Here is a 72,089-nt window from a genome sequence, read left to right on the forward strand (position 1 = left end):
CAGCTTGAAACTTCAATGGCCTCAGTGTCCGATGAACAACTTAAAAATGCTGAAAGTAATAACAATTATAATAAGTTGGGGAGTAGCGACCTTACACACCCGAGTGCTCCTGGGGAGTTCTGTTACCGGACATACAATAATAATAACAATAAATAATTGCTCTTCTATACCGCCTTGTGGACCGCGAAGTACCGTACTACAAGTACTCACCTGCGCCAGTTCTCGAAAATGGTCGTGCCACGCTCTATTGGGATCGATCTATTATCACTGACAGGACTATTGTAGCCAATAAGCCTGACATCGTGATAATAGATCGATCGCAACGCCGGGCCGTGCTCGTCGATATCACCATCCCCCATGATGAGAATCTCGTGAAAGCCGAGAAGGACAAGTCCAGCAAGTACCTAGACTTGGCTCACGAGATAACCGCCATGTGGGATGTTGATTCGACGATCATTGTCCCAATAGTCGTTTCAGCGAACGGTCTCATAGCGAAGAGTCTCGACCAACACCTTGAGAGACTCTCGCTAGGTGGTTGGATCAAGGGTCAGATGCAGAAGGCGGTGATCTTGGACACGGCGCGGATAGTGCGGCGGTTCCTCTCTCTGCAGCCCTGACCACCGGCAGCTTGGGCCCTGCCCCGCTGCTGGCGGCACACTAGGTTAAGTTTTTTACAATGTGTTTATATGTGTTTTGTATAGTATTTTTTGATGTATTTTTATATTTTACTTTTATATCCATATTGTAAAAAACATAACCTAAGAAGAAAGAGAAATAAAGATAACAATAAATAAATATAATAAATATTGTAAGAATTTACACAAATTAACTGAGTCCCACGGCAAGCCGAGAAGGCTTGTTTTGTGGGTACTCATACAACGACATAATAATATATAATATACAAATACTTAAATACATAGAAAACATCCATGACTCAGGAACAAATATCTGTGCTCATCACACAAGTAAATGCCCTTACCGGGATTCAAACCCAGGATCATCGACTTACTAGGCCAAACCGGTCGTGAAAAAAAGAGCAAAAAAAAAAAGAAAAATATGTCAAAAGAAAATGCGATTTGGAAACGTTATTCGCCACTTAATATATATCTGGTTCACAGCATTTATTTGGTGCTGATATAATGCCTGCAATATTACCCGAGTACATTAAAATATGAATAAATTATCATAAATTCAAAAGATGGTCCCTATAACAGTTCATTTTTACATGGAAAAATGGCTTTCATATAAAATGTTTGTCAGACATATTTTTGGAAGTATAGTACAATCATTAACTTAGAAATATAGGTAACATTTCACGAATAAAAATACGGTAACACATATTTTTAATTATTTTTTTAACTTATCCTACGCAAAATAGAATTGGAGAAACTGACATAGGGACTATCATTCGACACGACACGTATAGTAAAGTATGAATCCGCTCTAAGTCCCCTTACATAGACAGTGGGAAGTAAAATAATTCTTGTTCTGAAAACAATAAAATGTAAAATGATTAGGTAGGACAATCCAAACTTCTAAGGTCGCGTAGATCAGAAGTAGATATGAATTTGTTCGACAGTACGATAGGAAACTTTTCAGCATTTACATAGGCGCATTTTTTTCTGGAATACTATCTAAATTGCACTTTGTATATATGCTACATTTTTTATATAATTTGGAGCCTTTATTTTCCATGGAGTCGAACGCTATATAGCAGCTATACGAGAAAAAATAATACTTTGATCTTACCTACCCCATGAATAGTGAAGATCATCAAGGAGCATACTCTCTGAGATCAATGAAATGGAGTGCCTTTCGATTGGAGAAAATTATAGCGTATTAGATATATACTATTTTGTAATTACAATGTTGAATATTTTAAATTGCGTGTTTTGACAATTATTGTTGACAATATTACATTCAGAGTCATCTTGACATAACTTTAGAAATCCATAAACTAGTCTATACTTTTTAAAATGATGGAGTAAGACTGACGAGATTACCGCGATGTATAAATGTTTTACGTCAAGTAGAATTTTGCTTTAGAGCGACATCTGGCGTTGAGTAGAAAAGTTAAGGCGTAATTAACTACAATTAATTAACTCATTAAATGGTTTTATTTTGGTCCCTGCAACGATTTGACCCCAGTTATATTATACGAAAAATAGCTTATAAAAATACTTTTCACATGATATACATGGCATTTGTATACACTCTTATTTCGCTGTGTATCAAGTAATTTTTAGAATGACGATTTTTTAAAACTGTTCATTGTGTCCCTTTAAATACTTTATCATTGGTGTTGATACAAAAAACATAAAGCATTTTTTATATTCTTTCGAATAAAATACGCTAAAACTTTTTATATCCCGCGTATAAGGAAATATAACTGCTTATATGCGCAACTTCTTTTTTTATATAGCTCGGTCCCTGCAAGTGGTCCAAGGTTGGTGCCATACAATAAAATAATACTACGATTAAGAGCTTTAAAACGACATATGTCTCAACAGTATACATCCATGGGACACTCCCCATACAAAAGTGCCCATTGTCCTTTGGGTTTCTAGCGTCTCGGAGGTATAAAAACAAGCTAGCCAAAATTTAGTCTTAATACTTAGTCCGCAGCAAGCTCGGTCTAATTTCACCTTCCCATACAAACGGAGTTTCGTTCTCATTTTAAAACTACGTGTTGTATTGTAATGAACCTTTGCACATACAATGACATGAGGTATATCTATGCCTGTAATTAGTTTATATACGAGTAGTCCAGCTTAAAAAAATGAAGGAGACCAAAAACAAGTTTTATTACGAAAAACTTAAAATTAGCTGTATTTTTTAACTATGGTATCCGAGGCTGTTCTAATTACAATGTTTCAGAGCAATCTAGCTAGTCGTATTGAAATGAGAGCGTAACTACGTTTGTACAGAGAACCGAGCTTGCTGGGAACCTTTAAGGTAAGTGCTGGATTAAATGGTTGAACATAACTCAGCTCATTTTATATGGAACCATCAAAACTAAGATTCATGACCGCGTTTAGTAATTCAGCAGCATTCCTGACGGCCGTAACTCGAAACTTGTTTAAACATGTCCAGAAGCGGCTTCTGAACTTTTAAAATTAGATATCGATTTGATATTTATACAATACAATGCAAATATAGATATTTCTCACCAATATCGAAAGAAACATTACATACATATTAAGCTTAATTAAACTATGGTAGACAACCGTCAGTCTTATTGCTAAAGAGATCTTAATTTACTCGCAATATTTCACTATTTATTTATTTATCGTATGGCGTTTACACACTGGTTTTTACAATAATTAATCATTATCAAATTAAAATTTACAGTTTTGCAGATATACACTCGCGTCCTTTGTCAGTTCTTTAAAATCTTCGACAGGTCCGTTGTATCTAGTGATGGGGCAATCAAAAACTATATGATGTATGGTCTGTTCCGGATCTCCACAGTCGCACGCCGCCGACTCGCTCCACCCCCATTTGTGCCAGAGGTGCGCACAGTTGCCCACACCGGTTCTCAGACGGTTAAGCCTGCACCATATTTGGCGGCTTTCTTTAAACCCTTTGGGCCGCTCCTGTGTGCTGAGCTCAAAGAAGGGGTTTGCTGCATTTTTGTGCTGCTGGGCTTCCCAGTCCCTCATCCAAGCTTGACTGGCCTTCCATGTCGGGTCATGGGTATGAAAGGATTTCGCTGGCGCGTTTCGGGACTTCAGTCGGGTGTTTTTGAGGCTGTCCATGTCTTCGTGTATTGGCAGTAGAGTGTTATCACTAACATTTATTTAAATATACCTAGTTCGTGTCATCCACGATGTCGCGTAGATTTGTCAAATATAACCTTTAATAACATGACATTACGAGTCAAGGCAAGCGTCTCCGTGAATGACACGATCTATACCTTCTTATATGAAATGTGCTTTGACTACCTACTTCGATTAATCTTATACCTTTAAACGAGCAATTCTTGTATATATATATTTCTGTGATCTCGGGATCGGCTCTAACGATTTCGCTGAAATTTGGTATATGGGGGTTTTTGGGGGTATACAATCGATCTAGATTAGTCTTATGTTTGGGAAAACGCGTGTTTTCGAGTTTTCATGCGTTTTTCTTTCGACGCAGAATATGGTCGGTAATTTCGTGTTGCCGGCCACTGTCCGTCTGGTCCAGCGATCCAGTTTTGGTCGCCCAGGTACTATCAAATTAATATGTGGATTTGCAAAATTATATCGGCAATCACACTGGGTCGGCTAATATTGATTATTCGCTCTCAAGAGCGCACCATGCCTCATTGGGCCAACTCAATGTAGATAATGATATTTATAGTACATATGGTGCTACTTTACCGCAAATTAGCATATTACGTTACTGTGTCGAACATTTAAAGGGCCATATGTACTGTAAAACGTTGTACGATACATGTGCGAATAGGAAATTCGAAACGAGTGGCGATATATTAAAACACGACCGAAGGGAGTGTTTTAAATCGACACGAGTTCTTCGCACTTGTATCGTAATGTACTATTATAGTGCTACTTTACCGCACTAGTGCGATAATTAGCACATTACGTAACTACGTCTAAAATTTAAAGGACCATAATATGTACTGTAAAATGGTGCAAATACATAGGTACTTTGGAACTCGTGTCGATTTAAAACACTCCCTTCGGCCGTGTTTTAATTTATCGCCACTCGTTGCGAATTTCCTATTTTTTGCACTAAAGTAGGTACATATACATATATAGCTATTTTACCGCACTACTTACAACTAGTGCGGTAATTAGCACCTTACGTGCCGTACCGTACTTTGGCCGAGCGAAATAATTGTATGAATGGCCTTAATGTGCCGCTCGCCGCTTGCCACCACTCCGTGGCCAAAAGGGCCCAGTGATTACCAGTTCGCCGGACGATATCGGCCTGTCAGTTATTCTCAATCACGAACACACAGGCCGATATCGTCCGGCGAACATCAGTGGGCCTCTTAAGACTAGGATTTACAATGGTTAATTTTTTCTTATACCACGACGGTGGCAAACAAGCATACGGCCCACCTGATGGTAAGCAGTCACCGCAGCCTATGGACGCCTGCAACTCCGGAGGTGTTACATGCGCGTTGCCGACCCTTTAAAATCCTGTACACTCCTTTTTTGAAGAACCCCATACTGTAGAGCCTCGGGAAAACCTCGGAAGCAGTGGCGTAGCGAGGGGGGGGCTAGGGGGGCCATGGCCCCGGGCGGCACATGAGAGGGGGCGGCAAACACGACATTAAAAAAAATTAAGAATTCAACATTTTCAAATCGCGCCACGAAAACGAACGGCGCTAGGCGAGGGGGCCTACCGCAAAAAACGAAATTCGCAAATTGCGGGGTTCTTTCTCTTTTACTCTCACTAACAAAGACGTAATTAGAGTGACAGAGAAAAATGTCCGCAATTGACAAACTTCGATTTTCGCCATTGTAGCCCAGGGGCAGTCCAACGCTGTCGGAGTCCGGCGTTCGGAGCCACCGCCGAGCTTACACGATTGTCCGCTAACTATATGTTATATGACGTCACATCAAATTGAACACAGCGCCCTCTGCGCGCCATTTAATTCCGGGTGCCGTCGGCGCCTTCATTCTAAAAAAGTCGGACATAGCCCGACGTACGTACGTACTTACTTACGTGGCGCGCCGCGCGCGTTCGGGTACCGGGCGCTCTCAGCGCCCTCATGCCAATGAACTTAATAAGTACTTAATAGTATTTGTCACGATCATGGTAAAAGCATCGGGCGTAGCCTGACGTAGGTACTGGGTGCTTTGCGTGCGCTGCTGCTTAAGGCGCCCTCGCACAAAAATAATGTAAATAATTAATCACGAAATGATAACCCCAAAATGAATTAAATAAAAAATAAGTTCAAAAACTAAAACTAGTTACTGAAAATCGCGCTCTAAAACATATGAAACAAGAAAACAATCTTATCTGAACTAATCATTTACTTTTACCTTAAAGCTTTTGACCGTAGCATACCACGGCTGCCCTTTAAATATGTTTGTGAATATTGAATATACACCGTGGGAATGAGTAACCTGACAGATTTTAAAGGTGTATTCTTGACCGCATTTAGGGACCAAGTTTTCTAAATTCAGTCTTGTTATACAGATAATGGCAATTGTGGGGATGAATCATGGAACATTGTCATAAGTAACTTACATAAAGTTCGGGCTTGTAGAGTTAGAAGCTTGGCTCTACAAGAGATCTGATAACTTTTTGACAGTGCGAGGCTTATGGTTTCGTCTTGGCAACATTTTATATGAAAATGTTTTAGATGGGATATGTTTTTGTATTAGGTAATAAAATAACTCAGCGAAAAACGCCTTTATGGCTGCGACGCTGGTACTATGTGACTTGGTTTAGACATAGATACTTACTGACAGACATTAAAGTTTTAAAGGAAACTCGCAAATAAAAATAAATGACATGTCGTATGCACAAAACATATACCCACACTTTTTTTTGCCAAATTTAACCATAAGTCATCCAACATTTTTTGCTCCTTATGACCTCAGGAATGCGAGGTTAAATCTGTCTGGTTACTTGTTCCCACATTGTATACAGAATTTAGTAGGTAAAATATGTTTAGTTGTATTTCTTTATCAAAAACAGTGGTGGGCCAAGTACGGCCCGCGGGCCAGCTCCGGCCTGCGAAAGGATTTTATCCCGCCCGCCGACAGTCCATGATATTTAGTATATGGCATTGGCCCATGATAATCGCAGATCAAAATTCAGTTTTACTGCAATTCTAGCCCTCCTCTTAAATTTCGTAAAAAAATCCTCCTATGAAGAAAGATTGCCCACCACTGATCTAAAAGATTATAAATATAAAGCATTTTCTGTGTGATTTTTTTCATAATTTTTTACGAGAACTACAAGACGATCTAGATGCAATAGTAAGCTGGTCTAAGGAATGGTTAATCAATCTGAATTCTGCCAAATGTACAGTACTTCACATAGGAAATCGGAATCCCCGCCAGATTTACAACTTGGAAGGCACTCCACTAACGGCTGTAAAGGCACAAACTGACCTAGGTGTTAAAATCTCTGAGGACCTAAAGTGGGAAGAGCACATATCTACAATGGTTAAGAAAGCCAGAAGCATGATTTACCTCATTAGAAAAGCCTTCAAGACCTTAACACCGTATATGATGCTAAAAATATACAAAACATATGTCAGACCCGTACTGGAGTATGCTTTTCAAGCCTGGAGTCCTTACTTTGCCAAGGACATTGAGATGCTCGAGAAAGTACAACGCAGTTTCACGAAACTGCCAAGGCAACTTAAAAACAAGCCATATGAAGAGAGACTAAAGGAACTAAACCTCACTACTCTAAAGCACCGCAGAGAACGTGGCGACCTAATAGAGACGTACAAAATACTATCTGGGCACTATGACCTCAAGGATTTCCAAGAGATGTTCAAGCGCAACAACAACAACCGTCTGAGAGGTCATCATTTAAAGTTGGAAAGGCATAGGGCTCACAGTAACTCATACAAACACTTTTTCAGCAATCGAGTGGTGAGGGCTTGGAACAGGCTCCCAGAAGTAGTGGTTTCAGCACCAAATGTGAACCAGTTTAAAAATAAATTAGACAAGCACATGATATCTACTACTCGTTCATGATAATTGATAACTATCTTTATGAATATTGGATACAGGTCATATCAGTTGTCAAACTGCCTGCCTGCTTATTAAATAATAATAAAAAATAAATGATTTTTAGAGCCGTTTATTTTAAAATCGTTTTAGTAGTCGAGTTTTAGTTTTTGAACTTATTTTTTGTATTTTACAATTTTTACGGAACTTTTTCTTATCTATTAACTAATGTTGATTATAAACGGGGCGGCAAATTTCTGCTGGGCCCCGGGCGGCAAGAGCACACGCTACGCCGCTGCTCGGAAGGGAGCTCATTCCACAGCCGGAGCGTCCGCGGGAGGAACTTCCTCTTGAACCGCACAGTACGCGACCATTTAGGTTCTAAGGTGTGAGGATGAACACCCTGCCGACGGCGAGCGGTGCGGTGATAGAAAGTGGCCGTTGGCATCATGTCAAACAATTCCAAAAAAAAAAAAGTTTTTATCGGTTTGCAAGAAATACATAATAACTTTACATTATATTATGTAACTATGTTAACAATATTTCTCCATTAACTCCGCTTTCTGAAGCTCTTTTATTATCTAATAAACTTTCAAAGCAAATAAATTGTACTAACGCCCCAGTTTAACTTTAATCAGTTCGTTAAATTCCGCAGGCACTGGCACTCAAATATTTAACACACCTGTTTTACCTATAACCTGAGTTTCTGTTCATAGCTCGTAAACTGACGTGTCTAAACACGTTCATAAAACCCTGTTCCAAGTTGTTCTGATTGCTGAACGAGCACTAGCAAGATAAATTTGAGGCTCTGCGCGCCGCCTGCTTTAGAGCCCAACGCGGTGCGAGAACTGGTAGCGAGTTTCATTACATTGCGGTATTTGATCGGTCGGCCGAATTGGTTGTAACCTCAAAAGTCCGCAAGGTAACTAAAATTGCTCGCGAGTTCGCATACCGTCTAATTTTTTTTTTATACTACGTCGGTGGCAAACAAGCATACGGCCTGCCTGATGGTAAGCAGTATCCGTAGCCTATGTACGCCTGCAACTCCAGAGGAGTTACATGCGCGTTGCCGACCCTAACCCCCTCCCACCCTCGTTGAGCTCTGGCAACCTTACTCACCGGCAGGAACACAACACTATGAGTAGGGTCTAGTGTTATTTGGCTGCGATTTTCTGTAAGGTGGAGGTACTACCCCAGTTGGGCTCTGCTCTAGATCTGGAATGACATCCGCTATGTTGTGCCCTACCACACAGAGCGAGATGACATTCACAATGCCCATATCTCTCTTGTGGACGTAGTTTAAGGACAAACCCGGGTCCAAAATCAGCCCTTAACATGACTTACATGACATTACGTGTCAAAACGCTCGTCTTCTTGAATGACACGATCTATAACGCCATAAAAGTTTAAAGTTGGCTTGATAAACTAAACAAAAACATGTTTTTTTAGGGTTCCGTAGTAAACTAGGGATTCTTATAGTTTCGTCATGTCCGTCTGCCTGTCTGTCTGCGGCTTTGCTCCCTGATCGTTAGCGCTAGAAAAATGAAATTTGACATAAGGTACATAAACCATACATGGCGACAGAACGGTAAAATGAAAACAGAAAAAAAATTAGGGAAGTAGGTATCCCCGTACAAAATTTTATTTTTTATTTTTTTTGTTTTCACTTCAAGCCAATGATGTGGGGTATCGTTGGATAGGTCTTAAACGAATAAGTGTCTCCATCAACCGTTTTTGATATTTGAAAAAAAATTAACTGTGGGTCCAAAATATACTTAAAAAATAATTGTAATACAAAAGCTTCCTAAATACTTTCAATGAAAACTATAGCGAACATTATCGGTCCAGCCGTTTTTGAGTTATTGCAAAAAGTCTTCTCTTCTTAGTGAAAGACGTACAAAGCGCTGCAAAGGTACTTCCTCCCTTATGCTTGTAATGTACATGATATTTACTAATAACCCCCGTTTAGCCTATTCTGTCAGAATGGTAACTACGGAACCCTACACTGTACATAGCCTGACATGCTCTTGGTCGATTTTGACGTGACAACGTCTTATAATTCGATGGAGCCGGCTGCACGCACGAAAAAACATGACTCATGCGGCGTTACCTCGCTCTGAGGCGTTCCATTTAAGGTTTGAAGTGCAAGCGAGAGCGCGCAACGAGCGACAAAGAGGCACGATCGGCCTCCGCGTTCGGCAGCAATTGTATTTATGCGTACCAAATAAATGTAACTTGATCAATTCAATTGTGATTTCCATTTAACCTCCTCCTCTATATCCATACAAAATATCTATCAAACAAATAAAATTAAAATTTTCTTTTGAAAAATGAAACCATTCCATCAGTATTTTCTTATGACGTTGTCACGTTCAACTATCGTCAGTAAACCGACTTTACAGACAACCGTTTTTTTTTTTAATTATTTTCAGTTGTATAGTGCTATGATAGTATTATAATATATAATAAATAATTCAGCCTATATACGTCCCACTGCTGGCCACAGGCATCCTTTCATGTTCGAGAAGGAGAGGAAGAGGGGGGATTTTAGTATAAATAAAATAAATATTATAAGACATTATTACACACATTAACTAAGACCCACAGTAAAATAGGTAGTAATATTGCAGAGGGATCGTTCTTTACGCCCATTTTGTGCGTTGCCTCTCAGCAAATAGTCGTAAAGTTAGTGTCCACTTTCGTGTTTGCTTCCGTCCATTTTGGGACGATCAAAACGTTTCTTCGTCGGTAGAACATCCCTGACCCTCCCATCAACTAATACGCAGTGTGGCCTAAGGTATAGGCGAAGGCGGTTTAAATAGGTATTATGATAAGTAAGGGTGTAACTGTTAACGCAGCAACTTAATTAAGTAGTTCAGTGTGCTACAAAATATTACAGAGGATCTTTCTTTAAAGAGATAAAAATATTTATTCCCACTTATAGCATTAACGAAAATTAGGAAAAGGTACAATCATTATGATACCTAAGTATAGAAAAGACGAAAGCAACACGAACGCAACGTAAATACTGCCGTTTAAAAGGATAAGTAACTTATTCGGTGATTCATATGTAGATCAAGTTTCGACTGTACCGCTGTACCTGCTTGAAATATCCCCTGTACATTTTTTAAGGCAAAATAAATCTTGAGGCGTGTTTATTTTCAGGTGTCATATTCATTTGTATTCAGGTAATTCAAATAGAGTGGGAAATTACTCAAGATACCGCGCGACAGTCACGCCACTCGCCGGTTAGTTCCCTACGTGGCAAAAAAGGGAAATCAGTCGCAACTTAAAACAAACGACGGACGGAACGTTTTTACATTGGCGATGTAATAAAAATTGTTTTATTGTGAAAATAGTATATAAACAAATTGGTGACGGTTCTGTGTTTGTGCATTAAATATCAAGAACCTCGGAACATTAAATTCAAACACCAGCAAGATCGGGGGCTCTACCCCGACCACGATTGGAGCTGGCTTCCAAGACCACAAAGCGGTTCGCAACAGGTAACTACCGTGATATTAGTATGTGTAGTTGTTTATGTGTATTTGCCTGAACGTTGGGTTATAAGCATAGTGATTAAGTTAAAGGCATAGTTATTAACAATTAGTGTATGAAAAAAAACAGTAAAATACTTAATATTGTTAGCAAACACACAATACCTACTTCTAACCTTCTCCCGCTACCTCTTGTAACTAAACCGCTCCCGCTACTTCTTACCACTTGACCCCCCACACACACAAATCCCTCTCACTAATGGTCCACATTGCGCCGTATTTACTTTTATTGTCAAAATAAATCTGTCTTAACTGTCGCGATCCGGTGCTAAATCGCTCCCGCTACCTCTTGTAACTAAGCCGCTCCCGCTACCTCTCGTAACTTAAATGCCCACTACACACAAATCCCTCTCACTAATGGTCCACATTGTACCGTGTTTACTTTTATTGTCAAAATAAATCTGTCTTAACTGTCGCGATCATCGGTGCTAACTGCGGTAATGGCTTTGTAGAGTAGGCTATTGTAAACTCTATTGCAATGGCGTAAGGTGTACTTATAGTCAAGTGCTTTTAGTGCCCAACAGCTTATAGTTACAAATTGTGGATGTGTATTAGAACACTCAGGAGCAAAGAAATGGGTATATTTTTTTGGAAATTCCTGACAAACTATATCGGTTTTCATTGCTCTAGTGTATTTATAAGATGCATCTTTTAACTTGCGATTAACGTGTAATGTCAATATAATATTTAAACAATCGATTGATTTTAAGACGATTTTTTCGCTTCTAATTTTTATAATAATACAAAAATCGAAAAAAGGCAAACTTAGGGTCATAGCTATGGTTAATATACATCAAATTATATATTATAGAGAGGAAAATGGGAACTACGTTTTATATATATAATAAGTCATTGTAGTTCTGAAGTAAAGCAGGCCGCTTCCAAAGTATTTTGAAATTCGAATTCGGATTAAGCTTACGGCCCGATTCGAAGACTGAAATACGATAACGATAAGTTCTGGTTTAGATAAGTTCTCATTTAGATATCGTTTATATGTCGTACAATTGTCAGAAGCAGCTCGATTCGGGCAACCAATGTCACCTCAACGTTAGACATATCGTAGATAGATCTTAATGGGATCACAGCGGAATCGAAATAAACGTCAATTTTGACATGTCGTTTACTTATCGATCTGTTAAAGATCTTTCCAAGATCTTAAACGTGTCTTAATCATTCTTCGAATCGGGCCGTTAGGCTTCGGCAATAAGGGAATTGTTGGGATCTATGTATTTATAAAATATGTATAATAACATGTAATTTCAGGAAATCTGCATGCAACAGTGAAAAAAAAAAACGATTTTCAAATATGCACATTAAGCTCAAGAAAGCTTGTGTTGTAGGTATTTATACATTGCAATATATATATGTAATACATAAATAATTAAATACATAGAAAAAACAATAAATGCCCTTATCGGGATTCGAACCCAGGACCATCGTCACTACCGCTGTCGGATCGGTCATCAAAAACATCGGTCGTTGGACTGGAAAATATATTTTATTATCAACATAATAAACCAACGTTTCAACTACACCTCAGTACACACCCTACCCCTCCTATTTGTTCTTCCCTTCAAAATCCTCAAAAGTTCGATCCACCGATCAACATAGTAGAACGTCACAATGGGTCCGTAATAAACGGCAAAAATCCAGCGACAGAATCGTAAACCTGCGGATTAGGGGGCAGACACCACTAGTCGGGCCGGGAAAAAAGCGTGCAGCGTAGCGGAAAAGTACCTGAAGGCACAAGATCAGCGTGGCAACCGAGGCGGTCGTAAAACTGAGGATTAGGGGGCAGGCATCACTAGGTGGGCCAGAAAAACAGCATGCAGCGTGGCGGAAATGTATCTGAAGGCAAAAATTGAAGTACGGCCACAGTGGTGGTCGTAAAACTCAGTCGTAAGGGACAGACACACTAGGCGGGCCAGTTAACCAGCGTATGCTATCGTGGTAGAAAATCGTCAAAGCCAATCGAGTAAAACTCATACTCGCAAGCCTGTGGAGATAGGTACTCAATAGGTTTAAAAATAGACAATTAAAGAGTAAATAAAGAGCAATATAGCTCGTCTAAACTTATGTATATATTACTCTGATATACTTGAAAACTGATGAATTGAGCAAAAAGAGTAATTGAACTGATACTATAAACGAAATAAATGTCATATACAAAGGAAAAAATCCCATTTAAACCCATGCCACCGAGCCCAGTTGGCCAAACAGTTCAGCCATCTGTCCCGTAAACGGAGGACGCCGGTTCGATTAAACCCCTGGGCACTGGAGGCTTTGGTTATTTTTTCCTTTATATATGACATTTATTTCGTTTATAGTTTAAATAATAGTTCAATTCAATTCAAATATACTTTATTCATGTAGGCCTAGCAACAAGCACTTATGAATAGTAAGACAGTATTACATATAATTATCTTAATCTAATTATCAGAGCAATTTATTGATGTTGTAAATATTATTCCATATATAATACTAATGAATATAATTCATAGATCAAATTTAATACTAAAACTTTCACAAAATACAGTCATACAAAAAAAAATGTATAAAAAATACTTGTCTAGATTGTTTCTAGAATAAATTCTAAATGTGAAACAAATATAATAAAAACAACAAAGGAAATACATGCATTGGAATATCCATTTCATCATCATTATTCAAATATAATAAATAATTAATCATTTCGAATCACAATTAATCCCACGTTGTTTTATCATTCATGTAGTCTTGTGTGGTATAATAAGCTTTAGAAATAAGTTTACGCTTTACATGATTCTTAAATTTATTAATTGGTAACTCAGTAATATGGTTTGGAAGTTTATTATAAAATCTCACACAATTACCCATGAATGATTTTTTAATTTTATGGAGCCGAGTGAAGGGCACGGCGAGCTTACCCAAGCAGCACATTAGTGAATTTTGCAGCTTATCTTATAGCTTTATGTTCTAAATGAGTGGTTTAACAGTGTTTGATAAAACTTATACCTTTAAACACAACTCAAAATTGTATATGAGTTCATCCTGTCACTTGTAGTTGCTTAGGAACGTTTATTGTTTCTACTTTATTACTTATGGTTGGGTAAAGTCGATTTTGCTACTTAAAGTTGCTTGTAGGTTTTAATTGTCACTGAATAAGAAGCAATAGTGCTATATAAGGCCCTAAAGTCACTTATAAGCAACTTCTACATATAAGTGGGAACATACCCTTATTTGGAACTTTTAATTCCAAATGACTAGTATAATAGAGTAGTATATCACCAATAGTGGCTAAAGAGATAATTTTACGGCCCTTTTGGAACCTAAAGTGATTGCAACTTTAAGGGCTAGAAATACTCTTATTGCCTCTCCAACGCATAATTAAGTCTCAATAGGAGGTTCTTGAAAACCAAAAGCAGTTATTTTCACTTATTTCAAACCACTAACGATCTAACAGTTCCAAAATTAGGTCATATACATAATATCCTATCAAAAACATTTTCATGAAAATGTTGCCAAGACGAAACCATAAGGCTCGCACTGTCAAAAAGTTATCAGATTTCTTGTAGAGCCAAGCTTCTAACTCTACAAGCCCTTACTTCACAAACTCCCGAAATACGTATCTGGGGGCATCTTTTATATAATCTTCTTTATTTACTGATCCCCCCTACAAACTTTCCTCTATTCCCTCTAATGCCCTTTTCTTTCCCTTTTCACCTTTACGGGTGATTTTGGGGTTGATAACTATTCTATATCCTTCCCTATAAGAAAAAACTATCTACACACTAAATTTCATCTAAATCGGTTCAGCGGTTATTGATTACCCATACAAAATTCCACCCCCCTTTTAGCCCTTAAAGGGCTATAAATTTCCATTTTTTTTTATTTCTTTTGTTGTTTGTATACTAATACTATGCTACATACCAAATTTTTGCTTCCTAGGACTTTAGGAAGTACCCCAAGGGTTTTGGTGATCATCAGTGAGTGAGTGAAGTGAGTCAGTGACGAAAACGGGGTTTTTCCGATACGAACAAAATCTTAAGTATGAGAGCTATGCATCTGATTTTTTTTTATGCTTAATAAGTCCACTTTTGACATTATATCCCGAGAATTTTGTTTATCTGGTATAATCCAAACCCAAGTTATGAGGGTTCAAAATAACGACGAAGCGCTTTTAGAAAAGGTAGGTCATGCGCTTCGCTTTGCTCGTCTTGGCGGGGGCACTACCCTGCCCCCAGATTTATTTTTGCTATTGCGGCGCCTCCTCTGTCAATAGCATTCACTGCTTTGCCACTCGCAAGATACAAATAAGTGATTTTCAGACCTGATAGTTCTAAATAGAGAACAAATAAGTGAAAATAAACACTGTAAAATATTTTTTGTTCCGCCATGTTTACAAATGGAGTCCTTGAAAATGAATTATTTTAAACAGAATTTTATCACACTGACGCATAATCACAGACCTTTGATAGTTGTGACGATGTTACTTTAACATTGTACGTAACCTACAATCATTAGGTCAGGTTTTTAACAGTTTTATTTCTTATCAGTATCAATTCCTCATTTGATTTAACACTCTCCTTTTAAATATTCCTGGATCAAATCAAAGGCGCATCGAAATTTACAAAGAAACCATACTATAGTTTCACAGTAAAAAATCATTCCCAAGGATTTCGTGCTTATTTCAATTCCTGTATAACGTGAAGTTTTCATCACTTTACCAAACAGATATGTACATCCAAAATTAAAATGGCAGATCATATTCACTTTTAAAACACAACTTATTGTCTTAATTGTTGCCACGCCACTCAAAGGAAATTGGGCGTCTCATTTATCACTCCTTGACCGAACTGAAATTGTAATACATTCATTCGTTCAATATAAATCGTTCACTGCGCATAATTGTCACCCATAGTTCTAATTGCCACTTAAGGTAATCGAGAGATCTCTTATAGATTCAATTTAGAACCAAAAATAGGCTGCAATTTTTCTCCTTTTTGGTCTATATTGGGTCTATATGGGTTCCTTCCACCTATATAGAACTTAGTCAAGGCTATATATTTCACTTAAGTATCTAAATAGATATGATATACGAGCTATTTCCCACCCCGTGTGCTACTTGGGTATGTTTATTTCTAGTATTAATATTATGAATGTCACAATTTTTCTTAAAATCGGCAATATTTTTATGCACATACAGAATATTCTCATAAATGTATTGACAGTGCACTGTCATGATGTCAATTTCCTTAAATTTATCTCTCAGTGAGTCTCTATGGTTCATTTTATATATTGCTCGAATAGCCCTCTTCTGCAGAACAAAAATGGTATTTATCTCTGAAGCACCACCCCACAGTAAAATACCATATGACATAATGCTATGGAAGTAACTAAAATATACTAATCGAGCTGTTTTGACATCAGTTAACTGACGGATTTTGCTTACTGCAAAAGCTGCAGAACTCAGTCTATTCGAAAGAGTAGCAATATGGGGACCCCACTGGAGTTTAGAATCTAAAGTTATACCAAGAAAAACTGTACTATCAACTAGTTCCAATTCCTCATCCTTCACAATGACACTTGTTTGTACATGCCTTACATTACTAGTGACAAACTTAATACATTTAGTCTTATTCTCATTTAACAATAAATTATTAATATTGAACCAATTTACTACTTTAGAAATAGCATCGTTTACATCATTGTAAGCTTGTTGCTGTGGTTTGACTTTGAAAATAAGTGAAGTGTCGTCTGCAAACAATACTATATCATGGTGGGTCTTTACAAGGAATGGCAAGTCATTTATGTAGATAAGGAACAGGAAAGGTCCCAATATTGACCCCTGTGGTACACCCATAGAGACCAATGACCCCGGTGATCGCTGTCCATTCACATCGACCCTTTGTATTCTACCATTTAAGTAGGACTTAAGTAAATCCAGTGCCGCTCCTCTAACTCCATAATAGTGTAGTTTCCTGATTAATGTTTCATGACAAACGCAGTCGAAGGCCTTAGACAAATCACAGAAGATACCTATAGCATCTCGTGACTCCTCCCAGGCATCGAAGATATGCTTAATTAGCTCAACACCAGCATCAGTTGTCGAGCGACCCCGTTTAAAACCAAACTGCTTATTATGCATTAAATTATTGACGTTAAAATGTCGTACTAATTGAGAAAGAATTAATTTTTCAAAAATCTTACTGAACGTTGGTAGCACAGATATCGGTCTAAAGTTAGTGGGGTCAGAGTTGCTACCCGATTTAAATAAAGGAGTTATTTTACTATGTTTCATTAAATCAGGAAACTCGCCGCAATCAACACTGTTGTTAAATATAATTACTAAGTCAGGCGCTATAATTTCTACTAAGGATTTGACAGCATGGACAGAGACTCCCCAGAGGTCATTCGTTTTTTTGACATTAACCGAATTAAACGCCTTTACTACATCGGAGGTACAAACACGTTCAAAATGAAAATCTCCGCAACACTCTGGAGCGTTATCTTTTAATAGAGTAACAGCAGATGAGGGTGATGAATTTAAATCCTTAGTTGTGAAAACTGGTACGTCAGTGAAAAAAATTTCAAATTCTGTAGCTACTTCTAAATTGGAATCTATAATTTTGTTATCAATATTTAGTTTAAAATCATTCACTCTGTGTTTCGAGCGACCAGTCTCCACATTGATTACTTTCCAGGTTGCTTTAATAATGTTGGTACTATTTTTTATTCTTTGACTTAGATAATTTCGCTTAGCTATATGACAATCTATTTTAAACTTTTTCGAATATTGCTTGACATGTTCTTTAAATTCATCACTCGTGTTAAACCGCCGTTCCTCATACAAGGCATACAGTGCACGTCTTCGTTGATGTAAGTCCGCAGTAGCCCACTCACTAAAAACTGATGCACCACTAACTACGACCGATTTTGAAGTAAATATCGCATTATAATGATCCATAAAAGTGTGAAAGAATGAATTATACATACTATTTGGACCCATATCGGAAGACAAAAAGGGTAGCGCCTGAACTAAACTTTGCTTCATTCTTTCTACGCGGTCCGAGGTTACTGGTACAAAAGTTATTTGTTTTCTCAAAGTATTTTTCCTTAATGTCTCAAATACCATTAATTGACCTAAGTGGTCTGATTCTAAATTACTGATAACTTTTTTAGTAATAGGAACAATATCAGTGAAAATATTATCTATACAGGTTGCACTAGTAGCAGTCACTCTAGTAGGCTCCATAAACATGTGGTTGAGATTACCAGATTTGAATAGATTCAACAATCTACAAGACATTGTTGAATTTTCCAAAATATTTACATTAAAGTCGCCGCATATAAATAATTTCTTACTAGAAGATGATATTTTAAGTAGCACAGAATCCATTACACTTTCAAATATTTCAAAATTACTTAATGGCGGCCTATACACACAGACAACAATAAATTGCTCCAATTCTACTGCACTTAGTTCTATAGTCCGTTCAACAGACATGGATACAATATCCTTACGTTCCTTAAATTTTAACTGACTATTTAATATAATTAACGACCCACCATGTATGGAACTAATTCTGGTGAACGAACTTCCCACCTGATGATTATTAAATTGAGGCATTAATTCATTATTTGTTAACCAATGTTCAGTAATACATAAAATATCAACATAAAAAGCGTTCATAAAAAGTTCAATCTGTAAATCTTTTCCTCTAATACATTGAATGTTTTGATGCACCAGGTGGATATACTTTCCATGTTTACAGTATTTTTCATTATATTTATTTAAAACTAAATTGCCAGAGACAGAATCTTTTGTCTTAACAGCTAGTTTAAATCATTGGTTATGACTGGAACCAATTCCAAGCTCACACTGGGCTGCTCAATAGGAGCAGAGTTGTCTGCCAAGTAGTGTGTCGTGTACTTGTAAAAAAACACAAATTAAAATATTTCGAGAGAAAGTATTATTCACAATATATTTTATTCTCAGAGTGAACTGATCCTCTAAAATTGTTTTAGATACATCATTATATAACAAAGAAAATGTTTTTCGTATAGGTATGTATGTATTATTGCATATTTACGACTTTTCTTACATGCTATTATAATAGCTTGACCAATTTCAGCTTCTAACAGAAACGTTTTAACCAACTTATTTACTATACGCGTTTTTTCTGGCCCAACCCTAATTCCCTAAACCTTGCAACTACGCCTCCTTCCGGCCATAGATCCAACTATAAAACGCCCGTAATAAAACCGGTCCCTTCAGTTGCATACATCACTAATGATATTTGGTTACCATCGACGCCTATGAACAGAGTATAGGAGCAGTATTAAGTCAGAAATGGCAATGGAGGTTGAACACTAAAAGATTGTGTATATCAAGTATTGTGAGGGGTTTAGAAGGATATCCATTTATCTGCCTACTGCTTAGGATTTGTGTGTATTAACCTATATTATAGTTGTCATCAGATACATAGGAGCAGTGAATATAAATGGTTTTAAATATGACATACTTAGGTACTGTAACTTGAGACATGTAAAGATATTGTTTTATAAAGGAATAAATGAATGAATGGAGGTGCTCAAAGACATTTGCACAAATATTTTAATGCCTTGATAATAGAGGGTTTGTTCAGGTTATTTGCCGTACCAATATATCTGATGGTTAATATATGCTAACTTAATTTAAATGGCGACTTACCAGCTTGACAGCATCGTTTGCTGACATTTCTACTTAATACAGAATTTGGCAGAATTACTGTTGCAACATTCACTGTCACTGTCAGTTTATAGCCGTTAGCAGCACATACTTATTGAATTTTAAGGTTTGTAGATGTACTATAATATAGAGATACAATGGGGGAGGAAGGAGATGACCGAACGAAGTGCTATTACTGAACTTCCAGTAGGAGTAGCAGAGAAAGCGTTATTCTTGTTTGACCTTATCATAGTTTCACTTGTTGTTGTTGTTGTTGTTGTTGTTGTGTTGTCTTGTTGTTTCTGCCTATTTCTAAAAAGTAAGTGACGTAGACGTTTTTTGTTGCCCACCGTTTTTTATCGTGGGTAACACTGAACCCGACAAAATTATGTAGGTTGTTGTTGGTATGTTGTCAAGAATGTTAAAAGTGTTTTTAATTTTGACGCATTGCGTATGTTCTGTCCCTCACGGGCGCATACGATACACAATCTATACCATCCTACCATCTAACTATGTATTTTTACTACTTTCAACTTCCTAATAAGGAATCGATAGGTTCCATTTTTATATTATTTGGAAGAGTATAAGAAAAGTTAAAAATTTAGAGTGTATAGGTTTTTTTATTTACTCATTACAATGTATATTTTATTCTCACTTTATTACAATAGTTAACTGATCCTCCACCCACTTTACTAAATTATGTTATAAAACTCAACATAATCATAATTTCTATTTTACACCACCAGTTAACCATTCAAAATGGCGGCCATCTTTTTTATAGTCCAAGCATAGGTGCAAAATATTTGATGGTCGGACTTTATATGCCTACATAATTACGGCCTGTTGTTCCCCAAATGTCCCGGGAATGGTTTTTTTACAGCTTTCACACTAGTTTGGTTTTACGATAGAAGTTAGAGGTGGTTATGTAAATTTGAAGGACCGGGCTCTTCAGGCAAGCAAATGTTACGCTACAGAATACCAGTAAAGTCTGGACTCCGGTTACATATCTACATTCAAAACATCTATATCAAATGCGTCGTATGATGAAATTTAAAAACTGGCACAAGAAAGAAATAATTGGCGATTAATCCACCGACAAGAGCAAAGCTCTTATTATGATGATGATTACAGTTTTGGCAATATTTCTCATACAAAACGCGTGTTGTTTCATTCAGTAAATATTTGTTTGTTTTTTTATTTGTCAGTTTTTTACTGCAGCATATTGCTGAAAAGTATCACATACGTTGGCGTTTGGGCAACAACGCTAAATGATAATAATTTGTACATAGATAATACGTTTTGTTTCAGTTAAATGCAATGCAATGGTTGCAGTTATATGGCGTTATTCATAAACGCGTTACTGGCCTGAATTAGCTATGAATCGTTTGTCTTTATCTGTCATTTTGACTTCTGTATTTGTCGGAAAGGGATAAAATACAATTTAATTAAATCAGGCCCGTAAAGTAGTTCGTCCGAATTTCACCGTCCCATACAAACGGCGGTTCGTTCTCATTTCAAAACTACGTATTCGATTGTAATGAAACTTTGCACATACAATGACATGATGTATATAGTCTAATTAGTTTATAGTCCAGTACCCCTAGTGTAAATTTAGTCGATAGCGAAACGTGACGTACGCGTTTGCATTAAGTCTCATTTTGTATGGGTTTTTGAACAGCACGCCAAGCGGGACGTTTTGGAAAGTCAAAAATCTCATACAAAATGACACTTAACGCAAACGCGTACGTCACGTTTCGCTGTCGAAAATATTTACACTAGGGGTACTGATTATAAAATAAACTCAATAGAGTAAAAATAAGTTTTGTATGAAACACTTAATATCGCTGTATTTTTTTAACTACATATATAACTATACACAAACTAATTACAGGCACAAAATAAACAACAAAAATATACTTAAGTAAGTACCTACAAAAACAAAAACCAATTATAAAGAGAATACCCATTCTAACAAATCGGCCTGTGGCATGGACCTCGTTAGGTTACTAAATATGTTTCTAAGTTTAAATTTAATAGTTTTAATTTTGTAATAGGTATTATTTGATTACAGGCATAGATATACTTTATCCTATTGTAAGTACAGTCAGCATCAAAAGTAGCGGATCAAACAAGGTTTCAAAAGTATCTACCCTTCTGTAACAGCTTAACAAAATGTGGTAGTTCTATATGTAGAACAATTAAGACGTTAAAAGATATACTTTTGAACGTAAATTTTATGGATTTATCAATATTTGGAAAAGTTATCCGGAATATCAGATACTTTTGGAGCGTTGTTTCATCCGCTACTATTGATGCTGACTCCACAAAGTTTCAGAGCTAGCAAGTTGTTTTAAAATGAGAGCTTTACTACGTTTGTATGAAGAACCATGATAATGAAATTTGGTAAACGACGTATAAGTTGATATAAGTAAGGAAAATATTCCTAAAAAATATTTGTCAACGTATATTTAGGCTTGTACAGAACCCTCATAATTACATCGTTTCGTTTGCCACGTGGAAGCCTAACAAAATATCATAAATGTTCTCTCATACATGTTACATAACTAAAACCGTTATTTCTCTACGCACAGAACGGCCTATGACATTAATAATTCAAAGTAACTTACGACCTTTTGTTTTAAGTTAAACGAATTTACCTCAAAAATAAAATAACACAGAATTTCCGAGTCTCGAAGGAAAATCCATATCAATTTCGTCGCAGCGTTTGATCTGAGGCTGAACAATTATTCATACGAAAAGCATTTCGACATTTGTTACCAATAATTAAATTGGATACATTAGGTACTCCTGATATACGGCCCGATTCGAAGAATGAGAAACGATAACGATAAGCTCTAGTTTAGATAAGTTCTCATTTAGACATCGTTTGTTTGTCGTGTAGTTGACAGAAGCAACATTCGGGCAACCAATGTCACTTTGACGTTAGAAATATCGTAGATTGATCTTATTGGGATCAAAGCGGAATCGAAATAGACGTGAATTTTGACAAGTCGTTTAGTTACCGATCTCTTAAAGATCTTTTTCGAATCGGGCCGATTATTATGTGTACACAATATTCCAGTTTATAACGACATTTTAACACGCATTCATTTTATTAAAGAATGATTCACGTTTGAACGGGTCCGAGTGTTAACACATAGTTTTCTATGATAAGTGATCGGTAATCACGTGATGCTTCATATAGTGCCTTGCCGTTCTAGTGTGAATCATTCTTAATCCTTTTCTAATTTAGTATACCTTCCCAGTCCAAAACAACAAAGCTTAAAGTAGGTATCCAATAATTATAGGTATGCTCCAGGTAAGACTTTTTCTTTGGTATAAATAAATCGTGTCATTGACGAAGACGCGTGCTTGACTCGTATTGTAATGTTATTAAGGGTTAGATTTAACAAATCTGCGCGTCATCGTGGATGACACGAACTATAAAGTTCATTTCATTTGACGACCAGTCTGGCCTTGTGGGTAGTGACCCTGCCTATGAAGCCGATGGTCCTGGGTTCGAATCCCGGTAAGGGCATTTATTTGTGTGTTGAGCATAGATATTTGGCCCTGAGTCATGGATGTTTTCTGTTTATTTAAGTATTTGTTTAGTATATATATCGTTGTCTGAGTACCCACAACACAAGTCTTCTTGAGCTTACTGTGGGACTTAGTCAACAACACAAGTCTTCTTGAGCTTACTGTGGGACTTAGTCAACAACACAAGTCTTCTTGAGCTTACTGTGGGACGTAGTCAACAACACAAGTCTTCTTGAGCTTACTGTGGGACTTAGTCAACAACACAAGTCGTCTTGAGCTTACTGTGGGACTTAGTCAACAACACAAGTCTTCTTGAGCTTACCGTGGGACTTAGTCAATTTATGTAAGAATGTCCCTATAATACTTATACTATACTTACACTTATGTATTTATTTATTTATATCTCAGCATCTTTGTGTGGCATAATTGCTTTATTTTTTAGCGACCTGTAAATAATGTTTGATTGTTCTCAAAATTGGTTCATATCATTTTCATACGTTTTGACTAAAACACCCTGTGGAGTGGCAATATTCAACAACAAAATTTTGGACCACCCTAACAGGCATGTATAAAAGTTAAAAACAGAATTTAGGCTCCGGTACACTTTATTCGAGATCAGAGCCCCTAGCGTAAATTTATTCGATAGCATGACGTGACGTACGCGTTTGCGTTAAGTCTCATTTTGTATACGATAGATACAGCGCGCCAAGCGTCGTCTTGGAAACTCAAAATCCCATACAAAATGAGACTTAACGCAAACGCGTACGTCACGTCATGCTATCGAATAAATTTACACTAGGGGTATATGTCGTTTTAGTTAGGAGAGCTTGAATGTCTAACGAAAGTCAGACATCGTACATATTAATTACCCCAGTACTTTACAATGCTAGGTTCCTTTTATGAACTACAATTTCTAGATCCAGATATTTCAAGCTCGTTTAAAGTTTGATCAAAGACTAATTAGACAAGTGAGAAAGAATATTTTATGAAGCAAATTATTAATTACTTAGTACAATTTTAAATTTATTGAAGCGCTCCTTAATGATGCCTTTTTCATCAATCTGTGACGTCTAGTCTTTTGACTGTAGATTTTACTAAGTGCCTATTGTCTAACATTTTCTAAGGCGTAAAAATTGTCCTTCGGGTTGACGATTGGTGTTAAAGCAAAAAAATCTAGGATAAAAAGTTTTTGTATTAATTTTCCAGACTTTATTTTGTAGAAGCAAAAAAATACCTTTTGTATTGTAACTTCGCTATGAATTCTAAAATGTTTTTCATTTCAATTTTTAATTAGTTTCTCTCAATTGAATAAAATATTTAAGAAATGTTATGTTACTAACCAGATTTGCCTATAGGCATTAAACTACATAACTATATATTAGGTATACATTTAGATTCAAACCAATGACCTGAAAAACACAAATATTGACGCCGGAACTGCAACAAATCGTCCCGTGTGGAGAAAGATGACAGGGAGAGCCGACCCCAGATAATGGGAAAAGGCTTAGGTTGAAGAAGATACATTTAGATTCAAAGAAGAGCACAGATATTTGTTCCTGAGTCCTGGGTGTTTTCTCTATATAATAATTTGTATATCATATATGTATGCACGTTGGCCGACCGGTGGGACTCACCGTGGCTGAAGCACTGGGTGCAGCTACATGCCCCTTTATGTAGGAATTTGTAGTAATATCATGTCATACTAACCCTAGATTTAAGTATTTGTATGTTACTAACACAATATTGTTCGAAATAAATTCTTATTGATTGATTGATTGATTGATTGATATATATATATAAATATATATATATCGTTGTTTGAGTACCTACAACACAAGCCTTCTTGGCTTACCGTGGGACTTAGTCAATTTGTGTAAGAATGTCCCTATAATATTTAATGTCCTATGAAATCTTTGAAACTACAGGAAAATTTCTAGTTACATTAAAAATGTATAAAACCGACATGACATCCACTTAAAATACGCGTTTTTAATATCCTCTCCAACGAAAAACTCCGTGACATAATTCCATGCACTCATAAATTGCATTCCATATATCACCATGATGTTTGCGATTTCCAAGGGTAGTTTTACAAAGTAAATTAAAGACACTTTAAATACAAATGCTTCATGCCTTAGTGAAGGTTTATTAATTGAAGTTAAAAAAAAATAAAAAAAGAAGAAAGAAGAAGAGAGAGAGAAGGTTATACTTGTTTTTATTTCACTTTTTGTATTTAATTTTTTTACCTCGATTATCTTGGAATAACTTCGAGTACTTTATATGTTTTTCAAGTGTCGTAAGTTGATGTTCACCCCAAACTAAGCAAAACTTGTACTATGAGTACTAGGCGAAGATATATACATACTTATATACATACTTATACATACTTGTATGTGATTAGATAAATACGTACTGCATATACATAGAAAACACCCATGACTCAGGAACCATCACACAGATAAATGCCCTTACCGGGATTCGAACCCAGGACCATCGGCTTCATAGGCAGGGTCACTACCCACTAGACCAGACCTATCGTCATATTAAATTTTCAAGACTTTTCCGTTTAAAAAAGATCACATTTTTTAAAATTTGTAAACACGTTACCAGCGTTTTAGATATCTGACAAGGTAGGGTACTTATTGTTTATAATCACTTGCATACAAATAATTTTATTACGTCAGAAAACAACCAAATATATGTAAAACTACCCAAATCCAAAAGCAAAGTAACGTCAGCCGGAAATAATATATGGAGACGACTCAAATGAAATTTTACACTACCGTCGCAAACTTGAACGTTAATCTAAAATGTCTGCAAACTTCACAAAAAACGTAAAACGCTGTAAACTGGAGATGGGAACGGATATGCTTTGAATTAAAACGCGCTTCAAGTTTTTCGAGATGACTGTACTTAAGTATATTGGGAGGAGTTTTGCACTTTTTGCGCTTTCTTTAAGTGTCTGCTATCATGTTAGATCGTTATGAAATGCAGCCATTTTTCTTGAAGAAGTTAGTATCAGAAGTCGGGTTTTTAGTTTTATGCTGTTAAGTGGAACTGCACAGTGAGGGCTACCGTTTTTGTTCTCAGCAGTTGGCGCCACTGTAGATAGTGGTCCAGAAAAACAGCTCTCAAAATTCTGCTATGGTTATTAGTTCATTTAAAAGTCGTAATCAACATAAAAAATTAGTAGTAGTAGTAACATATTTCATATTTTATTACTTACCTCTTCATCATTATAACACGTTTATTTTTTAATATTGAATATTGAAAAACCGTTCTTAATAAGTTGTCTGAATGAAACGGAATAGCTGCCGAAACGCCTGTCGAAGCAGAGGAGTTTTTTCTTACTGCAAGAAGAAGACGAAGAAGTTTTCATACAATTTTAATACACGTTACACAAATAACCATAAATAACGATACTTAGGTAATAATAGTATAATATTTTATATATAGGTACAATTGTTTCTGTCTTATAGAACATGCATACGAAAGTACTTATTGTTTTTCTTATTTTTTCGCAACTGTATTAAGTATTTTAAAATTGTTGGTTTTTTAAACCTGTTTAATTTTGCATATATTTTACTTGTTATTTTTTAAGACCACTAACATTTATTGAACTATATTAGATCCAACAAACTAATTTGGTACGAGCCGGGGTTTGAACCCGCGACCTCCGGATTGCAAGTTGCACGCTCTTACCGCTAGGCCACCAGCGCTTTGGATGGCTAAATTAACTTTTAAGTGATGATTTTGAATAATAAATAAAAGATCATAAAAATCTACTAAAACAAATCCAATTGATGCATCGCAAAAATGTTCAGCCGATAATCCCCTATCCAGTACAACACAGGTACATGTCTCGTACCGAATGCCGAGACAGGGTACATGAGGTACAAATCAGGGACTCATTATGGAGTAAGGTTATCTAAACTGAGGTGAATTTGACAGGAGACGTGCAGAAATTATCCAATAGCATTGGTTGTAACCCACATGTCTTCTCCGCTCTCCTGGTTTACAACCATACATACTTAGTATACTTACCCAATTATTTTCCATCCGATGTAATATTTATTTTTCTCGTACAATAAAGTGTTTACTTGCTTACAAGCATATAATCATGCCTATATCTCGTGGGGGTCGGCAGAGACCAAGGATTTCCACTTGCTACGATCCTGACATACCTCTTTCGCTTCCTTCACTTTCATAACATTCCTCATACACACTCGCCAGTTTAGGACGCTCTTGACCTGGCCTTTCTTCAGGATTTTACAACCAAATATTGGTTGAATCCCGCACGTTTCCTCCTATCTCCGTTTATCTCCGCATCAGTAAAGAGGAAATCTAAGGGTGTTTTTTCAGACCTTTGTCCGGCGAACATTTAGTTCAGCTATGTTCTGCGAGGTTAATGTGTTGGTTAAAGTTATACTTTTCAACTTTTACTATGGGACCAACTTCGAAATTACGAAAAAATATGGCTGTTCCACAGAGCACGTTGCAATTTAACCACCCAAACACTATGAAAATGGGATCTACACTCTGGCACACCCCCTTTGTCAGATGAAAAAGACGGCAAATTTAAAACTATAGGCGCGTATAGTTGACTTCTCAGAAAATTGGAATTTCGCGCCTTTTTCTGCTGACAAAGTGTTTCTGAGTATACATAATATATTAACCTCGCAGAGCATGGTGGCCAAGGAGTTAAAGAATACCTGGTATATCGTGAATTCTTCACAAAACTTATTTGTGTTAATTATATTATTTGAATACCACATCGGTGACAAACAAGCGTACATACCGGAACAATAAACAGTTACCGTAGCGTATGGATACCACTAACATATCTCAACGGAAAACATCATTACTCAAAAACAAAATGGTGGCTGCTTTCGGACAAAAGGAGCGCCTGACATCCATTGACGTTCGGAAGATTGTGGGTCACCTCTTAACGAGATTAGTTCAGGGGGCCTACCGCGAAAACCGAAATTCGCAAATCGCGGGGATCTTTTTATTTTACATTCACTAAGACGCAATTAGAGTGACAGAGAAAAATGCCCGCAATTGACGAACTTCGATTTTCGTGGTCATAGCCCAAGACCGGGTCAACTGGCGTACTAGAAGGCTTATGCTCAGCAGTGAGCGATAAAGGGCTGATATGATGACGATACAAAATAATTGTTCAGGTTTTCGTAGCTCCTTGGTTTATACGTACCTACTAAGTATAGGCAGCGCCAGACGCGGTGAGCGACCTAGGCGGCTCACCCTTCAAGTGGGATTTGGAAATATGCACGTTTAAGCCAAAAACTCGTGTTTGGAACTTGATAAATGATCCACACTTTTTGCTTTAAATTACAGCTAAGCATGAACTTTTTTACAAATCACATTAATGTAAAAACTAAGCTAAAGGCATGAGTTCTGTGTGTAGAGGAATAAGGTACTATTAATTTATATTTTATTCAGCGCTCGGCGCTATGATTGGATTTTACATATGAGCTGTAATTCACTCACTCATATGAGGAAGAAGTATTGTATATTCATAATTATATTACTCGTGCGTAATCATGTTTGAGTAGGGCTTTAAAAACTAGGAAAATATCCCAATACACATTTTTTCAAGTAAAATGTCCTTATATACTAAAAAATCTGCACTCAACAAAATTGAAGTCAAATATTTAATGCTATGAGAAAATATTTGAACACTGAAATATTTTTCAAAACCAGGATTCGATAAAAAAAACATAAGATATTATCTGATGTCGAAGTAGACTGATTGGTAAGGTCAGGATTAGATAGATTAAGCATTGGTACAAAATAATATTTTACATGACAAGTTAATTTCAAGTAGCAAAAAAAAATACATTAATTTTATTTAAAAGTAATTACGTTACTAAAAATTACATTTTATAAGTATTTACGTTTTCAGGTAAACCCATTGCACAGATAATATTAATATATTTAAGTAAGTACCTACTTTAATCAAAAAGTCATATACTTGTAGACATGGAAAAAATTTACAAAAAAATATGTCATTTTATATAATTGTGGTACAGTATTATATTAAATCCATAAATTAAGTTGTTGTTATTAAAACTTAATCTTATTTTTATCTTTAAAAATAAGATTAAGCCATTTTTGATTTTATTTTTAATCAAACAAATGCCCAAATTTTCTAGGAATATACATCTACATTTATTAAATATCCACGTTATTATAATTATGAGTAGTATAGTAACTCGTTATCAAGAGTATGTAATGTGCCTCTGTTATTTTTTTTATTCTCGTTTTCTCATATGACAAAATATTATTTGTAACAAAAGTGTTTGGTCCATTTTATTATTCAGTACCTGGGCGACCGAGCTTTGCTCGGTTATAACTATTTATTGTAATATGGTGATGTATAGGTGATAATCTTAACTACATTTTTTTTACTAAATTAAACTTGTCTAAAACAACAAAAATTAAAAAAAATATTTATAAACTTGAACATATAAACAAAAAAAAGTTGGTCACCGGCGAGATTCGAACCCGTAACACTCGTTTAGCAGTCCGCGTCTTAACCCGCTGGGCCAGACGGACAGTGGCCGGTAACACGAAATTAGCGACCATATTCTGCGTCGAAAGAAAAATGCATGAAAACTCGAAAACACGCGTTTTCCCAAACATAAGACTAATCTAGATCGATTGTATACCCCCAAAAACCCCCATATACCAAATTTCATCGAAATCGTTAGAGCCGTTTTCGAGATCACAGAAATATATTTATATTATATATATATACAAGAATTGCTCGTTTAAAGGTATAAGATACCTTTATGTATTTATACACTTGCTTTTCAACCGTGTTAACTAACACACCTTTTACGCCGTTAAAAACGTCACTCAAGCCTTTTTCACACAAAAGGATCCTTGAAAATTCATTTACAGCGTTACTCATCCGCTATTAGTATTTTACGTACTTTTCCGTGTCCTAATAAATAATACGACAAAGAAACAAAGAAGTGAATCACACTGCGATTATATGAGACAGTTTAACTATTATGACTTTCTGTACCCCTAGTGTACATTTATTCGATAGCGAAACGTGACGTACGCGTTTGCGTTAAGTCTTATTTTGTATGGGATTTAGAAACAGCGCGCCAAGCGGGACGTTTTAGAAACTCAAAATCCCATACAAAATGAGAGTTAACGCAAACGCGTACTTCGGGTTAAAGAATATTTTTATTTTCTCAAAAAGAAGTTTACATTTCACTTATATGAGAAACATTTTTCTATAAAATTTGATGAATAGTTACATAGATTTCATAATTATTATTTATACATTGCGTAGATAAAGTATTTAAGTTTTACAAATGTTTGGTTCAACAAACATGCATTAATATAATACGATAAACGTAAACAATAATATTACAGATTTATTTGTAAGTACTAAAGCATGCAGTATCACTAAAATTACATGGTTTGTAATTAAAGTAATTATCATAATTAAAAACACGTACTTCACGTTTCGCTGTCGCAATAATTTACACTAGGGATACTGTTTTCACACTAGTTTTTCCTGCGGTTAGGGGAGACGGGGGACTGTTGATACTCTGGTACACTTAGTCTCCTAAAACATATAAATAAGTAAACTTAGAGTGCACACTACAAACAAAAATAAAATTCCATTTATGGTAAGTTTTAACCGAGCTGTGCTAAAATTTAAGTGTAACAAGATTTAAGCTCAATAAGTTTTAAGTTATAAGGAATTTTCATAATAGTACTATAATTAAAAAAACGTGTAGTACGGATTATATCATACAGTGTGTCCCTAGCCATTGGACAAAGCCGAAGTGTACATATGCATTAGGGTATTTAGAACCAGTGTACAAAGTATCATAACAACCGCTGTAGCGGTTTCGAAGAAATTAACAAATTACCAATTTTTACTTTGGAGCAGCCTGTATGTGTTAGTATGTCCTATGTTAGTATGGAACCTTCTTCGACCTTTTTGATTATCTTTTTTATTTATGACACTAATAGTCTAATAAGCTTCTGACTTTTGTAAAATGTCATCATTATCAAATATTTCGAACAAATTGTCAAAAACACTGCCAAAGATTAACACAGTGTGTTTCTTTTTGTTGTCGATTATTGCAAATAACTTTTGTTCGAAAAAAATATTTTTTATGTTTTGTTCTAATTAAAAAAATATTAACGTCAGAGCATTCCTGAGAAGTAACCCTACGTGGGATTTCAGGGTTTGTCCAATGGCTAAGGTCACCCTGTATACCCTACACGGACCCCCGCTAGGCAACTTTTCATAAATAACAACATAAAGACACTCACATTACAATACTTATTTTACATAATTAAATATATTTGAAGTAACATTTCCAAATACATAATATTACCCAAATAAACTTTTTTTTCCCTCTTAATTGCAACACATTGAACATTAGGCAGAATCCATAAGTTCCTTATGTATGTAATAAGGAAATAGACACGAAACCTTTCTTCAACGTGCCAAGTAGCTCCGTTTAAAAAACATTCAAAAGAAAAATGAGTAACACAACTGGTCAACTTTTGCTGCCACTACCCTATCTTGTATTGTATACCTTAGTAAATGAATCATTGAACCGTAATGGAAAGGTATAATGTACAATATTGCTTGAAGATAGTAATGGATACTGATCATTTTGTTTCTGTATGTTGTTAATTAATAATAGTGAATCAGTCTAATTGTAGTTTATTGTAACATATAATTATAACCTGCCCTGGATTTGCGAGGAAAAGTTTGCTTTGTGCGTAGTTTTCTAATGCGCAGTATAATTATTTTCATACGTAATGTATAATTATTGAAGCAACTTCAGTTCTGTAACGTCAGATGTCAAATTTGAGCAGAATTTAATTTGAAATATAAACATAATAAATAGTATCTACATTGTCTTTAAACAAAATTACACTAACAGTCTTGCGGTGGCAGCATGGTTCCATTTTTATCACTTGTCACTATGCCCGTCACTTTCGCGCTTACATACTTGTTAGAACGTGACAGGCAAGGTGACAAATGATAAAGAGCCAACCATATTAGCCCAACAGGTTAAATACTTTTTATACTTTTTTTTGAGCATTTAAAGTATATTTTTTTATTTATATACTCAGGTACTACAGTAACTGTATAAATACTAAACTAAATTAATAACTGGCTTAAATCTAAAATAGGCCCTTGAGGCATTGTACCAAGGATGCTGGCGGCATTTCCTCGTTGCGTCGCAATACTGATACGTTGTGCGAGTGAGCCGCCAGCTCTTCGGTCACCAGTTACGCCAACCAGACGCTTCGCGATTTCTGCAAAAAACAAAAAAAGCGGCCAAGTGCGAGTCGGACTCGCGCATGAAGGGTTCCGTTCAATTTAAGACGTATTAAAAAAAAATCTTACTAGATCTTGTTCAACATTTTACCACTTTGGACACACATTTTACCACTTTGGAAGTGTCTCTCGCGCAAACTATTCAGTTTAGAAAAAAATGATAATAGGAACCTAAATATCATTTTTGAAGACCTATCCATAGAAACTTTACACGTATATGTTTGATAAAAAAAATTTTTTTTTAATTTTATGACGTATTAAAAAAAAACTACTCACTAGATCTCGTTCAAAACAATTTTCGGTGGAAGTTTGCATGGTAATGTATATCATATATTTTTTTTAGATTTTTCATTCTGTTATTTTAGAAGTTACAGGGGGGGGGGGGGACACACTTTTTTTCACTTTGGAAGGTTCTCTCGCGCAAACTATTCAGTTTAGAAAAAAATGATATTAGAAACATTAATATCATTTTTGAAGACCTATCCATAGATACCCCACACGTATGGGTATGATGAAAAACAATTTTTTTTTTAAATTTCATGACGTATTAAAAAAACTACTTACTAGATCTGGTTCAAACCAATTTTCGTTGGAAGTTTGCATGGTAATGTATATCATATATTTTTTTTAGATTTTTCATTCCGTTATTTTAGAAGTTACAGGGGGGGGGACACACTTTTTTTCACTTTGGAAGTGTCTCTCGCGCAAACTATTCAGTTTAGAAAAAAATGATATTAGAAACCTAAATATCATTTTTGAAGACCTATCCTTAGATACCCCACACGTATGGGTTTGATGAAAAAATTTTTTTTTTTTAAATTTTTATGACGTATTAAAAAAAAACTACTTACTAGATCTCGTTCGAACCAATTTTCGGTGGAAGTTTGCATGGCAATGTATATCATATATTTTTTTTAGATTTTTCATTCTGTTATTTTAGAAGTTACAGGGGGGGGGACACACTTTTTTTCACTTTGGAAGGTTCTCTCGCGCAAACTATTCAGTGTAGAAAAAAATGATATTAGAAACATTAATATCATTTTTGAAGACCTATCCATAGATACCCCACACGTATGGGTATGATGAAAAAAATTTTTTTTTTTTTAATTTCATGACGTATTAAAAAAAAACTACTTACTAGATCTCGTTCAAACCAATTTTCGGTAGAAGTTTACATAGCAATGTATATCATATATTTTTTTTAGATTTTTCATTCTGTTATTTTAGAAGTTACGGGGGGGGGACACACATTTTACCACTTTAGAAGTGTCTCTCGCGCAAACTATTAATTTTAGAAAAAAATGATATTAGAAACCTCAATATCATTTTTGATGACCTATCCATAGATACCCCACACGTATGGGTTTGATGAAAAAAGATTTTTTGAGTTTCAGTTCTAAGTATGGGGAACCCCCAAAATTTATTGTTTTTTTTTCTATTTTTTTGTAAACATCCTAATGCGGTTCATAGAATACATCTACTTACCAAGTTTGAACAGTATAGCTCGTATAGTTTCGGATAAAAGTGGCTGTGACAGATTCGGACAGACAGACGGACATGACGAATCTATAAGGGTTCCGTTTTTTGCCATTTGGCTACGGAACCCTAAAAAGGGAAAACTAGTATTCTTTTACAAGCTTTTATTTACTTTCACCTGATCGTTGGCTGTCTGTAATAAAATCTTGCAAGTTAAATTTGATCCACTTCCCGGTTTCAGATTGAGCTGAAAATTTGCATACATATGTAAGTTGGGTGACAATGCAATATTATGGTAACATCGAGATGATCTGATGATGGAGATAAGAGGGGGACATATGAACTCTGTGATAAAACAACGTAACCTAATCGTGTTTGGGCTTTTTGTCTCGATGAGTATTAGTTACTTGTGGAAAGAAAAAAAAAGAAAAGTCAGCGATAAAAGCTTGTACCAAAAATGGAATTTTTGCCAAAAACTTATTTTGTTCATCTTCCTCGCGTTGTTCCGGCAATTTGCCACGGCTCATGCGAGCCTGGCAACCCCAAGAGTTGGCGTAACTAGTTTTTACGAAAGCGACTGCCATCTGACCTTCCAATCTAGAGCGTAAACTAGGCCTTTATAGGATTAGTCCGGTTTCCTCACGATGTTTTCCTTCACCGAAAAGCGACTGGTAAATATCAAATGATATTTCGTACATAAGTTCCGAAAAAAACAATTGTTACGAGCGGGGGTTTGAAACTTTAAACCCGCGACCTCCGGATTGCAAGTCGCACGTTCGTACCGCTAGGCCACCAGCGGTACAGATGTAGTGAATAATCCTTTCCCATCTTTTTTTTTACGGAAACGTACAAACGTGTTAGTTATTAAGAAATGATATTGAAAGTAATATTACTTTCAATGATAATATTATCATTTAGTTACCGCAACGAAAAAAGTATTTACAGATGTAGTAAATAATACTTTCCAATCTTATTACACAGTCTCAGTACATTTTGTACTGAGACTGACTGAAATAGCATGCCAAATACGAACGATCCCGAGAAAATAAGATTGGAAAGTATTATTTACTACATCTGTAAATACTTTTTTCGTTGCGGTAACTAAATGATAATATTATCATTGAAAGTAATATTACTTTCAATATCATTTCTGGACTGAAAACTGCGAATAAATTAAAATTACACCTATGATAATACTCACTGACGCAATCCTTTCCAATATGGTTAAATTAAAATAATGATAATGACGTCATAATTAAACATGGCTTAATGTAAATCGAATAAATGACGTTATCGGCGCGGAGTGGAAACTAAATAATACATTAAAATTACTTTAGGGTGAAAATGATGTGAAATTGTGGTTTAATTAAATACATAATAATATTAATAAGTGCGTTATTATTGTTGTTTATATAGGGGAAAATTTATAGATCTGACTGTACGTAATTGCACTAAGATTTCAAAGGGGAATCAAGAAACATTGACAGGCGAATTCTGATTTTAATAACAGGCTATGAATTAGTTCTGGATTAGCTGTTATAAGATCTGATCCGTCTGTGCCAGAAGTGACAATTTTTTTCGAAGAAATGTCACTTTTGACACTAACGTGCACTAACACATCCCATCCTTAAGTTTACTCTATGAATTACAATCAAAATACGCCTGTGTTGTGAATTTAATTACAAATAAACAAATAATAATGTTTACTCAAGCTGGAATATCTCCACACAATTCTCCCCAAAAACGCAAAAACAAGTTGAACATCTTATAGATTCTGGGATGCACAAACGTTCGCGCGATGTAGGATATTCGCCGGTCGTAACAACGCCATCTACCAGGATATTGGGTAATTGGGATATTGGGTAATTAGGCGTTTTATATACACTGATTTTTATGTTTGAAGCAAAATATGAAGTCAATTCTTGAATTACAGCTTATTGTGTTAATATTTAATTTAGACGGGTTAAGTTTAACACAAAATTGTAATATGGAAATTGAATACTCGTTTTTAACAAGGAAAATGCCATGAAAAATTCACACAGAAATTAGATCATATCATATTTCCAATCTAACAGCAGGCTCTAACCAAAACCGGAGTAAGTAGTCCAATATGCTACAAAATGTTACCCATAAGTCTATATTGGATTATATTTATTTCAAACACATGTATTTTACCAGTCGTTGCTTAGTTTCTTAAATTGACTTATGAATATTTATACACAATCATCAAAGTTTATCAAACGACCTTCTAATCTTAAGAGCGGACCCGTAAAAAGCGTACTCCTATTTCAAAGGCCAGTAACGCCTTTACATCCCCTCTGGTATTGCAGGTGTCCATGGGCGACGACAATTGCTTACCATAAAGCGATTCGTTTGGTTGTGCGCCTTCAATATTATAAAAAATTTACTCACCTTCTCATCAAACATTGAACTCTCCTGAAATAACCTATTAAAATATATCCACTGTCGTCATAAAACCGGAATACCTTATTAATATACGGATATCCAGCGGCTCCTCGCGGAGTCTATTTTGGTAGGTCGGTGAATAGTTGGCAATCTATGTTCGGAAGTAGTGATGTGCCGTGATATCTCTACACGGTAAAATATAATTAAAAAAAAATTAAACGAAAACATAAGTACTAAAAAAACCATCATCTATATTAACAGCGCAAGCTTTGTCAAACGCGTAGGTACTAAACGGAATCCGCAACAAACTTCGTCCAATCTACATCTGTGATAATCCGCCACAGGCTTTGTCAAAAATGAACAAGGTAAAATCCGCAAAAAGTCCCAAAGATAATGGCCGCATTACCGCGCCGCATTACGTTCGGGCTGCTATTTTGGGTGGAGGATCCACCGCAGCCACACCTACCACCAACGCTACTCTCGCCAGTAGAAGGGCGAGCACTTCATCAAGCCCCGGGCAGCCAAGTACAGTCGAGTCGTCCACAATTGCGGCGCCCGCGTACACCACCGAGTGGTGGTTCTCCCTTTAATAATATCTCCACTACTAGGCATTTAAATTCTACTAATATAATTGAAAACAAGTGGTAAATTCCACTGGATTCCCAATTTCTATCGCTTTTACTTTAAAAACATCATTTCGCCGAAAACTACAGATTTTTGAGTGACGAAATCGAGCGCACGAATTTCAAATATCCCCCCTCCCCCCCCTATATGTACCCACATAATACATATATCAGGGTTTCCTATTTGAATCTTAAAGTACTAAAAAAATATGTACGCTTGTAAACGCCTCTTAACTTTGCGATCTCTACAGGGAAGATGGGAACAAGTTAACCATACAATAAAACGTACTTGATAATTTTATTTGAATATTAGCTTCATCATTTTATGAATAATTTTCCGTAAACCACTATTATCTTACTTGGCATGATAAAATAAACGTGATTTTAACTTGTTCCTATCTTTACACCATTTTATTACAATTATGACAATCTATCATTTATTAATAATAATCTATCATTAAAATGGGTAAAGTTACTGAAATTTACCGGAATATTCCCAAAAATAGGACATCACTGCTCGAAAGCTAATATCGGTCAAATGAGCGTTAATATACAAGCGAGATGGGCTATTGGGCGGTGATATTATTTTATGTCAATAGTTACTGTTAGGCCTCGTGCCCACTTAGTAACGTCTTTATTATAATAACTGGATTATTTATTTACTTATTTGTTTCATGTTTTGATAACAATATCTAGATCTCATCTATGCTATTTATGTTGAGGGTCATACTCATCATTTAGGTTCTCTTCTCTCCTGGCCCCTATTTCACCACGCCGACATTTGTCAGTGACATATGTCAAGTGACAAGTGACAGTTTGGTAAACTTTGTACTCGTATAGAAGTGCTTATAAATATGACAGGCATTTCGGTACCATTGTCCATCGTAAATTTAATGACAATAATTTTGTGAAACAGGAGTCATTTTGGGGGTCTGTAATTTTTTTTTGATAATTGTCGCACCTGTCAGCGTGGTAATATAGGTGCCTGGAGACATTTATAACTAATTTTTGGATTGACTCCTTAACCCATCAGCTTCCTCACATTGTCCTGAAATTTTTGCCACGGCTCATGGGAGCTTGGGGTCCGCTTGGCAACTAATCCCAAGAATTGGTGTAGGCACTAGTTTTTTACGAAAGCGACTGCTATCTGACCTTCCAACCCAGAGGGTAAACTAGGCTTTATTGGGACCAGTCCGGTTTCCTCACGATGTTTTCCTTCACCGAAAAACGAAACAGCAAATGATATTTCGTACATAAGTTCCGAAAAACTCATTGGTACGAGCCGGGGTTTGAACCTGCGACCTCCGGATTGGAAGTCGCACGCTCTTACCCCTAGGCCATCAGCGCTGATTGACTCCTTAACCCATTTAGCGCTTATCAGGACACGTGGTCGTTTTTCCTGCAATTACGCTACATACCGAGAAATCCATGTTATCAGCTACGACGTGTGTGTGACGTGTGTTAAGGTACCGTTCGGATTCAGGCTACACCTTGACTTCACCAGCATAACTGCTGCATTAATATGGCTGCCAACTACGTTGCTGCCCCAAATATCCAAAATCCGCACAGCAACAACAGATTTGCACATTTGGGGCAGCAATACAGTCGGCAATGTCGCTCTGCAATACAGGTGCAGTAATGCTGGTGATGCAGTGGATGAGATGACACACAAATGTGCCAGGAAGGCAGCCAATAGAGAAGAATGGCGGCGTGTTTTTTTTTTAATTTTTTAATTTATTTATCAAAAGAAGTTGGTACAATATACATTTACATAATATTTCGCCAAACATAACGTTTATCGGCGAATGTTGCACTCACTTACAGTTTTTGTGTACCCGATCTTATCTTATGAACTATTTATTTATCTAAGTATTTATGATTATGACTTATTCTAAGTATTATATGTATGTATGTAGGTGTGTATTGTTTTTCTTATCTGAAAAAACTGTGTTGTGAAGCACGTCACCATCCGATGATGACCTCGACCACTCTGTCAAGAGTGAAACGACTAACGGCCTGATTCAAAGAATGAGAATGATAACGATAAGTTCTGGTTTAGATAAGTTCTTATTTAGATATCGTTTGTGTGTCGTATAATTGACAGAAGCAGCTCGATTCGGGCAACCAATGCCACTTTGACGTTAGAAATATCGAAGATCTTATTGGAATCACAGCGGAATAGAAATAAACATTAATTTTGACATGTTGTTTAGTTATCGATCTTTTAGAGATCTTTCCGAGATCTTTAACGTGTCTATACCTACTCTGTATCTTTAGGTATTTAAATAAAAGTAAACAAACAATTTGTTCATTTTCGGGTAGTTATAACATTTATTGGTTAACCGACCAAATACAAAAGCGCCTGGATGTGTCACTGAACGACCTGACTTTAACCTACATTATTTGATCATGTAATGTTTTCATCTACCCTCAATTGGCTTAAGGAGTCTTTTGAGGGTAAATTTTGTTTACTTTTATCTAAATACCTAAAGATACAGACTATAATCATTCTTCGAATCGGGCCGTAAGAAGAAGAAGAGTGATGGTAAAATCTGAATCGCAGTACCTTTGTCCGCATAAATGGATATTTACTAAAATCTGTAAGAGCCCTGGAGATAGTTCACTGGCAGAATAAATATTTAAATTTTGAATATGAAAATGGAGTTAAATTTTTTTCGCATACAAAACGACGGCTTCTACGCAAACATTTCTTTATTATTTTATTTTAAAATTAGCACTAACAGTTTAACCTTACGTGCTAATCAGTATGAAATAAATTACAATTGATATAACAACAAATTAAAATAGATGAAAAAAAACATGGGTAGACGAGCAAAATGTCAGAAAATTATAATATAATGTCAATTTACAGTTAAAATGGAGTTTTTTGCCACTATTGGCTCCAGGTACCGGCTGGATCATGTCAGAAATTTGTTTTCGGGGATGTAAAAAATGTATGTAAAACATATGTGGGCCATATAATTTAAAGTTGTACACACATATTTTGATCCTGGTATGGAAAAAAAGTGTCCCAAATATTCCATACATTTTTGATCCATCCATCCAGTCATACAAAGGTTTTGCAAAATGACGGTGGAAAAAAAATAAAAATCCTGAGACATTTTTTTCTTCTATTGGAATCGAAATAGCACGTGACTTTGAGTATAAATACAATAAAAGTTACCAACCCAATGTACCCAACATTATACATATATCAGGGTTATATTATTTGTAAGTTTAAAATAATATGGCCCATGTATTTAGTGAGTTACAATCCTTACATCTTACGAACGACAATTAATACCTACACTTCATTATCAAAACGTCCTAACTTTGTATTGATTTCAACAGTATATGTACCTTTTGGCAAATGATATTTCGATACTGATAAATTATTGTAATGACTTGATGACTCGTGGGCGTTAATGCTCGTCTGTCTGTATGTAATGACATCATAAACCTGCAATTTGACATGGTCCGCAATGGATTTGAAATTGATACTGATCTGGTTCAAGTAAAATACAGCCAAGAGCAATGAAAAGGGTCAGTTTTAACTGTTTGATTTGATTTGTTTCATATTCAAAATGGGTACTTGGATATAGCAAATTTCCAAATTAAAATGCTTTAAGGCGAGGTCCCTTTCACAATTAGGAATGTCACTTTCACAACAAAAATTGATGTCGAAGCTTAAGATAGATTTAGGTATTCAGGACTGGCTAGATGCATTCAGGACTGGCTAGATGCACTTCCTTAGGGGCATAGATGTTAACGCGAGAACTTAAGATGCGAGGTGTAATGCAGTCTCTTTATTGCTACTGTCCGAACAGAACGAGGTTCAATCACAGAGTGTGTCAGCTCTGCCTGAGCTGCATCCTTAATACTAAGTCTAGATGACGTCACCACACATTTTATAAACCTTTAAATCTTTGAATTATTAAGGCGTGCCAAAAAAGTAACCTATAAAAACAAATAGGAAACCTAACAAAATCCTCCCACTACTTACTAAGTCCGGTAAAAAGACACTTAAGTATATTAATTGGGGCCTTTTTAATTTGCGCCAGTAATACGGCAGCCGGAAACTATCTCTTTTCCAGTAGGACGGAGTTGTTAAACACGAGACAAATACGCAGCGCGGGACAGGAATAAAGACGGATTAAAAGTAAACACTCTTTCCTAGGGTTGGCGAGGAAACAATAATAAAATAAATGATATTACAGGAAATTATTACACAGAAGCGCTGGTGGCCTAGCGGTATGAGCGTGCGACTTGCAATCCGGAGGTCGCGGGTTCAAACCCCGGCTCATACCAATGAGTTTTTCGGAACTTATGTACGAAATATCATTTGATATTTACCAGTCGCTTTTCGGTGAAGGAAAACATCGTGAGGAAACCGGACTAATCCCAACAAGGCCTAGTTTTACCCTCTGGGTTGGAACGTCAGATGGCAGTCGCTTTCGTAAAAACTAGTGCTTACGCCAAATCTTGGGATTAGTTGTCAAGCGGACCCCAGGCTCCCATGAGCCGTGGCAATATGCCGGGAAAACGCTAGGAAGAAGAAGAAGAGGACAGGAAATTATTACACAAATTGACTGAGCTCAACAAGGCCTGTAGTGTGTTGTTGGTTCTTAGACAATGATTTAATATAATATATAAGATTCTTAAAATAAAACACCGTCGTATACTTGGCTTGTTTGCTCTTTGGAGAATTGAAGTATAAATTCCTTCAATTGGCTTCAGTCCCCGCCTCTCCATGCCCCGGCCACCTTCCAAGTTTCCGTTATGTTGCTTCCAAATGTTGGAATCATATTCCACTGCTATTGAGAAACTTGCAGTTCGGAAAAAGACAATTATATTTATTGGCATCTTTTTAATTTGCGCCAGCCAGTAATGCGGCAGCCGGAAAATATCTCTTTTACAGTAGGACGGAGTAAGAGAGGAGACGAAGACGCCCGAGACACATATGACGACAGACGTTAAGGCCTCTTTATTTGATAAAAAAGTTGCATTTTATTCCCAAGTGTGACAAAGTAACTTGACGCTAATTTAAAGTTGTTTACCTCATATTGGCTGGTGGAATTGACTTTTAAGTGGTGATTTTGATTTAATCGATATTGTTTTATAGTTAGGATAAGTATTATCATCGCGTTGGTGTGGTAAATTTTTTTGTTTCATTCGGTAGCAAAGTTTATTTAATTCTCGTGTCCCTCACAAGGCTCAAGATTCCACTTTTGAAATCTTATTTTTAAAGCTTATCGCTTGCTCGGGTATATCAATAATAACGTGGTGTTGGATAACAATTTTACCCTGTTGTCATCATCATTAAGAAATAACCATTAACATTATTGATTAAACGCGTTAAAGTAACATTAACACCCTGATATGAGTAACAAAATGATACTACTAAGTACTTCAGATTTCTTTATAAGAAAACGACACGAAATTCACGAAACTTTTATTCTTCAGTTGTGTTAAATATTAAGAAGGTAGAAAATTAATTTGCCTCAAGTTACGTTTTCATTCATAATTAATTTTACTTGTATAAATTAACTCAATATTTAGTGAATGTGTTCACAAATAATGAGCAAAACACCTACTTGTATTCATTTAATATACTTCAAAGAGATGCTAATACTCGTAAATTAGGTAGGTTATTTAATTTACCTCGAAGGTAAAATTAATTTAAAATAAATGGCGAGTTAATAATTAGGTAGTAGGGCAATGAGATAAAATCTAAAATACTATTATAATAATTATTTTACGAGACCAGACAAAAGAAAAACTACACTTGAAGAGTTAAAATAGTTACCGGATCAATTTGAAGCAGGTTGAGAAGACGTTGCTACGTTAGCAATGATGTATTGTTTTTTTTTTGGGATTATTATAGGAATTTGGAGGATTTCCTCTACCATATCCTAGGGATGACGCCGGGATGTCCCTCGATGATGTATTAAGATAATATGACATCGTCTTTTATAGGCTCTAAGTAATACTAATGTTATCTAGTTTGCGTTGGGAACAGCGACATCTTTGGGATGATTTGAACAACAAACTTAACATATTTCATATCCACTCACATGATTTCCGATTTTAACTAAAGATACCCTAAATTGCTCTGACATTTTGCAGATACGACCGCACCGTGATATGTTATTTTCAAAAATCGATAAGTTTGTTTCTACTAAAGCATATGCAACGATTATTTTTATATTATAAATATAAAAAATATACGTATGTGCTGTTATAATAAAAAAATAAATAAAAAATAAGTACATAAAGTTGACCCAATGAAATAATTACAACATAAACCAATATTTGTGACCGAAACCGGCAAAACGTCCCACTTTGTCGCTTGCCATAAGGACGCCTTGTCAGGTTATTCGTATAAAGATACAAGCAAATATAAAAAAGTAAAAAAGATATAAGCGCTGGTGGCCTAGCGGTAAGAGCGTGTGACTTGCAATCCGGAGGTCGCGGGTTCAAACCCCGGCTCGTACCAATGAGTTTTTCGGAACTTATGTACGAAATATCATTTGATATTTACCAGTCGCTTTTCGGTGAAGGAAAACATCGTGAGGAAACCGGACTAATCCCAACAAGGCCTAGTTTACCCTCTGGGTTGGAAGGGCAGATGGCAGTCGCTTCCGTAAAAACTAGTGCCTACGCCAAATCTTGGGATTAGTTGTCAAGCGGACCCCAGGCTCCCATGAGCCGTGGCAAAATGCCGGGACAACGCGAGGAAGAAGAAGAGATACAAGCAAATATCGTCCTTAAATGTTTTTAAAACACTTTTTTTATAATTGAGGATATTAGCGGCAGCCCTGGGTAAGCTGACAGCATCCAGCGGCGATTATCAAGACGTGTTTGTCACGGCTGCTCGCTTCTTTATTACAATTTGCAGTTCAACTGCACTATATTAAATGATATTTAATGTATTATCCAAACGACTTAGAGTTGTTGGATTGACTTCAACGCAGAACTTTACTTGTTTTATGTTGAGTCTCTTTTGATAAAAAAATTGGCCAAGTGCGAGTCGGACTCGCACAGGAAGGGTTCCGTACCATTATCCTATAAAAACGGTCACCCATCCAAGTACTGACCTCGCCCGACGTTTTATGTTGAGTCTCTTTTGATAAAAAAATTGGCCAATTGCGAGTCGGACTCGTACAGGAAGGGTTCCGTACCATTATCCTATAAAAACGGTCACCCATCCAAGTACTGACCTCGCCCGACGTTTTATGTTGAGTCTCTTTTGATAAAAAAATTGGCCAATTGCGAGTCGGACTCGTACAGGAAGGGTTCCGTACCATTATCCTATAAAAACGGTCACCCATCCAAGTACTGACCTCGCCCGACGTTTTATGTTGAGTCTCTTTTGATAAAAAAATCGGCCAAGTGCGAGTCGGACTCGCACAGGAAGGGTTCCGTACCATTATCCTATAAAAACGGTCACCCATCCAAGTACTGACTGATGAGTGATTGGATGAGAATATCAAGATTGGAAAGAAATATTTATTTTATTCTGTCTTTAGTATTTGTTGTTATAGCGGCAACAGAAATACATAATCTGTAGCAACTGGCTAACTATCACAGTTCATGAGATACAGCCTGGTCACAGACGGACGGACGGACAGCGAAGTCTCAGTAATAGGGTCCCGTTTGACCCTTTGGGAACCCTAAAAATGGAGGAATCGCCTTTTCATACAAACGTAGTCATCATTTTCCATATTAACATTATTGAAAATATTTTGACATAATTTGTTGCGACAACCACAGCTTACTATTATACGATTGATTTTTTTAGACTTTTTAATTAATATACATAATTATGTAAAAATATTTTCCATAATGTCAATATCCAGAGAGGAAAATGGGGACTACGTTTGTATGGAGAAACGGCCGCCCCTTCCCTCTTAATTTATTCAACAATATGAAAACATAATTTCCGCTAAATAAGTAGACAAACGGCCCAAGTCGAAGAATGATTAAGACACGTTTAAGATCTTGGAAAGATCTTTAAAAGATCGATAACTAAACGATATGTCAAAATTGACGTTTATTTCGATTCCGCTGTGATCCCAATAAGATCTATCTACAATATTTGTAACGTCAAAGTGACATTGGTTGCAAGAATCGAGCTGCTTCTGTCAATTATACGACATACAAACGATATCTAAATGAAAACTTATCTAAACCAAAACTTATCGTTATCGTTTATCATTCTTCAAATCGGGCCGTATGTAGTAATCTGCAAGTAGGAACGTTGACTTTCGCCGTTGATGGACAGCGGCGGTATCATGGTGCCATTTTTATCACTTGTCACACTATGCCCGTCACTTTCGCGCTTACATACTTGTTAGAACGTGACAGGCAAGGTGACAAATCATAAAGAGCCGACCATCTTAGCCCTACTGATCTCGATAAAATATGGTAAATAATTGGATATCCTTATTCTGTACAATATAAGCGCAATTTCACCGTATGTCCAAAAATATGAGCGCAATTTCACCGTATGTCCAAAACTATAAGCGCAATTTCACCGTATGTCCAAAAATATTAGCACAATTTCATTGTATGTCCAAAAATGTTCCCCTGAATTACAAAACATACGGAATTTTCGTAACTCACGACACAACACGACACGACACGACACGACACAAAAAATCGACGCTAAAAGCAAGATAACATGGTTTTATGCACTCATCTGCCTGTCGTAAATATATATATAAAAACTCGTATTGAAATTAAAAGTGCGACCTGTAATTTTTTACTAATATTTTATTTTAAAATAGAATCCATCAACTTCAAACATTCCTAAGTAGGGCCTTGTCAAAAAGGAACTTAATTACACACTTAATCATAATAATACATACTTTAAATTGAAATCGTAAATCGAACTTGACATTTCATATAGAACAAGTGACTAGGAGTTTTCCAGACGTTTCTGAAAAGCCGCTAACCGTCTAATAACTCTGAACATTCATACGGCCCGATTCGAAGAATGATTAAGACACGTTTAAGATCTTGGAAAGATCTTTAAAATATCGATAACTAAACGACATGTCAAAATTGATGTTTATTTCGATTCCGCTGTGATCCCAATAAGATCTTCGATATTTCTAACGTCAAAGTGACATTGGTTGCCCGAATCGAGCTGCTTCTGTCAATTATACGACATACATACGATATCTAAATGAGAATTTATCGTTATCGTAGGCAAGCGGCGCCGTGATAGGTACGCTAGCGGAGCGTGACGAATTAATTTATATTACTTTCAACTTACCGCCATACAAGTGTCCATATAAAAACAAGTCCATCACAATAGATCACTGATTGGTCGAAGTGGCACTCAAAGGTCACTAATAATAATACAGCAAATAAAAATCCCTTTTTACTCAAGAGAGTAATACTGCCCTGAGCTAAAAATGGGTTATTTCAAAAACACATTTAACTAGATAATGGAACTGTTTGCTCAAGATTTTTAAGGTATATGTTTGCATACAATTTTCATTTAAAATACTGCTTTTTTAGCTTAGCAGGGCAGAATAGATAGAAGTACCTTGAAGGTTTGGAACCTTCACAGTCTTTTTGTAGATAACTGGCCTCAGTTATAGATTTGAATTCAGATTTATCGCCCTGCTAAATTAATAAAGATCTGGAGATAGGCACTGGCATTCCATGACGGAATATCGTATCATAGATACTTATGTTAAAGAAACCGACCGATCTACCTTATTTATCTACAAATATACCCAATGTTGTCGTTGTGTCATTTCAAATTGAATAAATGACTGGAAGTTTCCCAGACTTTCCTCAAAAGCCTCTAACCGCCTAATCAGTGTAAACATTCATAAACATCAGCGGCAGGTCGTCTGGGCAAGCGGCGCCGGGGTGAATGGCTAGTGTAGCGGCCGGGTCAGTACCCGTCTGCGTGACACACGGCCAGGCAGTATAGCGAGCTGTATTGGTATGATCATTGTTTTTTTTTTTATTATGATACAGGAGGAAAACGAGCAGACAGATCACCTGATAGTAAGCGATTACCGCCGCCCATGGACACCTGCAACACCAGAGGGGTTGTAAGTGCGATGCCGAAATTTAAGATGGGAGTACGCTCTTAGGTCGTAATCTTCAAGGTCGTATCTGTCCCGAAATACCGCAGGCGACAGTTCATTCCACAGTTTAGCTGTTCGAGGCAGAAAGTTTCTGGAGAGGCGCACAGTTGAGAACTGCCAACCATCTATGTGGTGAGGATATGGTATAAGTATAAGAAGCCCTGCCGTGAATAACGGAAGTCGAAATTTCTTTGTTTGTATCTGTGTCGCTTGGCAGATAACGAATGTCCAGTTTTCGATATTTGCGGTAGACCCTCAGCTTATACTTTGATCATTTTGTGAATAGTTATCGGTTATTGTCTCCTATGGAGCAGCAGATTTTTTATCGGGTTTGCCTCCGCAGTAAATGTTGTTCAGAGCCCCTACTGTAAATTTATTCGATTTCGTGACGTGACGTACGCGTTTGCGTTAAGTGTCATTTAGTATGGGATTTAGAAACAGCGCGCCAAGCGGGAGGTTTTGGAAACTCAAAATCTCATACAAAATGAGACTTAACGCAAACGCGTACGTCACGTTACGCCATCGAATAAATGAACACTAGGGGTGCAGTATGCTACATAATAACATATTTACCCCTCAGAGTGTGGTGAGACATAACAAAATCACTCCTTGGAATATGACATTTGAAAATTATTGTTGCCGGCCTCAAATCATTGTGAAATTTAAGAAAACTTGCTATCCTTCGAAGCCGTGCGTACCACGTCTACCTATACGAACTGCCAGACAGACAAATGAATTCGCAAGTTCTTGCAAGTTGCGCTTAAGGCTGTATTACTTGATACACTCCGTCTAGTGTGAAACTGTTTAAGAACGGCTGGCTATTGCCATTTGATGGACTAGTTAACGTTAGATGGCTGTAATGTCGTATGTGTGTAAAGATCGTGTCATTCACGAAGACGCGTGCCTTGACTGGTACTGTCATTTTATTGAAGGTAGAATTTGACAGATTTGCACGTCATCGTGGATGACACGAACTATATTTATATAGAACCTCAACAAACCTGTCTAGTCTAGTGGATGGTACTTACTGCCTATGAAGGCGACGGTTTCTGGTTCAAATCCTGGCAAAGGCATTTATTTGTGTGATGAGCACGAATATTTGTTCGTGGGTCATGGATGTCGTCTACCCACTAGGCCGGTCGTCAAAAAACAAAAATGGTACAAAAATAATGTATATGATCATATATGCTATAAAATTGTTACATATTTGCTGGGACTTATATTTCGAAAGTGTTTTTCAATAAAAAATCACATCCTGCGGTGGCAGCATGGTTCCATTTTTATCACTCGTCCATATTCCCGTCACTTTCGCACTTACATACTTGTTAGAACGTGACAGGCTCGGTGATAAATGATAAACAGCCGACCATCTTAGCCCTACATATTGTTTTGTTTACCATTTTTCTAATGTTTAAAAAAATTAGGTAATTATAGCAATCAGGTCGCGGCAGCAAGATGTCAATTATAGGGCATTAGCTAGTCCAGCACTGGGGGTGTTTACCTTGTCTAAACAAACTGAACAAACACTAAAGATATGTCTTTAGATCAGGCAGATCGTGAGTTTTTTATACTACGTCGGTGGCAAACAAGCATAAGGTGGTAAGCAGTCTCCGTAGCCTATGGACGCCTGCAAATCCAGAGGAGTTACATGCGCGTTGCCGACCCTAACACTCCGAACCCTCGTTGAGCTCTGGCAACCTTACTCACCGGCAGGAACAGAATACTATGAGTAGGGTGTTATTTGACTGCGGTTTTCTGTAAGGTGGAGGTACTTCCCCAGTTGAGCTTTGCTCTAGATCTGGAATGACATCTGCTATGCTGTGCCCTACCACACAAAGCGAGATGACATTCACAATACCCATATCTCTCTTTTGGACGTAGTTTAAGGACATACCCGGGTTCAAAGGACATTATATGCCCGGGTCCAAAAGTTGTCTATGTCTAGACATATCGTGAAACTGAGATTCTTTGTCTCTTTCCCCCGCAGCGGGGCTCCTATTTATGGACAGTTTGCCCTTCGGGCATCTGAAGTACCTAACGAACCTATCCTACCTTTCTAGGTTTAATGTGACTACCGTCAAAACATTACACGGAAACATTACGATCTGCCTGATTTTACGATCGGCCGCCGACAGATATACCACAAAATAAATAAATAAATAAATATTATAAGGACATTTTTACACAAATTCTTGACAGAAGTCTTGTGGTGTGGGTACTCAGACAACGATAAATATAATATACAAATACTTTAATACATAGAAAATATCCATGACTCAGTAACAAATATCTGTGCTCATGACACAAATAAATGCCCTTACCGGGACTCAAAACCAGGACCATCAGATTCATAGGCAGGGTCACTACCCACCAGTAGCGGCGCGTGGAAATTTTGGCTAGGCAACTCGGACCAAAAAAAAAACACTTACCTTGACATTATGTACTTATTTTTCCGTGATAAAAGTGAAGCGTGCGCTATGTGTGTCCTTGGGCGCGACCTTTTGCAGTTAGTGCATAAACCACCTTTGCCATACTAGTCATCACTGACTTCACGTAAACAGTGTATATCGAGTATGACAAAAGCGGCTTTGAAAAAAGCCTTTTGAACAGCATTCACATCCCAGCACGTAACACACGTTAGTTTAAAAAAAACACAAGCATTACAAATGTTAATTAAATAAAAAAACACCAAACCAGTGAAACTTAAAATACCGAGTAAAAATCATTACTTAAAAAGCTATCATGCACATCATTAAACCGAAACCAACGACCTGCTCTAATAGACAACACCTCTTGCAAACGCAACTTGCTTATTTACAAAAAAAAACGGTGAATTAAGCAGCACACACGTTGGTTAAAAAATACAAACATTACACATGTAAATTAATTAAAATATGACCATATTAGTGAAACAAAATCACCAAGTTAAAACACGTCAATTAAAACCTATTATTGTCATTATTGAATTATTAAACCGAAACCTGCCCTCATAGACTCAACACGTCTTTCAAACCCTAAACACCTATTTAGAAAAACGTGCGTTTACTAAACCTGCAAATATCATCAAAATTACTTTTAGGTTTTGTTAATCCCTGCACGTTCCACGCGTTATTTAAAAAACACAAGGATTACACGTTTTAATGAAATAAGAAATGACCAAATCAGTAAAGCAAAGCTTAAATCACCAGCTAAAAAACACCAATTAAAAACTATCTTGCACATTATTAAACCGAAACCAGCAACCTGCCGTAAAGCTTTGCGAGCGAGACAGCGCTATGGTCATTACATAGCGATGTCTCGTTTGCACAACGCCACGCCACGGCGCGCGGATCCGCGTCCGTGTGGTCGAGCCGTAATAGACTTAACAGTCTCAACACCTCTTGCTAACGCTAAATATTTATTAAAAAAAACATGCATTTACCTAAACTGAAAATAGGTTGAAAGCTGATTGATTTTTTTAAATGATAATTTCTGATTTAGGCTTTAAATAACAGTCTATTTGTATTGTAACATAATTCTGCGGGCTTTTTTAACAAAATGAGCCAAAACACTATCGTAAAATTCGTGACGTTTTTGAATTTTTAGCAGTAAATGTTTTTCTATTGAAATTATGGCCAAATTTGACAATCTTTCTTCTTTTTGACAATTTCGCGTGTAGGTATGAATGCGCTTCAAGGCCGAAAACGATCTTTCCGCGGATACAACCGATACGGGAAGAGTCAAAAAAATGTGACACAAAGTTAAAAGTTGCGAGAATATGTCCCTCAAGGATGAATTGTGGAGGTACAAATAAAGTTCGTACGCGTCTAATGTATTTAGACTTGGCGAGGTGTACATAACATTTAATTCATTTTTAAGGCCGTGAAATTGAAAACATTTGGAAACTCGTTCATTAAATCGGATATTTTTTCATCGGGGAATAATCTGCAATATTGGGTGTATTTTGTGTTTGTTTAATAAATCCAAGAAAGTGAGTTTATTCAATGATCGATATCGGGAATCTATTTGAATTAAAACGTTATGAATAATTTTTTGATATAGTAGTTTATACTGAGTTTTTAAGTCCATTTCTGTGTTTAATCGGCGACGACGTCGCGGGGGCTCACTATAGCCTTGAATTCCTTCGAATATGGAATCAAATATTCATAAACTCCTCTGTTAGCCAAGAGCGAAATGAGTCATTTAATAAATAATCTACTACACAACAATCGAAGTGGACTAACGCGGCCATAAGTAAAATAAAAGAAAGTACCTTTTCCTAAAAACAAGGTCAGTCCCTTGAAAACACCTGCGCTACGAACAATATCCAACACTTACACGCACAAAATTTCACTGGTTTTGGTTTAGTAACATAATAATATATAAAATGCACAAAACTAACTAAAATCACATAAAAACACAAGCCTTGGGAACAACCGAGACGGGAGTGTTGTCATAACATTATTCCATTTTCACCCACGAATTCTAAAACCTATTACTACAAACCTTCAAACAGAACTTTCTTTGAAGAAACGTTCGTTATCAAATTACAAAAATTGAAACTACATAAGTTTCTTGGATTATGTAATAAAATGTATCTTTTTTTAAAGGTTTTTACAAACCTTGGTATTAATTATAGCAAAATACAATAAAATTTTACCCGTTTATTCAATTCAATGTTTTTGTATGGCAATATTAAGCATACGCGCGGCAAACGCCACTCGATTCAAAATTGTGAAACATTACACTCTAATATAAATCTTACCTGTTTGTATTTAAAGTTTAAATTCAAATAAAGCAGCATGTTAATATAACGGACGTTGTTGCGGCCGTGTACTACGGGGCCTACCGCGAACGCCTTGGTTTGCAAATATTGCGAGCACCTTTCTATGTCACTCTAGTTACACCATGATTGGAGTAAAAGAGAAAGTTGCCCGCAATTTGCGTACTTCGGGGTTCGCGGTAGGCCCCTCAGTACTCGCGTGGACTTTATGAATGTGTGTGTGCATTTTTCCAATATAAACCTTAATTATTACGTTTAAGGTTTTTATTCAAATGAATAACTCGATACAAGACCGAGTTGCTTTGAAGCTCATTCGCGCGGACTCTCTATAGCAAACTTTATGAGTGTGTGTGTGAGTTTTCGTATCCGTGTAGTGTCTTATGAATGAATAGTCAAGTTTAGGCTTAACTAGCTTGACTTTGCGCGCCCGCTCGTGAAGCTTTAGTAAATCGTGTTATCAATTCCAAGGTAATGTAAATACGTAGTGTTTTCAATGTGGATATATTTTTAATTTTAATGATGATTTATAAGTTTGGTATATGTAGCAATAAATTTTAGGCAAGCCGGTGGGAATCGAGTTGTATGGAGGCGCCGCCCCTGCTACCCACTAGGCCAGATCTGTCGACAAATAAAATAAAAAAAATTGTTTACATATTTCTGCCACTTAGTCCGTTTACATATTTTTAACTCCGATTACACTCGCTCTGACCTTCCACAATTTCTTTTATGCATCTGCATATTATTACCGCCATAAACTGCATTTAAACAACGCATTAAATTAAATACATACTATGTAAACAACTTCTTCACTTTACAGAAAGGCGAGATGTAGTAATAAAATACGTCGTTTAGGCTCTTTGGCAGACGGACAGACAGACATGCGTGGGTTTCTTCCGTGTATGACTTGATGATTATGATGGCTTCATGTTTCCAGAGCGTTTGCAATAAAATTATTTTATGTTTGTTGAGTTTGTATTTAAATATTGCTATTATAATGTGGTTACCTAAAAAGGCAAGATATACCTACACACCTGCATCGAGGCATGAATCTGATTGCATAGTAAAGTTCTCACACATTCAGTACCCCTAGAGTAAACTTATTCGATAGCCTGACGTGATGTACGCGTTTGCGTTAAATCTCATTTTGTATGGGATTTTTAGTTTCCAAAACCCCGCTTGGCGCGCTGTTTCTAAATCCCATAGAAAATGAGACTTAACGCAAACGCGTACGTCACGTAAGTCACGTTACGATATCGAATAAATTTACACTAGGGGTTCAGATTGATACACTAAACTTGTATCTAATTTCAATTCTAGCTAACATACTAGAATAGATAATATGAAATGGAAAAAAAAATCAAAATAATAACCAGTCCAGGCCAATGCCATGCCACGCCATCCATTCCAATAACTGGCCACCTTATACTAAAACGGATATATATAATAATATAATAATTCAGCCTACATACGTCCCACTGCTGGGCACAGGCCTCCTCTCATGCGCGAGAGGGCTCGGGCTATAGTAAATACAAACGGATATATTTGAATTAATTTATTAAATATATTTGAATTACTTGGATTGTTTGAAAATAGATTGAAATAGATTTCTTATTTTATCCAAATTGTATAGTACAAGTAGTCTAGTCTAGTAAAAATTCTTTGTAACTTCGTTATATACTATAAAAAGATATCTCGCTATATACTGGAGGTGAACTGTACATAAACAACACGTCTCACACATTAATGATCAAATCCTGATGCGGTTCATTGCTAAACCTGACTTTAATAGCGAGCCAAGAATTATACTGTTTACTAATCTGGTTAGTATAATTTAATTTTAATTTATTTCTTTATTTCAGGCTAATTTGCCCATAGATTGTTAGTTATATACAGACTTACAATACTAGTGTTAGTACATCTTAACCTAGGTCTCACGGCTTCATTTGGGGTCTTGGTACACAGGACGATGAGCTGACGCCCAGTGACAAAAAAATGGACAGTCCCATCTCTCCGCTATATCTATCAGCAAGCTGTTGGTGCTACCCCGCAAGCGATGCATTTGAGAGGCGATTCTTTTTCTCATAATTGCATGAAAATCGTCCATTCGTGCTTGCGCAAACATGCCTGAGGCACTGCAAAAGCGTGGTAGCCCCAACAGCATCCTGAAGCCGTTATTGAACTGGACACGCAGAGCACTGTAAGCGCGCTTCGTATAATTGATCCACAGGCTGCACGTGTAGAATGATTGGCAATACGACATAAATAATGTTTTCTTGACCTCCACTGTACAACGCGCAAACCTGCGAATCAACATATTAGCTCTTACTGCCAGTGCCCTGCGTTCCCTTTCAATATCCGCATCGTCCTTTAGGGTCTCTGTAATGACATGTCCCAGGTATTTAAAACTGGACACTCTGTTTAAGGTAACACCTCCGAGTGTCACCGGCTCAACTATTGGTAGGGTCTTATTACCAGCTGGAAAGATGAGTATCTCACTTTTTTTAATATTATAGATGAGCCCGTGAGACTCCGCATACGTGTCACACACCTTTAACAATTTATTCATAGCGCTGATCGACGGGCTCAACAGCACCATGTCGTCGGCGTAACTTATGTTGTTTACCATTTTGCCACCGATCGAACAGCCAACCATGGTGCTGCTGAGCTCGACGATCAGTTGATTAACATAAATGTTGAACAGCAGTGGAGATGTAAGTCCCCCTTGCCTTACTCCGCACTGAGCTCTATAACCGTCCGAGACCGACATCCCCCACCTCACAACATTATACTGATTGTTGTACCAATATTTTAACAGCCTTATCAGTTCTTGAGGAAGACCCGCCTTCCGCAACTTCTCCCATAGTTTTTCATACGACACTAGGTCGAAAGCTTTTGAAAGATCGAGAAAAGCCGCGCACACGGGGGTCTTCCTGTCAGTGTAGTACCTGACGGTGTGCTTCAGAACCAAAATAGCACTCTCAGTAGATAGACCAGCACGAAAACCAAATTGTCTATCATCTAACACTGCGTATCTACTGAGGTAACGCTCAAGCACACCGTCAAGAACCTTCGCTACAATTGTGGCCAAAGAGATTGGCCTATAATTATTGACATCAGATACATCGCCGGTTCTATTTTTTACTATTGGCACAACAACCGTTTTCAAAAACTCGTCTGGTAAGTAGGAGTGTCTCAAACCAAGGGTAAAGAGCATAGCCAACAGCCTATGGATGTGATGGCCAGCGTGTTGCAGGTGCTCGATGCTTAGCCCGTCATGCCCTGGAGATTTTCCACGAGTCATTTTATTAATTACAGAGTCAACATCTTTAGCTGTAATAAGAACAGGGTGACTCGCAACGTCAGCAGCAGCATCAAGACCCTGCACATCGCCGGCCAGTCTCGGCTTTATCCTAAAATGATTTTGAAACATGTTGGCTATGTCTTTATGGTCATCACAGCCACCCACGCACACCGGGAGACTCGCCTTAGGTTTCAAATTGTTTGTTTCTTTCCAAAAACTTTTGAAATTCTTTTCTTTATGAGAATTAACGAGTTTATCCATTCTTGTTTGTTCCTCGTTATTCTGATGGAATTTCAATTTACTCTTGAAACATTTTTTAGTTTTAACCATTTCATCGTATAGCGGACCAGAGCTAGGCCTACCATGACTTACCCAATTGAGAAAGCTTCGACGAGCCTCCGAGTGCGCGCCCCCGATGTGTTCATTCCAGCCAGCTTTATTCCTACCGCGAACATGTCTCACAGCGTTACGGCCATCACTAGCAGCCTCGGACAAGGACATAATTATTCTTCTATACAGGGAATCTATTACTTGCCTATGGTCAGAATTATCACACATTTTATCACAACAGCTACTAAGCTCCTGAGGAAAATCTATTTGTCTGAGTGACTTTTGACATAATTCCCTATATTTATCTATCTCAATAGCATTTCTATTTCCCCATATAACATTGTTTTGCACAAGATATGACATTAATTTCCTAGGTCTAATTATATCTAGGTTACATTGTAGCTCCATTGGAAAATGATCTGACCAAAAGATGTCGTGGTGAATTTTTATATTTTCTACCAATTTACTAGCGGATTCAGTAACTAGGCAATGGTCGAGCCACCGACTACAACCATGGGCCTCACTTATAAAAGTATAAGTATCAGAGGTTTCCCCAAAGAACTGCATATCAATACACGACCACTTTTGATCAGTACAAAAGCTCAACATATCGTTACCAAATAACTCGCCAGGATGAGCGTTTAGATCCCCTAGAATAAACACTGGACCCACATCACTCTGCTCAGCAATAGCCGCAATTTCGCTCAAACAGTCACTAAACTCTAAACGATTATCCATAGAATCTGTAGGCATATACACGCAAAATATCAAAATAGGACTATCATGCACAACTACTTTTATAGCAGAAATTCGATCACTGTTACATGGTATCACAGATACTTGACGAAACACACTTTTACGCCACAATATGGCCACACCCCCGAAGGGCCTACCTCGAAAAATGCCGGCCGCAGAGTCCACCGCTGACTTCCCCGTAAACCCAAAGTCGGAGTCCATATTTCCTAGCATTTCTAAGTCGTGCGGCATAAGCCATGTCTCTTGCAGAGCCACTATATCACTTTGTTTACATAGCGATCTAACACAATCCCACGAACGTTTAATACTCTTGCAATTAAAAGTAATAAATTTTGCCCGAGAAATCTGAGCCATACTATTAAACTAACCAACTTATAAATTAATATATCTATTTAAAAACTTCAAACTTTGACTTGAGCGGGGGAATTTACCGAATTCGATCTCTTGTTAAAATTCACATATTGCCTAAACGCTATCCCGTCAGGCCAAAGGTTTTCATCCATAAACAATGCAAGTTTATTGTTAGGTACATAAAACTTGTATGCAACATAATCTTTCTGTTGTTTCATTTGAATTTTCTCGGGAACAATGCTCACAGATGTCATTTTATATACATAACTCTCAATATCAGCAACACGTGTATCCTTATCCACGTTATAGATGTAGAATGGAATTTTTGTCACAGCGGCCTTGAAAGTTCCACTAGTTTCCGTATTAGCCTTTCCTTTACTTGCCATAAAGCGATTTCTCAACCTATGTCTCTGAACTGTGATCCAGCCTTCATCTTTTTTATTATGAAAAGTACCACCTTCACGTACCATATCCGCCATTGTTTTCTGAGCGACATCCATAACATCATTGCTTTGTTTATTTAAGTTGCAATTACGCGCGGCAATTACATTCGCAACGGCGGCTACCGGTTTCTCGCTAGTCGTTACGTCACCACCTGCCACACAGCTTATCTGCTCTGTCACATGTACGCGGGCCTCAATTACCTGCTCCTGCGACGGTTTCGACTCGTTCGAAACCGCAGTGCGCGCCTCCACGCGCTCTGACTCCGACCCGAGCTCACCCAATGTTTCGCTCGGCGATTGAGGTGCGACAACCGCATCAGTTGAACCCACAGGCGCAAGCGAGAGCGAGCCTTGAACTTGATCTATGTCCTTGTCGTTAGTGATGTCGACCGTTGACCTTTTTAAACGCGGTGTTAAGTGCGGTAGGCCCATCGGTCCGCTGTCTAGATTGTAGGTATTAAAATTAAAACTGTCTTGCAATCTGTATGCTCCTCGCCGCCTGTTTACATTACAGCTTTCACTGCATTCACTGCCTTGTGTACAATTTTTGAATACCTCCAAGTCGTTTTTTAGTTGTTCCACTTGTGTTTGAGTCGCATAATTATCTTTAACGGTTTTTATTTCGGCCTTGAGTTGGTTTAAATCCCTAAGTAGTTGGGTTACGTCAACATGGTCAAAGTTAACCGGGGGTAGCTTTTTTAAATCACGAGCAACAAACAATGGCAAGTTCTGAGAGTTTGTATTTCTAAACAACTCGATAATATCTTCAACAATTCTAATCTCTTTGCCCGTATTTTTTCTCACTGTCTGCTTCTTGCTTTCTGGTACAACTTGAAACAGAAGACTTTTCGCATTTTCCAGCTCCTTCGCCGAGAACGCCGAGGTACAAATTTGAACGATGTTTATATCATTCATGATTTCCAATCTATTTTGAACAAAACACAACACTTCACTAATTACAATATTACATTTAGCACATTTAACAAGAGTCTTTTTGGGTGACATTATTCACGTACGCAGGGGTCAATGACCCCGCTCAGTGCACTGCACGCACGGACACTTTATCGCAATGACCACACTCGAGCGTTGTCGGGCCGAGACTGATAAGCGGCTAGAGAGTATAGCACACAGCAAAGTAACAGTAATACACAATAATTAGAAAATATGATATTTCCATATTTTCTTAAAGCGAGCCAAACATTTGATTGTACTGGTGATAAAATCACACGTAATACATTGCCACAATTTAAATATTGGCCCGATTTGCCGAATGATTAAAACACGTTTAAGATCTTGGAAAGATCTTTAAAGGGACGATAAACGATAACTAAATGACATGTCAAAGTTGACGTTTATTTCGATTCCGCTGTGATCCCAATAAGATCTATCTACGATATTTCTAACGCAAAGTGACATTGGTTGCCCGAATCGAGCTGCTTATGTCAATTATACGACATACAAATGATATTTAAATCAGAACTTATCTAAAGTAGAACTTATCGTTATCGTATCTCATTCTTCGAATCGGACCGTATGACGATTTTATTATTTCAGAAATTAAAAATCTTAACTTAAACGCTACTTACAAAACATGTCAAAATACCATATAGATATTATAAATAAATAATAAATCTCATTCCAATATGATATGATACTGATCTGTCAGTATCAAAAGTGACGTTTTTGGTTGAAGATTGTCATACTGCGCAATTCAGCAGGTCCTCTAAAGGAGATTGGATTCATCTCATATTGGAATCATGTCAGATTCATGTTAGATCAGCATCACATCAAATTGTTTGAATTGGCCTGTATACCTAATGCTGGTTAAATGTGGAAAATATCATGTTTTATAATTCTTACTATTAAAATGAGGCTTTAAGTTAATTTTACGGTTTAACGCCTGTGTTTTTAGTCACTCGCGTTATTACCTGTACTCGTACTGTCAATGCCTTACTGTACTTACAATTCTACTGGCAATAATAAACCAAGATCAAAAAGGCACGTCCTATCTTAAATATCAAGCCGCTTACGACTTCTTACTTTTAAATCACATAGTGCATTAAACCGTCCACACCCAAAAGGGACCATCTTTTTTATTTTTTATTTTTATTTATTTAAGGTTCACCAACAATTGTTGACATCGATACATTCAAAACGTACAAGCTAATACATGTAAGGAGTGGTGTCACAATTACTTACAGGTAAACACGGCATGCGAAACAAATATAAGTAAACAACTATAGAAGTACCAAAATTTTAACTTAAATTCTAATTACTTATGTTTAAAAAAATATTTTCGGACAGATTTTATAAATTTATTTAGTGGGTCATAGTGCATATCCGCCTTATCACAGCAACCATTAGCAATTTTACATAACCTGCATATTGGAGAGTTAGTGCCTGAAACTGATCTTCTAGGCGGGGCGTAAAGAGGGGTGATAGCATTACGGGGGAAACGGGATGGAGCACGAAAGTTCAACAATGTCAGCAGTTGTGGACAATCTATTTTGTGGTTCACTAACTTGTACAAAAAAGTTGCATCTAGGAGCGTCCGTCGATCTTCTAGGGAATCTTATAAGTATAACACTTCATATCGCTTACGACCTCTTTTCAAACACATGGTGTACCTTCTTGATGAAAAAAGGCACATCGCATATAAAATTTCATGTCGCTTATTACGACGTTTTCTGTAAAGCAGCATTTAGCCTTGACTCGTGTTAATTCCGGGACTCGTGCGCACGGCTATACAGCTCGTAAAACAAATGACTGTGTGACTGTTGCTGCATTCGAAGTTTAAACACTGTTATTAATTTTCTACTCGACACTACGAGCGAGATACATAAGTGAGTGAAATGAAAACAAAAATGAATGAATGATGATGAATGTTATGATGATGAATGTAAGTGAGTGAGTGAGTGCCCACGCGGGTTCGTACCTGGTGCAGAGGTTGGCCATCGCTATCCAGCGCGGTAACGCGGCAAGTGTGATGGGTACCTTTGCACCCGGTGCAGCTCACGGAGGTCTTTTAGAATAAGATAGTTTATTTAGCATTGTACTCGTAGTTTATTTATATATTATTGTTTTGTGTGTATTTGTTTCTAATTGTAGAAATGAAATGAACATCAGTGTGTGAGTTAACAGCCTCTAGGATGTACAAGTATGTAAATACATACCTCATCTTCTTCTGCCGTGCCTTATCCCTTTATTTGGGTTCGGCCCTCCTCGTTTTATGCCAAGACAGTGAAGTTGGTCTTGGCGCCGTGAAACGAGGTTGTCTGCTTGACCAGTTCAGCTCGTTCTAGATCATTAGCAACGGTTGTCCACCACATGGCCGGTCGCCCTCAACCTTTTTATCCGGGATAGCTAGGGCCTTATTTACAGCGTTGAAAACAACACACACAATAAACACAACAACACAACACACACACACAACACACAACAACCTGACAAAAATGTCTCGTTGCATTACATGATCGTACCATCGCATACGACTTTCCACCACCTTATCCACGATGGGAGCAAATTTAAATGCATACCTGATATAAAAAAATTATTCTTAGCCAGTTAGCGTCCATCCCACTGCTGGGAAGGGCCTCTCCCCTTGACCTCCGTTATTGTGCTTTTTCGACCAGTTACTGATGAAAGTGTCTGACGACCCGATTCGAAGAATGATTAAGACACGTTTAAGATCTTTAAAATATCGATAACTAAACGACATGTCAAAATTGACGTTAATTTCGATTCCGCTGTGATCCCAATAAGATCTATCTACGATATTTCTAACGTCAAAGTGACATTGTTTGCCCGAATCGAGCGGCTTCTGTCAATTATACGACATACAATAGTACATTACGATACAAGTGCGAAAAATAGGAAATTCGAAACGAGTGGCGATAAATTAAAACACGACCGAAGGGAGTGTTTTAAATCGACACGAGTTGCGAATTACCTATTCGCACATGTATCGTACAACGTTTTACAGTACATATGGCCCTTTAAATGTTCGACACAGTAACGTAATATGCTACTTCTCGCACTAGTGCTATAAAGTAGCCCCATATGTACTGTAAACGATATTTAGATATCATCATGAAAACTTATCTAAACCAGAACTTATCGTTATCGTATCTTATTCTTCGGATCGGAAATAATATTTTAAGACATTCCTTGTTTACTCCAAAATCCCATCATTCGATATTAATTTGATCTCATCCTATCCGTAAAGTATATCTATTTATTTAACTAAAGTTAAAAATTCGACTAGATATATTATTTCCTTGGCTACCAATACCACACAGTTAAACATGCCAATGCTTTATCACCATACCACAGAATAAGTAATAGTATTACCATACAGAAAATAAACTTCCTACAAAAGAAACTTCAGGAACGAATGCTGTGCCTTTTTAATGTATGGCACTATCCCTATCGGCTATTTAGGATCGTAAATTTCCAAGTAATTATCTTATCTGTGGTTGTGCACACAAAGGGACGTCAAGTTGTGCCAGCCCTAATAATCGTTCGGAGCAATGCTGAACCGAAAGGAGCCAAAAAATGCCCGAAAAGATCAGTTCACCCCCCTGGCCTTACGCAATATCATGTTATGCACCCATGATTGACGAATAAAGGATTTGTATTCGTAAAAAATATGTGCGGCGATTGCAAATCTTCGTACATGCTTCACATTGTGGAGTCTGAAGCATAAAATCTGTGATTAAAATGCAAGGAATCATCGTCAACAGGAAACAAATGATCGTGACCTTCTCTGGATATGTTTGTAGTTTGTGTCATTTCGTGTGACCAATTTATATCATCTTGGCACCGTGACAAGCTCGATGACTAGTTTAATGATCAGTCTAAATGAAATTTGTTTAATAGTAAGATTAGAAGTAGATGCACTGTGCGGTTTAAGAGAAATTTCCTCCCGCGGACGCTCCGGCTGTGGAATGAGCTCCCCGAGGTTTTCCCGAGGGTCTACAGTATGGGGTTCTTCAAAAAAGGAGTGTAACAGGTCGGCAACGTGCATGTAACACCTCTGGAGTTGCAGGCGTCCATAGGCTACGGTAAATGCTTACCATCAGGCGGGCCGTATGTTGCCACCAACGTGGTATAACAAAAAAAAGTAATATCTGCTCAAAGGGGGTTTTCTTATTGATCGACCGTTAGCGAAGGTGTCTGTTTTAGCTTGGCCAAAAACGTTTACGTGTGTCCGGAAGTTCTCCTCTGTAGGTCGCATTTCTTAACAGATTCTCTCGAAATTTTGTGAGCAGGTTCGGTAATTTGGAACTTTTCTGTAATTTTTTATTATTATTAAAAATGTCTTAAGCAAAAGGACTTAAGCGCCACTTAAGACTATTGTGAGTTCGCTGTAAAAATGACTCCAAGAGAAATATTTTATATTTTTATATTTTAAAGCTTATCGTGAGGCCTACAGCTCGTAAAGCTACTAGTTTATATTGTGATGGAGGAGAATAATTCCAAAGTTTATTTACAATTCTAGGTACCCTCAACACAAGCCTTATTGAGCTTACCGTGGGACTTAGTCAATTTGTGTAATAATGTCCTATAATATTTATTTATTTATTATTTTAATTCCGGTGTGTGTGTGACCATTAAGACACAATTTTGAGTTTTTCGCCTCATTAGAATTTCGCAAATCTGTCAACCATATATTAGTATAACAATCAGTGATCGGATCTAGGATACAATTTCCCGGGTTTTAAGTCCGTTATCTTAACATGGATATGACTTACAATCCCGAGAGTCTATTAGTTCCCTGCCTTTTTTAAAACTATTTTCGTGCCATTCGGCCTGGGGTCCGCTTGACTAATCCCAATTTACGAAATCGATTGCCATCTGACCTTCCAACCCAGAGGGTAAACTAGTCCGGTTTCCTCACGATGTTTTCCTTCACCGAAAAGCTACTGGTAAATATCAAATGATATTTCGTACATAAGTTCCGAAAAAGTCATTGGTACGAGCCGGGGTTTGAACCCGCGACCTCCAGATTGCAAGTCGCACGCTCTTACCGCTAGGCCACCAGCGCCTTGACTCTTATTGTCTTCTCATTAAAGGTTAGATTTGACAAATCGACGCGTCATCATGAATGACACGAACTAGCAGCTAAATAAACTAAGATGTTTACAGCTTTGATGCTAAGATAACAAGTTCCATCTAGATCTGGACGGAACTAGTTTCCTTATGACTTCCTTATAGCATTTTACGATACTGTTTAAACTTATTACATTTATACATATATATTTATATTTGTAGTAGAACTTTATCTATTAATATTAGGTACCTATTTTATAAAACTGTTGTAAAGTGTTGTGTACCGTAGCGTATAAGTTGTCTCTAAATTGTACAGTGATTTGGTTTAGACTGTCAGACTGTATACATTTTGTTTGAATAAATACAATAAATAAATAAAATTGTATGTTTTGCAAAAGTACATTACGATACAAGTGCGAACAATAGGAAATTCGAAACGAGTGGCGATAACTTGAAACACGACCGAACGACCGGGAGTGTTTTAAATCGACACGAGTTGCGAATTGCCTATTCGCACATGTATCGTACAACGTTTTACAGTACATATGGCCATTGAAATGTTCGACACAGTAACGTAATATGCTAATATTCGCACTCTTCTTCTTCTTCCATCCATTTTCCCTTTATTTGGGGTCGGGCCTCCTCACATATTTGCGCCAGGATGTCCTGTCCTGGGTTGTTTGTTCTGGCAATTGGGCTTGCTTGAGGTCTCCTTGTATTTTTGACCACCAGGTCGTTGGTTTGCGGCCCTTCCTTTTGTTTTGCTCTGGTAAATCTAGCGCTATCTGTACCACATGATCTTTGCTGCGTCTTTTAATATGTACGTACCATCTTAAGCGGTTTTCGATGATTTTCTCAGTGATAGCGACTTTAAAGCTGCCTCGGATGAATTCGTTACGAATTTTATATATATGCTAATATTCGCACTAGTGCTATAAAGTAGCACCATATGTACCTACTGTAAAAATAATTACTTACATAAGTGTTCACTTCGTCTAAAAAAAGCGCTGGTGGCCTAGCAGTAAGAGCGTGCGACTTACAATCTGGAGATCGCGGGTTCAAACCCCGGATCGTACCAATGAATCTTTCGGAACTTATGTTCGAAATATCATTTCATATTTACCAGTCGCTTTTCGGTGAAGGAAAAACTTCGTGAGCAAAACGGATCCCAACAAGGCCTAGTTTACCCTCTGGGTTGGAAGTTAGATGGTAGTCGCTTTCGTAAAAACTAGTGCCCACGCCAAATCTTGGGATTAGTTGTCAAGCGCACCCCAGGCTCCCATGGGCCGTGGCAAAATGCCGGGACAACGCGAGGAAGAAGAAGAGTGTTCACTTCGTCTAACAATATTAACTATCTATTGTCTAATATTTAACTTAAGGGTCCGCAGCAAGTTTGGCTAAATTTCACCTTCCCAAACAAACTGAGTCTCGTTCTCATTTTAAAACCACGTGTTGTATTGTAATGAAACTTTGCACATACAATGACATGGGGTATATCTATACCTGCAATTAGTTTATATAGCTAAAAACAAGTTTTGTATGAAAACCATAAATTCGCTGTATTTTTTACTATACAATATGAATCTACATAAACTAATTACAGGCATATATAAGCCATATTCTATTGTAAGTACAAAGTTTCAGGGCAATCTAGCTACTAAGAATAATTTTTCATTAATTTACCATTCGAATCACCGATTTCGTTGAAAACAAAACTGCTAAATATGTGACGTCACACGGGGTTTGCCAAATGTGACAAAGTATGACGAGGACCCCTCCTCAAAGGAGGGGTCAAAAAGACTAGAAATTCCTGTGACGTAATTAATGGATGACCAAAAACTAGGCTCACTGGGTCCTCAAAACCTTTATTAACTAAAATCTTTTTTAATCTTTGTAGCGAACCATTCAACTGTAGTTGTTTTTACTCCGCTCCGCTAAAAGCGGAATATTCATGTTATTTTTTGTGTGCCGTATGAAATACCTATATAAATTTGCGAGCGAAATAGACAGTGTACTAACATAGCAGCGGTGTGTAGTAGTAAACTTAAGTAACTGATGTTTTTCAAATTTCTGTACCTACTCTCTCTCGCTCTCTCTCTCTGTCTTTGTCTCATATCTTAGTGTTCGACGACCGGTCTGGCCTAGTGGGTAGTGACCCTGCCTACGAAGCCGATGGTCAAATCCTGGTAAGGGCATTTATTCGTGTGATGAGCATGGATACTTGTTCCTGAGTCATGGGTGTTTTCTATGTATTTAAGTATTTGTAAGTAGTTATATATTATATATATCGTTGTCTAAGTAACCTCAACACAAGCCTTATTGAGCTTACTGTGGGTCTTAGTCAATTTGTGTAATAATGTCCTATAATATTTATTTATTTATTTAGTGTTTATCCCGGTTGTATCCTCAGCTATATATTCGGACCCCAGGGTCCGATACCAAACTTTATTTTTCTACTTCGCGTCATTATAAAGTATCGTCTTTTGTGAAAATGTACAAATAAGTGTATATTGCTATTGCTACTTCTATCATATCATCCAAAATGCCCCTAGATTTGATTTTCTTTCGAATTTTTAATTGTTGTAAAAGTTAAGAGCATTACGAATTTGTATGAAATCAGTTTTTCGCTCCTAATTTTTATAATAATCAAAAAAGTCAAACAAAATATTATTAATATACTAACATCAAATTATGTAAAAACATAATGTCAATATCTGAGAGGAAAATGGGCACTACGTTTGTATGGAAAGCGACCGTCCCCTTTCCTCCTAAAAGCGTTCCAAAGATATCTACAATAAACTATACTTGCCGTAAAACCAACTAGTGACTGTAATTATAATGCTATCTCCTTCTTATGACCAATCAAGAGTGAAAGAGATGGCATTGTGACCTGACTCACCACTTAGTTTACTTGTATAGTGATGTATGATGCTCTCATATAACAATTCTCTGCGATATGCTGACCAGATGGTTAGTCTATTACGGTGTAGGGGCCTCACATCTTCTGGCAAAATGTTACTTACTGTAGCTTTTCTAGCACTTTTTAGGGTTCCGTAGCCAAATGGCAAAAAACGGAATCCTTATAGATTCGTCATGTCCGTCTGTCTGTCCGATTATGTCACCGCCACTTTTTTCCGAAACTATAAGGGCTATACTGTTCAAACTTGGTAAGTAGATGTATTCTATGAACCGCATTAGGATTTTTACACAAAAATAGAAAAAAAATAATAAATTTTGGGGGTTCCCCATACTTAGAACTGAAACTCATAAAAACTTATTTCATCAAACCCATACGTGTGGGGTATCTATGGATAGGTCTTTCAAAATGATATTGAGGTTTCTGATATCATTTTTTTCTAAACTGAATAGTTTGCGCGAGAGACTTCCAAAGTGGTAAAATGTGTGTCCCCCCCCCCCCCCCCGTAACTTCTAAAATAACATGATATACGTTGCCATGAAAACTTCCACCGAAAATTGGTTTGAACGAGATCTAGTAAGTAGTTTTTTTAATAAGTCATAAAATAAAAATATTTTTTTTTTCATCAAACCCATACGTGTGGGGTATCTACGGATAGGTCTTCAAAAATGATATTGAGGTTTCTAATATTATTTTTTTCTTAACTAAATAGTTTGCGCGAGAGACACTTCCAAAGTGGTAAAATGTGTGTCCAAAGTGGTAAAATGTTGAACGAGATCTAGTAAGTAGATTTTTTTAATACGTCATAAATGGTACGGAACCCTTCATGCGCGAGTCCGACTCGCACTTGGTCACTTTCTTGATTTATGTGTCCCGTCTATTGCTACTTAGTATATTCTTTGTATATCATGTACATTTGCACAACTTGTCGTGCCCAAACTTAAAACATAAAAAAAAAACAAAAAAAATTACTTATGGTATTTTGCCAAGTGTGCGTCGTTTGCATCAATTTTATTAATAAAAAATATGCAGTCTGGATGCATGTCAAATATTTTTGTCAGCCTTTACCCGAAAATATTTTTATTTAAACGACCCTGTATGGATATTGATATAAAAAACCGGACAAGTCCGAGTCGGACTCGCCCACCGAGGGTTCCGTACTTTTTAGTATTTGTTGTTATAGCGGCAACAGAAATATATCATCTGTGAAAATTTCAACTGTCTAGCTATCACGGTTCATGAGATACAGCCTGGTGACAGACGGACGGACGGACGGACGGACGGACGGACGGACAGCGGGGTCTTAGTAATAGGGTCCCGTTTTACCCTTTGGTTACGGAACCCTAAAAACTACCTCGATAAATTATACGAATGAATACAGAAAATTCTTTTCTATAAGCATTTTACCGTTCTTTTAAAATACAATAAATAAATAAATAAATGTAGTTGTTATTATCATTCCTAATTATAAAAAAATCAATTAGTCCATAAAACAAATCTTTCTAAATAAATAAATAAATACATAATATGTTAGAACAGTAGGTACATTGTACAACGAGGGGGGTGAGTGAAATTTTGGATAGGAGGGTGGCTTTTTATAATATTTAAAGACCCGAGTTCTTACCCCCGGAGATAGACACACTGTTTTTCATCACACTTGCGAAGAAAAAACTAAATTTTAAGCGAAATAATTCTTAAACACCGTGACATATCAAACATTCGTCCGCCATTTTGTAATTTCTTGACAAGTTCGGCATCGAAGGCACAGACCTATTCGGCATTCAGCCACGATTAAAAAATATTGTAAAATATTTTAAACGGCTGTTAATAATTTTAAACATACTTAAACAAAAATATTGAATTATGAACGTCAGTATTTTGAAAGTAAAACTCATTTATGCTTCTTTGTTTGTATGAATAAGTGACATGAATTAAAAAAAGGCTATAATTCCCTAGGGAGTTTAGTTTAGAGTAGCTTTTTTTTCACAATCCATAGCGCCTGCGGGAATAAAATAGCCCTCTGTCCTTCAGTACACCTGCATGAAATAAGATCTTTTTCGAGCAAGTGTGATGAAAAGTGTTGAAAATGCTGTCTACTGGTCAAAAATGCATTACTTGAAAAACTTTGTGCACACTACCCATACGCGAATCGATGAGACAGGGCACGACCTGCGCACAATCGCATTCGCAATTCATTTGATGCGAATTCGAATATCGATGCGAATATTCGTATATACGAATGCGAATGCGAATATTCGTGACATTCCTAGTCTACAGGAAAAATGCGAACGACCTAAACATACTACGAAATGTGTATGAGCCATATAAACAAAAACACACAAGTATTATCTATGCTTAACTTCATGTTTTTTTACATCACTTCTAATGACAATAATGTTTTTTTTCTTTATTCCTATTAATTAATTATTTTTGACATTTTGTTATGGCAAATATTATATGATAGATTTATATACCATTGTATATAACTACCTCTATAACATTATATTGTATTGTAATAATATTAAATTTCACATGTATCCGACGATCACTATACGATAAGTAATTGCTTATGTATCCTTTTACATTAACTTTGAACATTGTATTGAGAGATAAATAAACTAAACTAAACTAATATTATTTCACCATACTTTCTCCTTTTACCAAATCCTACATCAACAACTGTTCATCAACTTTTCAATGTTTTCTTTTATCAGGCTATAACCTTACAAAAACCAGACCGTTTATCTATCGGACAGCCCCAAATGTTTTATTTATAGGGATCTTTAGCCGATTGAAATAAGCAATATTGTAGTATTACATGATATTAGGTTTCTTTGAGGGTTTTTGGGAATTTAAAAGATATTTTAGTTCAGAAGAATCGTTCTTGTTGAAGTAATTTCGTGTGGTAAGTAAGCTTAATATTATTTATTATTGGTTATATTTTTATAATTGGTTTTTGAGACTTTAAGAAAATAATTCTTTGACGACCAATTTGTTGAAAGGTTCCAAAAAGAAAGTCATCACAGCCAATAACTTTTTTAGTATGAGTGATTTTGCCTCTTTTTTGTGGAGTTCAAAAATAAATGGAATATAAATTTTCTTGAGTAATCTTTATATACTTATTATATTCAGGGGAGAGGTCTTTGCTTAGCAGCGGGACACCATAATAAATAAATAATAATAAATAAATAAATTATAAATTAATTATTATTCCGCGTCAAGGGTAAAGTTTATAAGACCGCTGTACGACCAGCAATGATTTATGGTGCCGAATGCTGGCCACTCAGAAAAGACCAGGCGCAACAACTACATGTAGCCGAAATGAGGATGCTACGCTGGTCAGCAGGTGTAACCCTCATGAATAAAGTGGCAAATAAGTATATACGTGGAAGCCTGAAAGTAACACCGATATCTGATAAGCTAGCCGAAACGAGACTACGCTGGTACGGACACGTTATGAGAAGGCCCGAAGACCATATGGCCCGTAAGGCCCCGTCTCACATGGCTATCGGTAGTAAATAGTGACCTCGAAGCTCTAGAATTGGATCCAATGACGACCCAGAATAGAACAAGCTGGCGAAAAGCGATTGGGAGAGCCGACCCCAACTGAACATGGGATAAGGCCGGAGAAAGAAGAGAAATAAATAAATTATAGGGACATTCTTACACAAATTGACTAAGTCCCACGATAAGCTCAAGAAGGCTTGTGTTGTGGGTACTCAGACAACGATATATGTAATATACAAATACTTAAATATATAGAAAACATCCATGACTTAGGAACAAATACCTGTGCTCATCACACAAATACATGCCCTTCCCGGGATTCGAACCCAGGACCATCGGCTTCATAGGCAGGGTCACTACCCAATAGGCCAGACCGGTCGTATAATAGAAATAGACTAGTAACAAAAGATAACCTTCTACTTATTTCAAATTGTATGATAAAAGTCTTAGAAAAGTGTGCCCAAATCCTTAATTCTTGTAATGTCCACAGTAAACACAGCGAGTTCTATATATTTAGTCATTATAATACTACTGCAATGTTCTGCCGCCAGAGTGCAGCACTAGCACCTTTCATAGAGTAACTTATACATAATGTGCTTTAAACTGTTTTTTGACAAGTTTTCACAGATAATAAAATATGACATGGATGCATCAAGGCGTTTTGTTTACAAACGGCCTACCGGGAACGCGAAAAACGAAATTTAGTTATCAGCCTCTTCATCGCTCGAATATGAAAGAGTTAGATAACGAAATTTCGATGTTATTGATTCACGGGAGACTCTCAGATTGTGATGGATTGTGATAGTGGCGCCCCCTACGCAGAGTTTCGCGTAATATTCCCTATTTATAATAATCCGAACATCCAATCCTAGACGAAGACCAAACGACCTCCAAGGAGACAAGTTTCAAGATATACATAATACTAAAGGGATGATGACATATTATATTATACTAAATTTCATTAATCATGATTTTCAATTAATCATCCCGGTTTCAATTTCGAAGCTAGCATAATACCCCTTCTTACTTACGTCAAACTGGACCATACATTGAACCAAATCACCATAAAATCGCAAACAAAAGTTTGCTGTCTCTCAGATAACATCAATATTTTGATAAATCATAGTACAAAGTATATGAGCAAATCAAAGTACATAAAAATTTATGTTTAACTTTTGTTTACTGATCGTTGTCCTATTTTTTGTCGACTCTAGCTAAGTCAGTAATATCGGCAGTGATCCTGCCTTAGAAGATATTATATCGTTGTCTAAGCAGTCACTACACAAGCCTTATTGAGCTTACCGTAGATCTAAGTTAATTAACCGGTCTGGCCTAGTGGGTAGTGACCCTGCCTATGAAGCCGTTGGTCCCGGGTTCGAATCTTGGTAAGGGCATTTATTTGTGTTATGATACTTTATTATTATTTGGAGCCTGTCGTGTCCCACTGCTGGGCAAAGGCCTCCCCCCAATCTCTCCACTGATCTCTGTCGAGTGCTATCTGGCCACTCCTTCAAGAAGGAGTCCAGTTCATCCCGCCATCGCCGGTGATATTTGTTCCTGAGTCATGGGTGTTTTCTATGTATATAAGTATGTATGTTATACCTATGTGTATCGTCACCTAGTACCCATAGTACAAGCTTTGCTTAGTTTAGGACTAGGTCGATTTGTTTATTGCTCCCAAGTATTTATTTGTTATTCCCTTTATTCCATTTATTTTCTTACGTTAGGTCTTTTACAATATGTATATAAAAGTAAAATATAAAAACACTTACAAAACAATACAAAAGATATAAACACATTATAAAAAACCTAACCTAGGGTGCCGCCAGCAGCGGGGCAGCGCCCAAGCTGCCGGTGGTCAGGGCCGCAGAGAGGAACCGCCGCACTATCCGCGCCGTGTCCAAGATCACCGCCTTCTGCATCTGACCCTTGATCCAACCATTATTTATTAATATTTTATTATTATTTATTTATTTATGGAACGTAAGATTGTCCTATAATATTTATTGATTTAATTCTCATAAGGTTAATGATAGCACTAAATACAGACAATAAATTTCCATTTGAAGTTTACTTCATTAACATAAAACAATGAGTCAGTTATTGAAATTAAATTCACGATTCAATTCATTGACGGGTGATGGTTCAGGGCTGGAGCCTTGAAACGCTAATATTTTAGGACACGTAGTAAGGGAAAAGGTGGGTTTCCATCGGTCAAGTTTTCAGTAAAACAAGTGCAAGTTACGTTTGGTTTTTAAGGTGATGCGATC

The sequence above is a fragment of the Cydia pomonella genome, chromosome 18, assembly GCF_033807575.1.
Source record: "Cydia pomonella isolate Wapato2018A chromosome 18, ilCydPomo1, whole genome shotgun sequence".
Lineage (NCBI taxonomy): Eukaryota > Metazoa > Arthropoda > Insecta > Lepidoptera > Tortricidae > Cydia > Cydia pomonella.